At 60.8% G+C, this 68,798-nt stretch overlaps 1 protein-coding gene and 1 long non-coding RNA gene across 2 annotated transcripts; both read left to right on the top strand.

The window, feature by feature from the left end:
• Positions 1 to 17,231: 17,231 nt before the first annotated feature.
• On the top strand, positions 17,232 to 19,384 carry LOC132536605 (uncharacterized). The gene is made up of 3 exons (XR_009548112.1): positions 17,232 to 17,827; positions 17,978 to 18,426; positions 18,696 to 19,384. It is a non-coding gene; the product is annotated as an uncharacterized LOC132536605 (long non-coding RNA).
• A 4,900-nt stretch (positions 19,385 to 24,284) lies between these two features.
• Positions 24,285 to 68,472, top strand: LOC103126749 (leucine-rich repeat flightless-interacting protein 1-like; the record flags this gene model as incomplete). Its single annotated transcript, XM_060184697.1, has 13 exons — positions 24,285 to 24,566; positions 35,274 to 35,360; positions 38,769 to 38,786; positions 44,126 to 44,173; positions 45,060 to 45,104; positions 45,736 to 45,783; positions 47,975 to 48,013; positions 51,144 to 51,206; positions 61,135 to 61,200; positions 63,690 to 63,725; positions 64,779 to 64,904; positions 66,944 to 67,015; positions 68,270 to 68,472. Coding segments are annotated over exons 1-13 (1,070 nt in total), but the record flags the coding sequence as incomplete, so codon positions are not given.
• Between the last annotated feature and the right edge of the window lie 326 nt (positions 68,473 to 68,798).

Here is a 68,798-nt window from a genome sequence, read left to right as displayed (position 1 = left end):
GACGCTAAGGCCAGCCTTTCCTTTTATATGTGCTGGGTAGAGACAGAGAGAAATTGAGAGGGGAGGGGAGACCGAGGGAGACAGACGGAGACACCTGCAGCCCTGCTCCACTGCTTGTCAAACCTCCCCCCTGCAGGTGGGGGCCGGGGGCTCAAACCCAGGTCTTTGTGCATTGTAGTGTGTGCGCTCAACCAGGGGCGTCACTGCCCCGCTGCTGCCTATCTGTTGAGAGAGAGAGAGACTGTCACATGAGCGAGAGAAGCCAGGACACCACTTCAGCAGCTGTAGGCCTGGGACTCGAACCCAGAGCCTCGGGTTCTGCAAGTCCTGTGCCCCCCGTGCTGAGCTCTGTCCCTGCCAGCAGTGTCCCCGGGCACTCAGTCTGTGCGTCTCCTGGCCGCTCAGGCTGCCTGTACCTCCCTCCTCACTGCGTGGCAACGTCCTCAGAAGACCCACCGGTGACAGCCTTTGGCTGGGGCGCCCTGCGGCCCTGTGCCCAGCGGCTATTTATAGCAAGGTCTCTGCAGTGAAATGCAGAACTTGGCCCTGGTGGTGCCGTGCCCGCTAGGGCAACCCGTCACAGCCCACAAGGACCCAGGTTCAAGTCCCTGGTCCCCACCTGCAGGGGGAAGCTTCACAAGTGGTGAAGCTGGGCTGCTTCCGGATGTCTCTCTGTCTCTCTCCCTCTCTCTCCTCCTCCCTCTCCATTCCTCTCTGTCTCTGTCCAGTAAGTAAATCAAATACAGGGCAGTGATTCATGTGAGTAGCGGCTGGGAGGAGCCCGGTAGAGTGCATAGGCTTTCCAGCGAGAGGCCCGCATGTGAGCCTGTCCCCCAGCCGGGGTGTGAGCCGTGCTGTGCTGGCTCTCCTCTGTCTGCCTGGCTTTCTCCCCATCGCTTCCTCTCTCAGTGAAAGAATAAAATCGAGGGCTGGAGAGAGGCCACTCACACGTGAGGCCCTGGACTCACTCTCCACTGTCAAGCTTTTTTAAGAAAATGAACTCGGGGTCGGGCGGTGGCGCAGCGGGTTAAGCTCACATGGCGCAAGGACCGGTGTAAGGATCCCAGTTGTATCGTCCGGCTCCCCACCTGCAGGGGTGTCGCTTCACAGATGGTGTCTTTCCCCTCTCTGTCTCCCCCTGCTCTCTCCATTTCTCTCTGTCCTATCCAATAACAACTACAGCAATAACAACAATAATAATAACAACAACAATAAATTAAAAAACAAGGACAGCAAAAGGGGAAAAAAATAAGCTCCAGGAGCAGTGGATTCGTGGTGCAGACACTGAGCCCAGCAATCACCCTGGAGGCAAAGAAAAAAAAAATGAACCAATGGAATCAGGTCACTGCAACATGGAAATTTCTGACCCTCCTGCCTGAGGCTCTGCGGTCCCAGGTTCCATCCCCACCACCACCAGCAGCCAGAGCTGAGCAGGGCTCTGGGCTCTCTGTCTCTCATTAAATTAAATAAAAATTTTAAAGAAATAAATAGGGTGGGGAGGCAGCATAATGATTCTGCAGACAGACTCTCCTGCCTAAGACTCTGAGGCCCCAGGTTCCATCATCAGCCTGAGCTGAGCAGGGCTCTGGGGAAAATAATGAATACTTATTATTACGTTACTGTTATCATTATTTTAACTAATAAGGGTAGGGAGACAGCACAGTGGTTCTGCAAAAAACTCCTGCCTGAGGCTCTGAAGCCCCAGGTTCCATCCCCACCGCCACCACCAGCCAGAGCTGAGCAGGGCTCTGGGCTCTCGGTTTTGCTGTCTGTATCTCTCTCATTTAAATAAATTAATAAATGTTAGAAGGAAATAAAAGGTGATGATTCGGCCACAGCTGCTTTCTCCCTGGGGTGAGAAGGAGCCGTGGGAGACAGAGGCCGCAGGCCGCCCTCAAGGGTGCTGGGGGTACAGGTAGAGCTGGGGCAGGGCCGGCTGAGCCCTGGGCACTGGGCGTGGAGGCACAGAGAGGCTGGACAGGCAACTTTCTGCGTCTGCGGCAGCTTCACGGGGGCAGGGGGCAGGGGGCTCCACTGTCGGACAAGAGGACCAAAGTGGACCAGGACTGGACGGGGTGGGGGACGGTGCTGGTGGATCCCTGGTTTCTGGATAAACCCTGCATGACAGTAAACCCCACACACCAGGGATTCTGGCTTCTCTATAGCTCTGTCCTCAGCCCCTGGATGTCTGGCTAATATCAGGGCTTGGCTGGGTGCTGGATACTCTGTACTTCCTGTCGAAGTATAAACCATTAGGTTTTCCAGTGAAGGAAAGGCCCCATGTGGATGCTGAGGGGGCCTGCTGGGTTTTCTGTAGTAAAGCAAACCGGTTTTTTTATATAACTTACTGGTGGGAATTGTCTTGGCATTCAAAAAAAGACTTTTTTTTTTTTCTTTTTTTTTCTGTTTTCTTTTTTTTTTATTCATATTTTTTTTATTTTTTTATTTAAGAAAGGATTAATTAACAAAACCATAGGGTAGGAGGGGTACAACTCCACACAATTCCCACCACCTAATCTCCATATCCCACCCCCTCCCCTGATAGCTTTCCCATTCTCTATCCCTCTGGGAGCATGGACCCAGGGTTATTGTGGGTTGCAGAAGGTAGAAGGTCTGGCTTCTGTAATTGCTTCCCCGCTGAACATGGGCGTTGACTGGTCGGTCCATACTCCCAGCCTGCCTCTCTCTTTCCCTAGTAGGGTGGGGCTCTGGGGAAGCAGAGCTGCAAGACTTTTTTTAATTTAAGAAAGGAGACATTAACAAAACCATAGGATAAGAGGGATACAGCTCCACACAATTCCCACAACTTGATCTCCATATCCCACCCCCTCCCCTGATAGCTTTCCTATTCTCTATCCCTCTGGGAGCATGGACCCAGGGTCATTGTGGGTTGCAGAAGGTGGAAGGTCTGGCTTCTGGAATTGCTTCCCCGCTGAACATGGGTGTTGACTGGTCGGTCCATACTCCCAGCCTGCCTCTCTCTTTCCCTAGTGGGGCAGGGCTCTGGGGAAGCTGGGCTCCAGGACACACTGGTGGGATTTTCAGTCCAGGGAAGTCTGAAGCTGAAGGATTGTCATTCCACACCTGAAGTCTCTGGACACAGTCTGAAGTGAAGCATGCTGGGGTGGCACTCATTGCATTGATTAGGTTGCGATCCGCGGATGCAATATTATTTGATATGAACTGAGAGCAGCATGCAGGAAAGTGGGCCCTATCCTAAGGTTCCAGGACTGGGGGAAATATAGGCTCTAGTGGAAATGTGAGGTTCCTGCTGTCTTAGGGTTAAGAAGACAATGGATAGTTATTGTTATCATCACATTATTTGGTAATTGGGTTAACTTTCAAGAGTCCCTTTGTTAGGCTTTGCTGCACAATACCCAACATCTTGTATATAGCTGTGCCACCGGCTGCTTCGGTTCTCCGTCATCTAGGCTTTTGAGAGAGTCAACATATCAAAGACTCAGCCTGTGTATTAAAAAGACTCAGTCTGTATTTTTAAAAGTTCTAGACATATGATCAAATTTTCCCCTCATATTAACTAGTGGTTTTTATGTGATGGCACACCTGGTGGGACGCACATGTTACTGTGGTGCCCAGGCGGTCTCCTCTGGACACGAGTCCGGCCGGGTCTGCCGGCAGCATAGACACTGCTTCCTGCATCCCAGCCTCGGTCGGCTCTGCCTGGGAACCTGGGGTGTCTGTCTCTCTGCCTGGCAATCTGGGTGTCCGTCTCTCTGCCTGGGAACCTGGGGTGTCTTTCTCTCCGCCTGGGAACCTGGGGTGTCCGTCCGTCTCTCCGCCTGGGAACCTGGGGTGTCCATCTCTCCGCCTGGGAACCTGGGGTGTCCGTCTCTCCGCCTGGGAACCTGGGGTGTCCGTCTGTCCGCCTGGGAACCTGGGGTGTCCGTCTGTCTGCCTGGGAACCTGGGGTGTCCGTCTCTCTGCCTGGGAACCTGGGCTGTCCGTCTCTCCGCCTGGGAACCTGGGGCGTCTGTCTCTCCGTCTGGGAACCTGGGGTGTCCGTCTCTCCGCCTGGGAACCTGGGGCGTCCGTCTCTCCGTCTGGGAACCTGGGGTGTCCGTCTCTCCGCCTGGGAACCTGGGCTGTCCGTCTCTCCGCCTGGGAACCTGGGCCGTCCGTCTCTCCGCCTGGGAACCTGGGGCGTCTGTCTCTCCGCCTGGGAACCTGGGGTGTCCGTCTCTCCGCCTGGGAACCTGGGGTGTCCGTCTCTCTGCCAGGGAATCTGAGGTGTCCGTCTCTCTACCAAGGAATCTGGGGTGTCTGTCTCTCTGCCTGGGAATCTGGGGTGTCTGTCTCTCTGCCTGGGAATCTGGGGTGTCTGTCTGCCTGGGAATCTGGGGTGTCTGTCTGCCTGGGAACCTGGGGTGTCCGTCTCTCTGCCTGGGAATCTGGGTGTCTGGCTCTCTGCCTAGCAACCCCACAGCAGTGTGGACTCGCTTGCCCCACTGGCCCTGGACACTAGAGGGCGACGGGGAGAGGAGAGCCAGCGGGAGGCCCTACTCGCCCCCACCCCGCAGGGCACCCCACCCTGGGCGCCGCCCGTCTGCTTCCTGTCTGAGCTCACCGCCCTGCAGCCACCGCCTCTGTCCCTGGCATCCGCACACAGCAGAGATGGAAGGCCCAGAGAGCTCCTTGGCCTGTGGGTGGGGGGTCGGGGAGCCTAGCCCTCGGACCCCACCCCTCCCCACCCCAGCCCACACGCTCCTGACATGCCGAGCTGAGTCCTGAGGCCTGAGAGCTCCTGGTCCCGGCGTCAGTGGCAGCTCCTGAAGCGGGGGGGTCACTCACTTCTCTCTCTCTCTCTCGTATTAACATAGAGAAATTGAGAAGGGAGACGGAGAGGGAGAGACAGAGAGACACCTGAGCTGAGTGATGGATCTGGAGGGTGTCGCAGCTGGCGTCTCCATGAGTGGCAGGAGTGGGGCTCCGGTGGCCCTGCAGCCTGGAGCCTCGCGGGTGGGCTGCCAGAGGCCGAGGGTTCAGGTTCCACCCCAGGCGCTGACCTGCCAGAGTTTGCTCTGCCCCCACCCTTTCTCTCCCCCTTTATCCCTCTCCTTCTCTCTCTCCCTCTCTATGTGCTCTCCTTCTCCTTGTCCCTAACCCTCTACCTCTCGCGTAAAATAAAACAGATTTTGAAAAAAAGCCCCAGTGGATCCTGGGCACAAACATGCAGACCTGTCTCCTCACCCCTGTAGACCCGTCTCCTCACCCCTGTAGACCCGTCTCCTCACCCCTGTAGACCCGTCTCCTCACCCCTGTAGACCCGTCTCCTCACCCCTGTAGACCCGTCCTCACCCCTGGTGACCCGTCTCCTCACCCCTGTAGACCCGTCTCCTCACCCCTGTAGACCCATCTCCTCACCCCTGTAGACCCGTCTCCTCACCCCTGTAGACCCGTCCTCACCCCTGGTGACCCGTCTCCTCACCCCTGGTGACCCGTCTCCTCACCCCTGTAGACCCGTCTCCTCACCCCTGTAGACCCGTCTCCTCACCCCTGTAGACCCGTCTCCTCACCCCTGTAGACCCGTCTCCTCAACACTGTAGACCCATCTCCACACCCCTGTAGACCCGTCTCCTCACCCCTGTAGACCCGTCTCCTCAACACTGTAGACCCATCTCCTCACCCCTGTAGACCCGTCTCCTCACCCCTGTAGACCCATCTCCTCACCCCTGTAGACCCTGTCTCCTCACTCCTGTAGACCCTGTCTCCTCACCCCTGTAGACCCGTCTCCTCACCCCTGTAGACCCGTCTCCTCACCCATGTATACCCGTCTCCTCACCCCTGTAGACCCGTCTCCTCACCCCTGTAGACCCGTCTCCTCACCCCTGTAGACCCGTCTCCTCACCCCTGTAGACCCGTCTCCTCACCCCTGTAGACCCGTCTCCTCACCCCTGTAGACCCGTCCTCACCCCTGGTGACCCGTCTCCTCACCCCTGTAGACCCGTCTCCTCACCCCTGTAGACCCATCTCCTCACCCCTGTAGACCCGTCTCCTCACCCCTGTAGACCCGTCCTCACCCCTGGTGACCCGTCTCCTCACCCCTGGTGACCCGTCTCCTCACCCCTGTAGACCCGTCTCCTCACCCCTGTAGACCCGTCTCCTCACCCCTGTAGACCCGTCTCCTCAACACTGTAGACCCGTCTCCACACCCCTGTAGACCCGTCTCCTCACCCCTGTAGACCCGTCTCCTCAACACTGTAGACCCATCTCCTCACCCCTGTAGACCCGTCTCCTCACCCCTGTAGACCCATCTCCTCACCCCTGTAGACCCTGTCTCCTCACTCCTGTAGACCCTGTCTCCTCACCCCTGTAGACCCGTCTCCTCACCCCTGTAGACCCGTCTCCTCACCCCTGTAGACCCGTCTCCTCACCCCTGTAGACCCGTCTCCTCACCCCTGTAGACCCGTCTCCTCACCCCTGTAGACCCGTCTCCTCAACACTGTAGACCCATCTCCTCACCCCTGTAGACCCGTCTCCTCACCCCTGTAGACCCATCTCCTCACCCCTGTAGACCCTGTCTCCTCACTCCTGTAGACCCTGTCTCCTCACCCCTGTAGACCCGTCTCCTCACCCCTGTAGACCCGTCTCCTCACCCATGTATACCCGTCTCCTCACCCCTGTAGACCCGTCTCCTCACCCCTGTAGACCCGTCTCCTCACCCCTGTAGACCCGTCTCCTCACCCCTGTAGACCCTGTCTCCTCACTCCTGTAGACCCTGTCTCCTCACCCCTGTAGACCCGTCTCCTCACCCCTGTAGACCCGTCTCCTCACCCATGTATACCCGTCTCCTCACCCCTGTAGACCTGTCACCTCATCCATGTAGACCCTGTCTCCTCACCCCTGTAGACCCGTCTCCTCACCCCTGTAGACCCGTCTCCTCACCCATGTAGACACGATCCTCACCCCTGTAGACCCGTCTCCTCACCCCTGTAGACCCGTCTCCTCACCCCTGTAGACCCGTCTCCTCACCCATGTAGACCCGTCTCCTCACCCCTGGTGACCCGTCTCCTCACCCCTGTAGACCCGTCTCCTCACCCCTGTAGACCCGTCTCCTCACCCCTGTAGACCCGTCTCCTCACCCCTGTAGACCCGTCTCCTCACCCCTGTAGACCCGTCTCCTCACCCCTGTAGACCCGTCCTCACCCCTGGTGACCCGTCTCCTCACCCCTGTAGACCCGTCTCCTCACCCCTGTAGACCCATCTCCTCACCCCTGTAGACCCGTCTCCTCACCCCTGTAGACCCGTCCTCACCCCTGGTGACCCGTCTCCTCACCCCTGGTGACCCGTCTCCTCACCCCTGTAGACCCGTCTCCTCACCCCTGTAGACCCGTCTCCTCACCCCTGTAGACCCGTCTCCTCAACACTGTAGACCCATCTCCACACCCCTGTAGACCCGTCTCCTCACCCCTGTAGACCCGTCTCCTCAACACTGTAGACCCATCTCCTCACCCCTGTAGACCCGTCTCCTCACCCCTGTAGACCCATCTCCTCACCCCTGTAGACCCTGTCTCCTCACTCCTGTAGACCCTGTCTCCTCACCCCTGTAGACCCGTCTCCTCACCCCTGTAGACCCGTCTCCTCACCCCTGTAGACCCGTCTCCTCACCCCTGTAGACCCGTCCTCACCCCTGGTGACCCGTCTCCTCACCCCTGTAGACCCGTCTCCTCACCCCTGTAGACCCATCTCCTCACCCCTGTAGACCCGTCTCCTCACCCCTGTAGACCCGTCCTCACCCCTGGTGACCCGTCTCCTCACCCCTGGTGACCCGTCTCCTCACCCCTGTAGACCCGTCTCCTCACCCCTGTAGACCCGTCTCCTCACCCCTGTAGACCCGTCTCCTCACCCCTGTAGACCCGTCTCCTCAACACTGTAGACCCATCTCCACACCCCTGTAGACCCGTCTCCTCACCCCTGTAGACCCGTCTCCTCAACACTGTAGACCCATCTCCTCACCCCTGTAGACCCGTCTCCTCACCCCTGTAGACCCATCTCCTCACCCCTGTAGACCCTGTCTCCTCACCCCTGTAGACCCTGTCTCCTCACCCCTGTAGACCCGTCTCCTCACCCCTGTAGACCCGTCTCCTCACCCATGTATACCCGTCTCCTCACCCCTGTAGACCCGTCTCCTCACCCCTGTAGACCCGTCTCCTCACCCCTGTAGACCCGTCTCCTCACCCCTGTAGACCCGTCTCCTCACCCCTGTAGACCCGTCCTCACCCCTGGTGACCCGTCTCCTCACCCCTGTAGACCCGTCTCCTCACCCCTGTAGACCCATCTCCTCACCCCTGTAGACCCGTCTCCTCACCCCTGTAGACCCGTCCTCACCCCTGGTGACCCGTCTCCTCACCCCTGGTGACCCGTCTCCTCACCCCTGTAGACCCGTCTCCTCACCCCTGTAGACCCGTCTCCTCACCCCTGTAGACCCGTCTCCTCAACACTGTAGACCCGTCTCCACACCCCTGTAGACCCGTCTCCTCACCCCTGTAGACCCGTCTCCTCAACACTGTAGACCCATCTCCTCACCCCTGTAGACCCGTCTCCTCACCCCTGTAGACCCATCTCCTCACCCCTGTAGACCCTGTCTCCTCACTCCTGTAGACCCTGTCTCCTCACCCCTGTAGACCCGTCTCCTCACCCCTGTAGACCCGTCTCCTCACCCCTGTAGACCCGTCTCCTCACCCCTGTAGACCCGTCTCCTCACCCCTGTAGACCCGTCTCCTCACCCCTGTAGACCCGTCTCCTCAACACTGTAGACCCATCTCCTCACCCCTGTAGACCCGTCTCCTCACCCCTGTAGACCCATCTCCTCACCCCTGTAGACCCTGTCTCCTCACTCCTGTAGACCCTGTCTCCTCACCCCTGTAGACCCGTCTCCTCACCCCTGTAGACCCGTCTCCTCACCCATGTATACCCGTCTCCTCACCCCTGTAGACCCGTCTCCTCACCCCTGTAGACCCGTCTCCTCACCCCTGTAGACCCGTCTCCTCACCCCTGTAGACCCTGTCTCCTCACTCCTGTAGACCCTGTCTCCTCACCCCTGTAGACCCGTCTCCTCACCCCTGTAGACCCGTCTCCTCACCCATGTATACCCGTCTCCTCACCCCTGTAGACCTGTCACCTCATCCATGTAGACCCTGTCTCCTCACCCCTGTAGACCCGTCTCCTCACCCCTGTAGACCCGTCTCCTCACCCATGTAGACACGATCCTCACCCCTGTAGACCCGTCTCCTCACCCCTGTAGACCCGTCTCCTCACCCCTGTAGACCCGTCTCCTCACCCATGTAGACCCGTCTCCTCACCCCTGGTGACCCGTCTCCTCACCCCTGTAGACCCGTCTCCTCACCCCTGTAGACCCGTCTCCTCACCCCTGTAGACCCGTCCTCACCCCTGGTGACCCGTCTCCTCACCCCTGGTGACCCGTCTCCTCACCCCTGTAGACCCGTCTCCTCACCCCTGTAGACCCGTCTCCTCACCCCTGTAGACCCGTCTCCTCAACACTGTAGACCCATCTCCACACCCCTGTAGACCCGTCTCCTCACCCCTGTAGACCCGTCTCCTCAACACTGTAGACCCATCTCCTCACCCCTGTAGACCCGTCTCCTCACCCCTGTAGACCCATCTCCTCACCCCTGTAGACCCTGTCTCCTCACTCCTGTAGACCCTGTCTCCTCACCCCTGTAGACCCGTCTCCTCACCCCTGTAGACCCGTCTCCTCACCCCTGTAGACCCGTCTCCTCACCCCTGTAGACCCGTCTCCTCACCCCTGTAGACCCGTCTCCTCACCCCTGTAGACCCGTCTCCTCACCCCTGTAGACCCGTCTCCTCAACACTGTAGACCCATCTCCTCACCCCTGTAGACCCGTCTCCTCACCCCTGTAGACCCATCTCCTCACCCCTGTAGACCCTGTCTCCTCACTCCTGTAGACCCTGTCTCCTCACCCCTGTAGACCCGTCTCCTCACCCCTGTAGACCCGTCTCCTCACCCATGTATACCCGTCTCCTCACCCCTGTAGACCCGTCTCCTCACCCCTGTAGACCCGTCTCCTCACCCCTGTAGACCCGTCTCCTCACCCCTGTAGACCCTGTCTCCTCACTCCTGTAGACCCTGTCTCCTCACCCCTGTAGACCCGTCTCCTCACCCCTGTAGACCCGTCTCCTCACCCATGTATACCCGTCTCCTCACCCCTGTAGACCTGTCACCTCATCCATGTAGACCCTGTCTCCTCACCCCTGTAGACCCGTCTCCTCACCCCTGTAGACCCGTCTCCTCACCCATGTAGACACGATCCTCACCCCTGTAGACCCGTCTCCTCACCCCTGTAGACCCGTCTCCTCACCCCTGTAGACCCGTCTCCTCACCCATGTAGACCCGTCTCCTCACCCCTGGTGACCCGTCTCCTCACCCCTGTAGACCCGTCTCCTCACCCCTGTAGACCCGTCTCCTCACCCCTGTAGACCCGTCTCCTCAACACTGTAGACCCATCTCCACACCCCTGTAGACCCGTCTCCTCACCCCTGTAGACCCGTCTCCTCAACACTGTAGACCCATCTCCTCACCCCTGTAGACCCGTCTCCTCACCCCTGTAGACCCATCTCCTCACCCCTGTAGACCCTGTCTCCTCACTCCTGTAGACCCTGTCTCCTCACCCCTGTAGACCCGTCTCCTAACCCCTGTAGACCCGTCTCCTCACCCATGTATACCCGTCTCCTCACCCCTGTAGACCCGTCTCCTCACCCCTGTAGACCCGTCTCCTCACCCCTGTAGACCCGTCTCCTCACCCCTGTAGACCCTGTCTCCTCACTCCTGTAGACCCTGTCTCCTCACCCCTGTAGACCCGTCTCCTCACCCCTGTAGACCCGTCTCCTCACCCCTGTAGACCCGTCCTCACCCCTGGTGACCCGTCTCCTCACCCCTGGTGACCCGTCTCCTCACCCCTGTAGACCCGTCTCCTCACCCCTGTAGACCCGTCTCCTCACCCCTGTAGACCCGTCTCCTCACCCCTGTAGACCCGTCTCCTCAACACTGTAGACCCATCTCCACACCCCTGTAGACCCGTCTCCTCACCCCTGTAGACCCGTCTCCTCAACACTGTAGACCCATCTCCTCACCCCTGTAGACCCGTCTCCTCACCCCTGTAGACCCATCTCCTCACCCCTGTAGACCCTGTCTCCTCACCCCTGTAGACCCTGTCTCCTCACCCCTGTAGACCCGTCTCCTCACCCCTGTAGACCCGTCTCCTCACCCATGTATACCCGTCTCCTCACCCCTGTAGACCCGTCTCCTCACCCCTGTAGACCCGTCTCCTCACCCCTGTAGACCCGTCTCCTCACCCCTGTAGACCCGTCTCCTCACCCCTGTAGACCCGTCCTCACCCCTGGTGACCCGTCTCCTCACCCCTGTAGACCCGTCTCCTCACCCCTGTAGACCCATCTCCTCACCCCTGTAGACCCGTCTCCTCACCCCTGTAGACCCGTCCTCACCCCTGGTGACCCGTCTCCTCACCCCTGGTGACCCGTCTCCTCACCCCTGTAGACCCGTCTCCTCACCCCTGTAGACCCGTCTCCTCACCCCTGTAGACCCGTCTCCTCAACACTGTAGACCCGTCTCCACACCCCTGTAGACCCGTCTCCTCACCCCTGTAGACCCGTCTCCTCAACACTGTAGACCCATCTCCTCACCCCTGTAGACCCGTCTCCTCACCCCTGTAGACCCATCTCCTCACCCCTGTAGACCCTGTCTCCTCACTCCTGTAGACCCTGTCTCCTCACCCCTGTAGACCCGTCTCCTCACCCCTGTAGACCCGTCTCCTCACCCCTGTAGACCCGTCTCCTCACCCCTGTAGACCCGTCTCCTCACCCCTGTAGACCCGTCTCCTCACCCCTGTAGACCCGTCTCCTCAACACTGTAGACCCATCTCCTCACCCCTGTAGACCCGTCTCCTCACCCCTGTAGACCCATCTCCTCACCCCTGTAGACCCTGTCTCCTCACTCCTGTAGACCCTGTCTCCTCACCCCTGTAGACCCGTCTCCTCACCCCTGTAGACCCGTCTCCTCACCCATGTATACCCGTCTCCTCACCCCTGTAGACCCGTCTCCTCACCCCTGTAGACCCGTCTCCTCACCCCTGTAGACCCGTCTCCTCACCCCTGTAGACCCTGTCTCCTCACTCCTGTAGACCCTGTCTCCTCACCCCTGTAGACCCGTCTCCTCACCCCTGTAGACCCGTCTCCTCACCCATGTATACCCGTCTCCTCACCCCTGTAGACCTGTCACCTCATCCATGTAGACCCTGTCTCCTCACCCCTGTAGACCCGTCTCCTCACCCCTGTAGACCCGTCTCCTCACCCATGTAGACACGATCCTCACCCCTGTAGACCCGTCTCCTCACCCCTGTAGACCCGTCTCCTCACCCCTGTAGACCCGTTCTCTCACCCATGTAGACCCGTCTCCTCACCCCTGGTGACCCGTCTCCTCACCCCTGTAGACCCGTCTCCTCACCCCTGTAGACCCGTCTCCTCACCCCTGTAGACCCGTCTCCTCACCCCTGTAGACCCGTCTCCTCACCCCTGTAGACCCGTCTCCTCACCCCTGTAGACCCGTCCTCACCCCTGGTGACCCGTCTCCTCACCCCTGTAGACCCGTCTCCTCACCCCTGTAGACCCATCTCCTCACCCCTGTAGACCCGTCTCCTCACCCCTGTAGACCCGTCCTCACCCCTGGTGACCCGTCTCCTCACCCCTGGTGACCCGTCTCCTCACCCCTGTAGACCCGTCTCCTCACCCCTGTAGACCCGTCTCCTCACCCCTGTAGACCCGTCTCCTCAACACTGTAGACCCATCTCCACACCCCTGTAGACCCGTCTCCTCACCCCTGTAGACCCGTCTCCTCAACACTGTAGACCCATCTCCTCACCCCTGTAGACCCGTCTCCTCACCCCTGTAGACCCATCTCCTCACCCCTGTAGACCCTGTCTCCTCACTCCTGTAGACCCTGTCTCCTCACCCCTGTAGACCCGTCTCCTCACCCCTGTAGACCCGTCTCCTCACCCCTGTAGACCCGTCTCCTCACCCCTGTAGACCCGTCTCCTCACCCCTGTAGACCCGTCTCCTCACCCCTGTAGACCCGTCTCCTCACCCCTGTAGACCCGTCTCCTCAACACTGTAGACCCATCTCCTCACCCCTGTAGACCCGTCTCCTCACCCCTGTAGACCCATCTCCTCACCCCTGTAGACCCTGTCTCCTCACTCCTGTAGACCCTGTCTCCTCACCCCTGTAGACCCGTCTCCTCACCCCTGTAGACCCGTCTCCTCACCCATGTATACCCGTCTCCTCACCCCTGTAGACCCGTCTCCTCACCCCTGTAGACCCGTCTCCTCACCCCTGTAGACCCGTCTCCTCACCCCTGTAGACCCTGTCTCCTCACTCCTGTAGACCCTGTCTCCTCACCCCTGTAGACCCGTCTCCTCACCCCTGTAGACCCGTCTCCTCACCCATGTATACCCGTCTCCTCACCCCTGTAGACCTGTCACCTCATCCATGTAGACCCTGTCTCCTCACCCCTGTAGACCCGTCTCCTCACCCCTGTAGACCCGTCTCCTCACCCATGTAGACACGATCCTCACCCCTGTAGACCCGTCTCCTCACCCCTGTAGACCCGTCTCCTCACCCCTGTAGACCCGTCTCCTCACCCATGTAGACCCGTCTCCTCACCCCTGGTGACCCGTCTCCTCACCCCTGTAGACCCGTCTCCTCACCCCTGTAGACCCGTCTCCTCACCCCTGTAGACCCGTCTCCTCAACACTGTAGACCCATCTCCACACCCCTGTAGACCCGTCTCCTCACCCCTGTAGACCCGTCTCCTCAACACTGTAGACCCATCTCCTCACCCCTGTAGACCCGTCTCCTCACCCCTGTAGACCCATCTCCTCACCCCTGTAGACCCTGTCTCCTCACTCCTGTAGACCCTGTCTCCTCACCCCTGTAGACCCGTCTCCTAACCCCTGTAGACCCGTCTCCTCACCCATGTATACCCGTCTCCTCACCCCTGTAGACCCGTCTCCTCACCCCTGTAGACCCGTCTCCTCACCCCTGTAGACCCGTCTCCTCACCCCTGTAGACCCTGTCTCCTCACTCCTGTAGACCCTGTCTCCTCACCCCTGTAGACCCGTCTCCTCACCCCTGTAGACCCGTCTCCTCACCCATGTATACCCGTCTCCTCACCCCTGTAGACCCGTCTCCTCACCCCTGTAGACCCGTCTCCTCACCCCTGTAGACCCGTCTCCTCACCCATGTAGACCCGTCTCCTCACCCATGTAGACCTGTCTCCTCACCCATGTAGACCTGTCTCCTCACCCCTGTAGACCTGTCACCTCATCCATGTAGACCCTGTCTCCTCACCCCTGTAGACCCGTCTCCTCACCCCTGTAGACCCGTCTCCTCACCCATGTAGACACGATCCTCACCCCTGTAGACCCGTCTCCTCACCCCTGTAGACCCGTCTCCTCACCCCTGTAGACCCGTCTCCTCACCCATGTAGACCCGTCTCCTCAACCATGTAGACCTGTCTCCTCACCCATGTAGACCCGTCTCCTCATCCACATAGACCCGTCTCCTCACCCATGTAGACCTGTCTCCTCACCCATGTAGACCCGTCTCCTCACCCATGTAGACCCTGTCTCCTCACCCATATAGACCTGTCTCCTCATCCATGTAGACCCTGTCTCCTCACCCACGTAGACCCTGTCTCCTTATCCATGTAGCCCCTGTCTCTTCACCCATGTAGACCTGTCTGGGTCTTGGCCTTTGGGCAGAGCTACCCTGGGACTGCCAGCGAGTGGCCCCTGGCATTTTTGGCGGGTTCCCTCATAGGGACGCCAAATGTTGCAGACAGCTCTAGTTTGCTTCATCAAATGGAGGACAAACAGACATTTGTTAATGTATGTATTTATTTGTTTTCCCCAGAGCCCTGCACAGCCCTGGCTGATAGTGGTGTTGGGGATGGAACCTCAGAGCCTCAGGCAGGAGAGCCTCTTTGCAGAACCCCTGTGCTGTCTCCCAGCCCATTATAATTTTCATTATCCAGACTTTCCCCTGAGGGACCCCAGCTTCCCCAGCTTCCTCTCAGAACCAAGCCCTGGCTGGGTCCCCACTGGTCTTCCTGTCCCCCAGAGCCAAGATGGCAGTGGCTGGGGGCCGCCCTCTGCCTTTTCATCCCCATATTCAGGCTGAGTTGACCAACTGCTGGCACCCAGAGCCAAGTTCACCTGAGGTAGCTGTGCTGACTCAGCACCCTGCCCCCCCAGCAGCGGGGAGAAGAGGAGCACCCAGAGGCTCAGGGCAGAGCCAGGCAAAGGTGCTCGCGGGGACGTGGCTCAGGGCTGCTGCCCAAGGCTCCTGTCCCAGCACCAGCGGCTTCTAGAGTAGTGGCCCCTCTCTCCCTCTGCCTCTGCCTCTGTCTCTGCCTCTCCCTCTGTCTCTGCCTCTGTCTCTGCCTCTGTCTCTCCCTCTGTCTCTGCCTCTGTCTCTGTCTCTGCCTCTCCCTCTCCCTCTGTCTCTCCCTCTGCCTCTGCCTCTGCCTCTGTCTCTGCCTCTGTCTCTCCCTCTGCCTCTCCCTCTGTCTCTCCCTCTGCCTCTGCCTCTGCCTCTGTCTCTCCCTCTCCCTCTGTGTTGTTTTTGACGGGCTATGTTGTTTTCACCGGGCTGGCTTCATGGGCAGGTAACAGACGACCAGGGACTCATGGTTGAGCTGTAGGCAGTATCTCTTTATTCATACAGGACGCAGCACAATCTAAGATGAGCTAAGCTAAACTCAAGGTAAAGTACTGTAAAACTCACAATGCTGTCTTTATATATACTTGCCAAGTAGGGTGGAAACAGGATGTGACATAGAGAGGGTGGAGAGAAAAGTGACTGGTGAAAATCAGAGTGTGACAAAGAGGGGGCAGATTAGGCGAGAATCCTATCACTGAACCACAAATGCCCTGGAGGGAGGGTGGAACTTGTTAACAGCAGTCATGTAAATAGAATGAAGTGGTTATGTAAATAGAATAGTGTTAAGCAGGGGGGATTTAAACCAAATGAAACAGACTGGGTCTCATGCATACCAACACCTCTGCCTCTGCCTCTCCCTCTGTCTCTCCCTCTCCCTCTCCCTCTGCCTCTCCCTCTGTCTCTCCCTCTCCCTCTCCCTCTCCCTCTGCCTCTCCCTCTCCCTCTGTCTCTGCCTCTCCCTCTGCCTCTGCCTCTCCCTCTCCCTCTCCCTCTCCCTCTCCCTCTGTCTCTGCCTCTCCCTCTGCCTCTGCCTCTGTCTCTCCCTCTCCCTCTCCCTCTGCCTCTGTCTCTCCCTCTCCTCTGCCTCTCCCTCTCCCTCTGCCTCTGTCTCTGCCTCTGTCTCTCCCTCTGCCTCTGCCTCTGTCTCTGCCTCTGTCTCTCCCTCTGTCTCTGCCTCTGCCTCTGTCTCTGCCTCTGTCTCTGCCTCTGCCTCTCCCTCTGCCTCTGCCTCTGCCTCTCCCTCTGCCTCTGTCTCTGCCTCTGCCTCTGTCTCTCCCTCTGCCTCTGCCTCTGTCTCTCCCTCTGTCTCTGCCTCTGCCTCTCCCTCTGCCTCTGCCTCTCCCCCTGCCTCTGTCTCTGCCTCTGTCTCTGTCTCTGCCTCTGCCTCTGTCTCTGTCTCTCCCTCTGTCTCTGCCTCTGCCTCTCCCTCTGCCTCTGTCTCTGCCTCTGCCTCTGCCTCTCCCTCTGCCTCTGCCTCTGTCTCTGCCTCTGTCTCTCCCTCTGCCTCTGTCTCTCCCTCTGCCTCTCCCTCTGCCTCTGTCTCTGCCTCTGCCTCTGTCTCTCCCTCTCCCTCTGCCTCTGTCTCTCCCTCTCCCTCTGTCTCTCCCTCTCCCTCTGCCTCTACCTCTGTCTCTGCCTCTGCCTCTGTCTCTCCCTCTCCCTCTGTCTCTCCCTCTGCCTCTGCCTCTGTCTCTCCCTCTCCCTCTGCCTCTGTCTCTCCCTGTCCCTCTGCCTCTGTCTCTGCCTCTGTCTCTGCCTCTGCCTCTGTCTCTGCCTCTGTTTCTGTCTCTGTCTCTGCCTCTGTCTCTGCCTCTGTCTCTGTCTCTGTCTCTGCCTGTCTCTGTCTCTGCCTCTGTCTCTCAATGCTGTCTAGTACATGTAAAACAAATAAGGACCAGGAGATGGCACAGGGGCTGCAAAGCTCTCCTGCCTGGGGCTCTGAGGCTCCAGGTCCTATCCCAGCATCACCATCAGCCAGAGCTGAGCAGGGCTTTGGGTTTAAAAATTATTTTTTAATTAAATTGGAAAAAAAAAAAAAACCTCAACTGGAGGGTAGATAGCATAATGGTTCTGCAAACAAACTCTCAAGCCTGAGGTTCCAGTCCCAGGTTCAATCCCCTGCCCCACCATCAGCCAGAGCTGAGCAGGGCTCTGGTTTAAAAAAAAAAAAAATTCTTTCCTAGGAGAATCTTGTCACCCCAATGTGCTTGTGTCACCTGACCACCTCGCTTCCCATGAAGCCAGTTCCCCACCTGAGGCACAAGGAAGGCGGGGAGGAGGGCTCCCCATGCCTGGCGAGGTCTGGGTGCAGGGGCCCCGCCCGCCGGCGGCAGAGGCAGGGGCTGGCTGGAGGGAGGGCAGCGCCCGGTGACGGCGTCCCAGCCCGGGGATGACGTGGTTGGGAGCCCATTTGATGTCCAGTTTTTCCAGAATCTCCACTCGGTGCCACTTCTCTGCACACCGCGCTCCCGGTGGCCTCCCACCTCCCCTGAGCTGCACCCAGGGCCCCGGGTCCCGTCCCGTCTTGTCCCACAGGTGAGTGTATGGGGTCCCACTGGAAAGACACAGCTTCCCGGGGGACACTGGCATCTATGGTCTGAGGGCTTTTGGGGTCAAGAGGAGGGCAGCCGGCTGAAGGCTTCTCAGTTCCTTGCTGGTACTTCCTTTTTTTTTTTTTTTAACCAGAGCCCTGCCTAGCTCTGACTTATGGAGGCGCTGGGGGGACTGAACCTGGGACTGTGGAGCCTGAGGCCCGAGAGCCTGCTTGCAGAGCCTGTGCTGTCTGCCCCCGCCCCTCACTCCTGGCTGAGGCAGCTGGTGTGACACTCTGGGAGTCCCAGCAGCTCCCACTTGCTGCCCTGGTGTCCTTGCCTGTCCTTGATTCCCGTCACCTCCAAGTTGCTCTGCGTGAGAGGACCCCGGGGTAGAGGCCTTTCCACTGGCCCCCAGAGAGCGCCAGTCTGCGCTGGGCACTGGGTGCTGGGGATGTCACGTGACAGCCCCCTGCATGGGCCCAGCCCCGGTCACCTGCCTCCCCCTCATCTGCTCTGGACCCGCGTTCCTGGACTTTCTGGGAGGGAAGGCACTTCTCCGTGCCCTAGAGGGAAGCTTCCAGAATGCTGAGCCCCAGGCAGGTAAACCAATCCCCAGGGTCACTGTCCACTGCAGGTTGTGGTCCTGCTTCTAAGTGTCAGGGCTAACCCCGGCTCCTAAGGGTGCTGCCTGAGCCCGGCCCCTTCTTCCCAGGGTGCTGTGGCCGGTGGAGCCGGGGGCGGGAATCTGCTTTCATGGTCCCTGCGTCCTGGGGGGACTGCTGCTGACATGGGCTCATGAGGGAGGTTTCAGAGTCTCCTCAGAGTCTGAGGCAGGCGTCCCGGGCTTACAGCCTCCTCTGTGCTTCTAGAAGCTGTTCTCGCTCCCCCAGCGAGCTCTGTGTGGGGCAGCAAATCTGGGTCCCCTGAGACGGGCATCTTGGGCTGGTCCCCTGAGACGGGCATCGTGGGCTGGTCCCTGAGACGGGCATCGTGGGCTGGTCCCCTGAGACGGGCATCGTGGGCTGGCCCCTGAGACGGGCATCGTGGGCTGGTCCCCTGAGACGGGCACCGTGGGCTGGTCCCCTGAGACGGGCACCATGGGCTGGTCCCCTGAGACGGGCATCGTGGGCTGGTCCCCTGAGACGGGCATCGTGGGCTGGTCCCTGAGACGGGCATCGTGGGCTGGTCCCTGAGACGGGCATCGTGGGCTGGTCCCTGAGACGGGCATCGTGGGCTGATCCCTGAGACGGGCACCGTGGGCTGGTCCCTGAGATGGGCATCGTGGGCTGCGTCCTGGCTAGGACACACATTCTGTGACCTACTGGTCAGGCAAAAAAAGACGGCCAACCTGGTGGGTATGAGACACCTCGCCACCATGACTGTCCTCACCTTGCCCAGCTCAAGGCCCTGGGTTCCAGTGCCGCCACCACATGGATTATCATGGGTGGGGGGAGTTGGGGCAGGAACAGCAACAGTGGGCAGGGCAGTGGGGTCTCTCCTCTCTCAGCACCCTGCACAGCACCCAGGGAGCCCATGGAGGGTGGGCAGGGCTGTGGGGTCTCTCCTCTTTCAGCTCCCTGCACAGCACCCAGGGAGCCCATGGAGGGTGGGCACGGCTGTGGGGTCTCTCCTCTCTCTGCACCCTGCACAGCACCCAGGGAGCCCATGGAGGGTGGGCAGGGCTGTGGGGTGTCTCCTCTCTCAGCACCAGGCACAGCACCCAGGGAGCCCATGGAGGGTGGGCAGGGCTGTGGGGTGTCTCCTCTCTCAGCACCAGGCACAGCACCCAGGGAGCCCATGGAGGGTGGGCAGGGCTGTGGGGCGTCTCCTCTCTCAGCACCCTGCACAGCACCCAGGGAGCCCATGGAGGGTGGGCAGGCTGTGGGGTGTCTCCTCTCTCAGCACCCTGCACAGCACCCAGGGAGCCCATGGAGGGTGGGCAGGGCTGTGGGGGTCTCTCCTCTCTCAGCACCCTGCACAGCACCCAGGGAGCCCATGGAGGGTGGGCAGGGCTGTGGGGTCTCTCCTCTCTCAGCACCCAGGGTCCCTTCTCCACAGGCAGCCCAGAGGTGACACCCCATCCCAGGGGCCCCTGGGAGCCACTGCGACTCTCCCGGCTCAGCCTGATCCCCCACCCCGGCCCCTGGAAGGAGACCTGCTGTTCTGATGGCCTGATGGTCACACTCCTGGGAGTGTGGGCCTACTTTTCCTCGAGGCATAGAGGGTCTCTGTGACCCTGACAGCCACTGTGTTTACTCTCTAAAGGTTTGCTGGGGGCCCAGTTTTGGTGCACCTGGTTGAACACACATGTTACAGTGCTGAAGGACCCAGGTTTGAGCCCCCAGTCCCCGCCTGCAGGGGGAAAGCTTTGCGAGTGGTGAAGCAGGGCTGCAGGGGTCTCTCTCCCTCTCTATCTCCTCCTCCCCTCTTGATTTCTGGCTGTCTCTATCCCATAAATAAAGATAATAAAAACATTAAAAAGAAAGAACAGATCTGCTTAGTGAGGGCCGTGTGGTGACGCCCCCATGAGCACACACAACACCGTGCACAAGGACCCAGGTTTGAGCCCCGGCTCCCCACCCGCAGGAGCACTCTGCACAAGTGGTGGAGCCGGGCTGCAGGTGTCTCTCTGTGTCTGTCTCTACCTCTCCTCTCCATTTCTCTCTGTCTTGTCAAGTAAAAGGGAGGTTGGTACAGGAAGGGAAGAAGAAAAGAAGGAGAAAGTACTGTCAGGGCGATGGATTTGTCGTGCAAGTACCAAGTCCCAGCAACAACCCTGGTGCTCACCTGTTTCTATGAGACAGAGACAGAGACAGGCAGGAAGCAGAGCGCCGCCCAACTCTGGCCTTTGCAGCGCCAGGGATCAGGTCTGCATGTCCCCGACTTCCCACCTTCAGAGCAGTGAGCGGCCCTGCACGCCTCCTGGCTCCCATAAGCACACCCGTCTCCGTGAAATGTGAAATGGTTGAATGAATACGAACGGCGGAGGCTGGAGAGATGGCTCCCCAGGGTGTGTGTCTGCACAAGGCGTGGTGACTGTCGTGTCTCTCCCCACTCTTGTCTCTCGGCCTCTGATTGAAAAAGAGCTCTGAGCAGTGAAACCATGCATGTGCAAGGCTCTGGGAATGAAAGATAATAATAATAATAATAATAATAATAATAATAATAATAATAATAAGGCTGGGGAGACAGCACAGTGATTCTGCAGAAGACTCTGCTGCCTGAGGCTCTGAGGTCCCAGGTTCAATCCCCAGCACCACCAGCAGCCTCAGCTGAGGAGGGCTCTGGGCTCTCTGTAAGTTTCCTCCGACTTATGAAAATAAATTTAAAGTAAGAGGGGGCGGCACCCTAGCTCACCTGGGCAGTGAGCTGCTTTGCCATGTGCGTGACCCGGGGTGAGGCCTGGCCCGGCTGCGCTGAAGCAAGCTCTGATGCTGTGGTCTCTTCCCTCTCTCCCTCCCGTCCTCTCCCCCTTCCATCTCTGTCTGTCTCTGTCTCTGTCTCTGAAACCAAACCAGACCCACCGTGGAGTTTCAGATCGCCCCGGGTGCCAGCACCCACACAGACCCCCAGGCCTTTGCCCCAGCCGGGGTGCTCCTGAGTCTGCCCCCACGGGACTGGGCCGCCCTGGACACAGCGCAGTCTCCAGGGGTGTGGGCACAACCGTCCCGGCCTGGAGCTCCATCCTTCATGGCTGTGGGCTGGTCTCCGGACAGTTCAGGCTGCTCCTGGCTTCCTCGAGGTGACCAAGCCCTCCACAGTGACTAAACCGGCCTGGGTTAGTCACACCAACCTCCTGCGGGGGGGGGGGGGCACCTGGCCCTCAGCCCATCCCTCCCAGCCCTGTGCTGCTGCTGATGGGAGCCTGGGCCCTGGGGAGCCAGTGGTGGGCCAGGGGCCAGGGGAGGATGTGAGATGGGGGGGGGGGACACCCAGCAGCTGCACTCACCCCTCCCCGGTGAAGACGGAGACGGGAGGGCCAGGAGCTGCGTTGGGGCCCCCAGGTACCCCCCCAACAGGCTCCAGGGTCACTGCCGGCTGTCCATGACGCACCCTTCCTGTCCCACTCGGCTGTGCACGACACTCTCAGGGCAGTAGCCTCCTCAGGGCGCCGGGCAGTGGCCCACCCGGCTGAGCACGCATTACAGTGCATGAGGACCCGGGTTCAAATCCCCAGTCCCCACCGACGGGGGTGGGGGGGGGTGGGGAAAGCTTCAGGAGTGGTGAAGCGGGGCTGCGGGTGTCTCTCTGTCTCTCTCCATCCCTATCTCCCCCTCTCAAGTTCTCTGTCCTAGCCAATAAAAATAGAATGGATAAACAGATAGATGGAGCTGGGTAGGTGGGGTGGGGCAGATAGCATAATGGTTATGCAAACAGACTCTCATGCCTAAGATTCCCAAGTCCTAGGTTCAGTCCCATACCCCCACCACCATAAGCCAGAGCTGAATAGTGAAAAAAATAAAGACTGAAGACTGAAAAAAATAAAAACAAAAAATAGACAGACAGACAGAAAGGAACAAGCGGCCCCACACCAGGCCCCACTGAGCACCGTGGTCCCCCGTCGTGTCCTGTGATGGAGCCAGGCTGCCGTCCAAGGGTCACTCCCTCTCTCCAGAGCTCTAAGCTGAGGACACATCCAGTGTGCTGGTCAGGGCCCCGGCCTCCCCTGGAAGCTCGGTCCTGCCCTCCTGTGACTTCTGTGGCGGTGGGGAGGGGTGTGGGGTGCTGAGGGCAGGGACAGGCTGTGGTCAGCCGTGGAGGGCCTGGAGGAGGCCTTGGACTGGACCCGCGCAAGATGCCCAACCCCCACCCCAGGGCCGACCCCGCCAGCTGGGTAGTGGGCCCCAGAGGTTGGTTCAGGGCGAGAGTCATGGGTTCAAGTCTGAGCAGCCCAAGCGCACAGCACGTGGAGGGGGCCGGGTGGGGACAGGGGCGGGTTGCGGGGGGGGGGGGCAGGAGTGGGACAGGGACGGGGGAACATGACGTGCTGAGGGGGACAGGGGAGAGACAAGGACAAGGACAGGGTGGGGGGCCAGGGCGGGGAGTGAGAGGATTCCCCCCAGTTCACCCTGCCAGCATTTCTGCCCCACTGACTCCTAGCGCCCCGCCCCCGCCGCCACTCCCCCTGGGCCCCCTCCCCACATTCCCAGTGGGAAGGCATTCCCAGTGGGAAGGCTATGGGGGGAGGGACCCCGGGGAGCGGGGCCTGGGAGGGTCTGAGTCTGGGGAGGGACCCCGGGGAGTGGGCCTGGGGGGGTTAGAGCCCGGGGTGGGACCCCGGGGAGCGGGGCCTGGGGTGGTCAGAGCCTGGGGAGGGACCCCGGGGAGCGGGGCCTGGGGGGGGGGGTCAGAGCCCGGGGAGGGACCCCGGGGAGCGGGGCCTGGGGGGGGTGTCAGAGCCCGGGGAGTGACCCCGGGGAGCAGAGCCTGGGGGGGTCAGAGCCTGGGGAGGGACCCCGGGGAGCGGGGCCTGGGGGGGGGTCAGAGCCCGGGGAGGGACCCCGGGGAGCGGGGCCTGGGGGGGTCTGAGTCTGGAGAGGGATCCCGGGGAGCAGGCCCTGGGTGGGACAGACGTAGGGGCCGGCACCAGGATGGGGCAGGGACTGGAGGGGCCGGGCCTGGGGTCACGGGGAGGGTCTGCTAGGGGCCGGGTCCTGGGCCTGGGGTTGGGGCCTGTGGGCGAGACTCTGCAGGGCAGAGCCCAGGGGAGCTCGGGGTGGGCGGGGCATGTCCTGGGGGCGTGGACTGTCTCCTGGGCGGGGCAAGGCCCGGGGGCGTGGTCCACATCGGGGGCGTGGCCTGTCTCGGGGGCGGAACCAGGAAGCTGGGACGGGGGAGGGGCAGGGAGGCTACCGGAACTGGCGGGGCGGGGAGCTGCGGGGCGGGACCTGCGGGGCGGGGGCGGGGAGGGGCCATGGGCGGGGCGGGAGCACAGGGGTGGCTGGGGGACGCCCTGGGCGGGACACCGGGGAGAACTTGGGGCGGGGACCCTGGGGGGACACGGGGCAGGGACCCTGGGGGACACGGGGCAGGGACCCTGGGGGGACACGGGCGGGGACACGGGGCAGGGACCCGGGGGGACACGGGGCAGGGACCCTGGGGGGACACGGGGCAGGGACCCTGGGGGACACGGGCGGGGACACGGGGCAGGGACACTGGTCAGGGACCCTGGGGGGACACGGGGCAGGGACCCTGGGGGACAAGGGGCAGGGACCCTGGGGGACACGGGGCAGGGACCCTGGGGGACACGGGGCAGGGACCCTGGGGGACACGGGGCAGGGACCCTGGGGGGACACGGGGCAGGGACCCTGGGGGGACATGGGGCAGGGACCATGGGGGGACACGGGGCAGGGACACTGGTCAGGGACACGGGGCAGGGACACTGGTCAGGGACCCTGGGGGACACGGGCGGGGACATGGGGCAGGGACACCGGGCAGGGACCCGGAGACCACGGGGCGGGACACGGGGCGGGGCCCGGGGGCCGACGAGGCGGGGACTCGGGGACTCGGGGCGGCCCGGGATGGTCAGCCCCGCCCGGCCACCTGCGCCCCGCCCCGGCCGCGCCCGAGCCTCCGAGCGGGAAGCGAGCGCCTGGGCACCGCACCCACCCCGCCGCTCCGCGCCCTGCATCCCGCTTCCCGGCCCGGCCCGCGGCGGACGTTTGTCCGGCACGATGACCAACCCCGCGGCCGCGCAGAGCCAGGACATCGACTGCCTGAGCCCCGAGGCGCAGAGGCTGGTAAGGGCCTGTCCCCGCCTAGCGACCGACCCCGCGCCACCCAGGGCCTGGCGGGCTCACCCCGAGGGCCGGTGGGTGGGGACCGTCCAAGGGCCACCCGAGGCCTGGCAGAGCATCCAGTGTCACCGAGGGCCAGTGGGGACCGTCCAAGGGCCACCCGAGGCCTGGCAGGGCACCCAGTGTCACCCCGAGGGCCAGTGGGGACCGTCCAAGGGCCACCCGAGGCCTGGCAGGGCACCCAGTGTCACCCCGAGGGCCAGTGGGGACCGTCCAAGGGCCACCCGAGGCCTGGCAGGGCACCCACAGCGCCGCCGCGGGCCGGGAGAGGCTGCCCTGTGCCCCCGCCTGTGACCCCGCGACCGGAGCCCACCTGTGGCCGGCAGCTGGGGCCTCACCTTCGCCTGAACCCGGAGCCCTGGGTGGCGCTCTGAGCCCCAGTTCTGAGCTGCTGGAGCCCCCGCCTCATGGGCAGTGCCCCCCGCCCGGGCGCTGAGGAGTCTGGCATTACAATGGGGAGGGGGATTGTGGCCTTGTGCGGGGACGTGGAAAGCGACCGTGGCCGAGTTAGTGGGAGAGGGAGAGAAGGAGCCCAGACTTCCCGCGAGTGGCCTTTGTTCCGGGCTGGGGCGCAGGTGGAGGCCGGTCACCCGGGCCGGCCTGGGCGAGAAAGCCCTGTGACTCCCACAGGCCGGTGGCCTCTCCCGCCCGAGCGCTTGTTCTGTGACCTTGCTTAGGGCCGGGGTGGGTCCCTGCCCTCCGCCTGGGCGGTTTCTGGGGACCTGGAGCTCCCAGGGACAGAGCGAGCCAGCAGGGCCCCAGCAAGGCCACAGCAGACACGGGTGGGTGGTGTTCCCGGCACCCAGTACCCAGCACCGGCTCTGGGGCCGTGGGGGCCGTGGGGGGTGAGGACGACAGGAGCCTGGCCTCCAGCCCAGGAACCCTTCTCCGTGCACCCTGGGGTGGGAGCTGGGGGAGATGCTCACTTCCAGGGGGGGGGTCGGGGGTCCGGAAGGTCTGCCTGCTGGGTTTGCCTGGCGGTCTGCTTCTTAAGGGTGCAGGTGGGCACCCGGCCCTCAGTCCTGTGGGTCACGGGGGGGGGGGTGTTCTCTAACTGCTAAAATCCCAGACTGTGGGCCGTGGCCTGGAGGAGCGTGCAGGACGTGTGGGCCCTGGCTGGCCCCTAGGCAGCCTGCACCCAGTCGCTCTCCTCCCCTCTCTGTCTTTCCCTTTTCTTGTGTGGTGCGATCTCACCACTCTGGGCCGCTCTTTCATTCAGGCAGAGAGACTTGGGAGTGTGGAGGAGACACTACAACCCCGGAGCTTCTCCCAGTGCCGTGGCACCTTGCCTGTGGTGCTGGGACCCAGACCTGGGCGGCAGCAGGGCTAGGCACACGCCCTACCTGCTGTCTCTCCAAGCACATACTGCTTTAAAAGCAAACCAGCTGCAGGAAGGTTGCCTCCTGATACCTGAGGCCCCGTGGTAGCTGTTGAGAACGAGACCTTTTTAGTGTACAATAGCAGACATTTTTTCACTTTTTCTTTTCAGAGCAGCTCACGGGGCAGAGGGAAGCCCAGGGATCCATCCCATGAACCCGGCGGGTCTGTAAGGCTAAGGGTAGCGCGGAGGGTGTAGACAGCCCCTGGGGCAGGAGACAGGAAGGAGCCTCCCCGCAGGTCACCTTGGGCCACCCTGTGTCCACCCAGGTCCAGCGCTGGTGAACTCTGCATCAGCATCCCACCAGGCCGGGCACCCCTGTGAGACGAGGGCTCGGCAACGGGAGGGCCTCCCGCTGACATCTGGGCATCTGTCAGGCCGCAGCAGGCCAGGCCCCCACCCCACCCCACCCCACCCCACCCCATCCCATCCCCTCCGGTTGCTGAGGGGAGAGAGGAGACCGCAGGTTCCTCCAGCCACCGGCAAGGCAACTTCCCCCACTGCACTGCCGGGGTTGGGTCACCCCCGTCGTCTCTTGCCACATCCCGGTGCGGCCAACGGCCCCGTTCCCCGTTCCCGCGTCCACCCTCTGTCCCCACAAGGCCAGGGCCCCCAGATGCCTGTGGCTCTGCCGACGAGGGCCGCACGCACCCCCGGGACCCGGGACCCGGGACCCGGGACCCAGAGCCCAGCCGGGGCCGCGTTGTGGGGGCAGCCGCCCCTTGGCTCACTTCCCTTTTTTCCGGGCCACTTTCTGTTGGGCCCACATCCCAGCGGAAGCCCGCAGAGCTCGAGTTAAAGGCGCCTGAGTCTGCATATCTCCACCTGGCTGGGTGGGGTGGGGTGGCCCTGGAGGTGTTCCTGGCCAGGGTTCCAGGCCCCTCCGTTTCCGCACAAGCGGCTTTTGGCTCCTGAAATTCTGGGGAAGTCGGCCCCCGACTCAGCCCGGGGTTACCCACAGGCCAGAGCTCCAGTGGGGTGTTGGAGGCCACAGCAGCCCTGGAGCCCAGCCAGGCGCTCTGGTTCCTGACCCTTATCAGCAGTGCTGGCCGAGGAGGCTCTGCTGACTAACCGCTGTCACTCTGCTGGCTTGGCTGGGCTTATCTTTCTTCTAAATGTTTTATTTATTTATTTTTATTCGTGATTTAATAGTGACTGACACGATTGTAAGATCACAGGGTACCATTCCAAACAGTTCCAGCCACCAGCGTTCCCTTCCGAGCCCCATCCCAAGCTTCCTTGTTGTTTCTCCCTCAGGGAGTCTAGAACAAAGTTCTTTGTGGGGTGCAGAAGGTGGAAGCTTATTTACTTATTTTTAATGAAAGATACACACACAGAGAGAGACCAGAGTTCTGCTGATGGTGGTGCAGGGCATTGAACCCAGGGTCTCAGAGCCTCAGGCAGGAGAGTTTTTTTTAATTTAATTTTTTAAATTTATTTTAATGAAAGATACATGGAGAAACATCCAGAGAGATAAAGAGAATGATACAGAGACCAGAGCCCTGCTCAGCTCTGGCTGATGGTGGTGCTGGGGGCTGAGCCTGGGCCCTCAGAGCCTCAGGCCTGCAAGCCCTTGGCAGAGCCACGATGCTTGAAGAAGCCTCCGTGTTTCTCTTCCTGAGAGAAAGAGGGAGGGAGAGTCCCCTGGCCGGTGGTGCTGGGTGGAGCCTGGGCCTCCAGGTCTCAGGCCCGCTGCTCTGCGGCTCTGGTGGTGTGTTTGTTTGGGATTTTTCATGATTTATTTGTTGCTGGATGGAGACAGAGGGAGACACCTGCAGCCCCGCCACAGTGTTTCAGCAGCTTCCCCCACCTGGGTGGGGAGTGGGGGCTTGAACCAAGGTCCTTGTGCACGGTAGGAGTGTGCTCACCTCCACCTGGACGGGGCACCAGGCCAGGGAGGAGTCGGGGAGTCTGGGTGAAACCAGGCTTTATTTCTTTATTTTCCTTCCCTGGAGCAAAGCCTTCCTCAGCCTGGGCTCATGGGGACGGTGGGGACTGAACCTGGGGCCTTTGGGGCCAGATTGACTCCTTTGAAATCTCCTGAGTCTGCTGGAGGACAGCTTCCGGAATCCCCTCCCCTCTTCAGGTCAAATTCCAAAACAGTCACCCCCCCCCACACACAGACACACACAAGCCAGAAGTTTAGAATTCCTCCTCTCCCTCTCCCCCTCCCCCTCTCCCTCCCTCCCTTCCCCCTTCTCCCTCTCCCCTGCTCCTCCCCTCCCTCTTCCTTCCCCCTCCCTCTCTACCTCTCCCCTCCCCCTCTCCCTTCCTCCTTCTCCCTTCCCCCCTCCCCTCCCCCTCTCCCTTCCTCCCTCTCCCTTCCCCCCTCCCCTCCCCCTCCCTCCCCTTTCATCTTTGCCACCTGAGCTCTGTGAGGCTCAGTGCCTGCAGGACTCACTGCTCCCAATGCATTTTTCCCTTTTTTTTTCTTTTTCTATTTTATTTGAGAGGACAGAGAGAAATTGAGATGGGAGGGAGGGAGGGACACTGCAGCCCTGAGGCAGGGAGCAGGGGCTCAAACCCGGGTCTCTCCCTGCATATGGTGTCCTGTGCACTTGCTTTTAGAACATTAAGTCCAGTGGCGTGTGCAGGGGCGAATCCGAGCAGAGGGCAGACTCTAGGCAGTGCTGGGTCCCAGGCCCTCTGACTTTGCCTCTGCTTCCTCCCAGATTTCCCCCTGGTGCGGCAGGGCGCCCTGCTGGGCGGTGGGGTGCTGCTGGGAGTGGCCTTCACACTTCTAGAGGTGCTGTGAAGGGTGCAGGGTGTGGGGACAGCTGCTGGGGCTTCCTGTCTGGCGGGGACCATGCAGGCCGCTCTTTGCGGAGGAAAGTGAGCCTTACAGAGGCTTCCCCGGACTTTCCCAGAGCCTGGGTGCTGCTGGAGCCAGTCAACCCGCAGGCAGGACTCAGCTCGGGACTGTCACTGTTGTTGCTGCTGTCTGGTTGCCAGGGGCAGCGGGCACAGGAAGCAGCCACTGCCCCAGCCACTGCTGCCAGCCTCTCTGACCCTGCGCCCACTGTCCCCAGCACCCATTGCCCCAGCCACTGCTGCCAGCCTCTCTGACCCTGCGCCCACTGTCCCGGCACCCACTGCCCCAGCCACTGCTGCTAGCCTCTCTGACCCTGCGCCCACTGTCCCGGCACCCACTGCCCCAGCCACTGCTGCCAGCCTCTCTGACCGACCCTGCGCCCACTGTCCCCAGCACCCACTGCCCCAGCCACTGCTACCAGCCTCTCTGACCCTGCGCCCACTGTCCCGGCACCCACTGCCCCAGCCACTGCTGCCAGCCTCTCTGACCCTGCGCCCACTGTCCCGGCACCCACTGCTCCAGCCACTGCTGCCAGCCTCTCTGACCCTGTGCCCACTGTCCTGGCACCCACTGCCCCTGCCACTGCTGCAGCCTCTCTGACCCTGCGCCCACTGTCCCGGCACCCACTGCCCCTGCCACTGCTGCCAGCCTCTCTGACCCTGCGCCCACTGTCCCTGGCACCCACTGCCCCAGCCACTACTGCCAGCCTCTCTGACCCTGGGCCCACTGTCCCCGGCACCCACTGCCCCTGCCACTGCTGCCAGCCTCTCTGACCCTGCGCCCACTGTCCCCAGCACCCACTGATCCAGCCACTGCTGCCAGCCTCTCTGACCCTGGGCCCACTGTCCCCGGCACCCACTGCCCCTGCCACTGCTGCCAGCCTCTCTGACCCTGCGCCCACTGTCCCCAGCACCCACTGCCCCAGCCACTGCTGCCAGCCTCTCTGACCCTGCGCCCACTGCCCGCTGAGAAGCCCCCCTGGGCTGTCAGGGCCCAGGCTGTGAGTGGGCTGAGGCCTTCTGAGTCAGGGGAGGACATTCTAGATCTTTCTTCTGCGCCCAGAGGTGCTGACCAAGGCACAGAGAACCCTCAAAGCCGACAGTCTGTGGGAGCCTGGGCTCAGAGCCCCTCTGCTGCTTCTGGGGGCGCAAGGACACCCTGGGACAGGACCCCACTGTCCCCTGGGGGACACAGGGAGCAGCCAGCCTGGGTCCCCAGGGGCAGGGAGGCGGGAGAGGAACAGATCTGGGCCGGCTGCATGGGCCACCATGGGCTCCCTGTGTCCAGCCCCCCACAACCGCCTGCGGCTCTGGGTACGAGCCCCTCTCAGTGCTCTGCCCTTAGTGAATTCCCCATCACTCCCCACGCCCCATCACTGTCCCTGACCTCAGAGTCCCCCCTCTACCCCCATGTCCCTACGTCCGCCCTGCCCTGCCCCCTCCAGGCTGACCCAGAACCCCTTCCAACACTCCCCAGCCAGCCCGGGTCCCCAAGTCCCTGCTGCCAGGAATGCTGGGCTAGGCTGTCCTCCCTGTGCCTGTGGCCACACTACTTGGCCCTGTGTCTGCCAGGCGTCTGGGGTCTGAGTGTGGCTTTGGGGGCTCCTGCATTTCCTCCCTCATTTCCTGTCCCTTTGTGTGTGTCTCTGTCACCTTGTCTCCTCTGCTTCCTTCCACCCTTGAAAACTGAGGCCTTGGGTTCGAGTCCTAGCTTTACATCAGAGCACCCTGCACAGCACCCAGGGAGCCCATGGAGGGTGGGCAGGGCTGTGGGGTCTCTCCTCTCTCAGCACCCTGCACAGCACCCAGGGAGCCCATGGAGGGTGGGCAGGGCTGTGGGTCTCTCCTCTCTCAGCACCCTGCACAGCACCCAGGGAGCCCATGGAGGGTGGGCAGGGCTGTGGGGTGTCTCCTCTCTTAGCACCCTGCACAGCACCCAGGGAGCCCATGGAGGGTGGGCAGGGCTGTGGGGTCTCTCCTCTCTCAGCACCCTGCACAGCACCCAGGGAGCCCCATGGAGGGTGGGCAGGGCTGTGGGGTGTCTCCTCTCTCAGCACCAGGCACAGCACCCAGGGAGCCCATGGAGGGTGGGCAGGGCTGTGGGGTCTCTCCTCTCTCAGCACCCTGCACAGCACCCAGGGAGCCCATGGAGGGTGGGCAGGGCTGTGAGGTCTCTCCTCTCTCAGCACCCTGCACAGCACCCAGGGAGCCCATGGAGGGTGGGCAGGGCTGTGGGGTGTCTCCTCTCTCAGCACCAGGCACAGCACCCAGGGAGCCCATGGAGGGTGGGCAGGGCTGTGGGGTGTCTCCTCTCTCAGCACCCTGCACAGCACCCAGGGAGCCCATGGAGGGTGGGCAGGGCTGTGGGGTCTCTCCTCTCTCAGCACCCTGCACAGCACCCAGGGAGCCCATGGAGGGTGGGCAGGGCTGTGGGGTCTCTCCTCTCTCTTCCTCACTCTGTCTCTTCTCTTTGTCCCTCTTTGTTTCTAAATGCGAAGTGAAAGTGTTGACCACAGGAGGCTCCTCAGTCCTACCCAGCAGGTGTTGGGAGCAAAGTCTGTTTATTTTTTAGGGCAAACAGACACCCTCAGTGCCACCCCAGCACTCGGGGGCCCGGGGGCGCCCAGCTGACCCCCCAGCTAGGTCCTCTTTAGCAGGTGGGGTGATGCCCAAGAAGTGACGTCACTGACATCTTTGGGGTTGTGATGCCGCTGGTGGGACCCCCCATGCTCATCCCCCAGAGGTCAGCTTCTGGACCCACCCCTCTCCCACCAGGGGACCTCTTGGGGGGCTGTCCCACGGCTGGGTGTTTCCAGAGGTGCTGGGAGGAGACTAAGTTGGGGGTCCTTTGGGGGTGGGGTGAGACAGCACCAGGTCTGCAAAAGACCCTCCCGCCTGAGGCCCTGAGGCCCCAGGTTCAATCCCCAGCACACCATCAGCCAGAGCTCAGCAGGGCTCTGGAAAATAATAATAATAATATAATAATAATAATAATAGTAGTAGTTCTGTAAAAGACCCTCCTGCCTGAGCCTCTGAGGTCCAAGTTCAATTCCCAGCACCACCATCAATCAGAGCTGAGCAGAGCTCAGCATCTCTCTCTGTGTCTCTCTCTCATTAAAGCAAAACAAATAGGGCTGGGGAGACAGCACAGTGGTTCTGCAAACAACTCCAACCTGAAGTCCCAGGTTCAATCCCCAGCACCATCAGCCAGAGCTCAGCAGGGCTCTGGGGAAAACAAAAGTCTGGGGCCTGAGCTCCCCCTTACCCAGAGCTGTTGAGTGGGCTCACTTGGTCACATGTCCCTGAGGTCACATGTCCTTGTAGTCCCCTTCCCTGGCGCTCCTGGGGGGGGAGTAGTGCCAGCATGGGGGCCCATGAGGCCATGCTTGCACCCTGGGGTGGCAGTGACTCTAGCCAGGAGGCTGCCACGCAGAGGGTCCCCTGCAGCCCCCCCCCCCCAGGCCAGGAGCAAGGGCTGTTGCGTGGGAGTTGTGTGAGAGTGGCCGCTGTGTGGGGCTGTGGGGGCTTCTCTTGCTTGGGAGCCTGAGGGCCCCTCTCTCTGCTCCACATCTGGGAAGCCTGGTGCATTCTGCCCCCCACAGCCTGGGGTGCAGGCGGGGGAAGGGGCACCTCTCAGAGCAGCCCTGGCTCCTGGCACCCCTGTCCTGGGCATCCCAGATGCCCCTCCCCTGCGCAGCCTTAGTAGTGCCCTGCCCCCCAGGTGTGTCGGCCCTGCCCCCTACCCTGCTGAGCTGGGTTCTGGGACCCACCAGGCCCGCAGCCTCCCCACCTCCCTCCCTGGACTTCCGCATTCCTCCACGCTGGGGCTCCAGATAAGGAGAGAGCCCTGGGGGAGGGGGTCACCTGCCCACTCACCTGCCCTCCCCTCCTCCTCCTCCTCCCCTGTGCCCTCTCTGCCTGTCCCCTCCTGATCCCCTCGCCCCTCCCCAGCCCCAGTCTTCTCTGGGCTCCTCAGGGTCTACCAGGGTCTACCCAAGGCCCCTGTCCTCCTGGGCAGCCTTCCTGGACTTGCCAGGCCGTGCAGGGGCCAGCATCGCCTGGAGGGTAAGGTAATGGGCAGGGGGTGGGCGGTTTCTGAAGCCTCCAAGTGCCCTGGGACATGGGGGGGTGTCTGTCCACAGACCCACACAGGAGGTGCCCTGCCTGGCTCTGATTGGCCTTTCTCTCATGGGTGAAGTGGAGCGTTTCTTCCTGTCATGGGCCGCGTGTCGCCTCTTTAGAAAACTGTCTGTTTCATTGGCCCATTTTTCTACTGGCTATTTCTGCTTCTTTCTGTAGCTCTGTGCCAATTCTGTGAACATGTCTGATATCCGCCGTTTGTGTTGTCGTGGTGTGCAAATGCCTTCTCAGTCTGTCTGCTGGGCTGCCTGCTTTAGATGTGCAGGAAGTCCCATTTAATCCACGGATTTACTCTTGTTTTCATTTCCTGTTGTAAATTAACTTACAAAGGGGTGTGGGGGTCGGGGCTGCTTGTGGGGCATAGAAGGATTCACAGCGGGGGCTGGGTGACACAGGTAAATGGCAGGTAAACGGCAAAATACGCAGCTAGCATCAAGGGTTAAGCGTACGCTAGGTCTGTAAAGTCTCAGTATGGTTACCAAAGTTTAGTCCCATAAGATAAACAGTCATCAGCTCTGGTAAAGGTTGCTCGTGGCTGTGGAGGGTCTAAAAGTTTACCGGCCAGCAGAGTCACACGTGTTCGGTTCCCAGGAGCCGCAGCCATGGCAGACACCTGACCAGAGAAGCTTCTGACCAGAAGCAGCAGCCAGAGGCCCGCGTGCTCAGAGCCCTGCTGCTATGCCTTCCCTTCTCTGAAGCGCCTCCTCAGGGTGCCGGCGTTTGTGTGCTGATAGCCCAAACTCCTGCTGGCGGCACCACAGTTTCCCAGCAGAAAAGTTGATCTGTGTCCTTTGGGACAGTGGGTGGAACAGGAGGTGAGGATGCTTAGTGAAATAAGTACAGAGATGAGAGACGGCGGCCTGAGGATCTCCCTCAGGTGTGAATCTGGAGAGCTGGCCGCATGAACTTGCACTTACAAACAAAAGTACAGTCCAGTGTGAGCCCGTGAGAGCCCTGGTGATGGCGGTCCTCTGGGAGGTGGGCGGGTGGACACAGCTGAGGTGTGGGTGGGACCACCCCTGTCATCTGCCAGTCTCGTAACCTCACTACTCACCACAAATAAAAGTAATTTTAAGACAGAAAGAAAAGCCTCTGTCCGTCCGTCCCAGACAGCAGGGCTGGTGGGGGTGGCCGAGGGAGGCTGGGGAAGCGGAGGCCGGGCCCTGGGCCCCCTGACTGACCGGCCAGGCGGCCTCTCCAGCCTCCACTTCCTGCTCTGTGAGGCCAGGGTGAGGGCGAGGTCACAGCCCGCCCAGTGTTGTCTTCTGCATGGGTCGGCCAGACTGCAGCCGGGCTGCGGGGGCTGGGTGACCTTGGACAGGCCACTTGCCCTCTCTGTGCCCCAGTTCTCTGGGCTGTCAGCAGGGGGTGGTGACAGTGTGCCCAGGAGGACTCTGGGAGGAGTGTCTGTCCTAACAGGTGAAGCACAGTACGAGACTGTGTGCAGATAAGGGTGACACACGGGGACCCCACCAGGACAGACAGACACAGGCTGGGGGTGTGGATCCACCTGCCAACACCCATGTCCAGCGGAGAAGCAATGACAGAAGCCAGAACTCCCACCTGCTGCTCCCCATAGAGAATTTGGGTCCCTGCTCCCAGAGGGGGAGAAATGTCAGGGAGATGCCCAGAGGGCTCTGAGCCCCGACTCCATCAGGACCCGGAGAGAGAAGAGGGAAAGGAAGGACACTCGGAAGGAGTCGCAGGTGGAGGTGTGACTGAGGAAGGAGAGAAGGCAGGAGCAGAGGAAAAAAAAATACATATATACATATATATATAATAGTCAGGGAGTAGTGCAGCGGGTTAAGCGCACGTGGCGCAAAGCGCAAGGACCGGCAGAAGGATCCCGGTTCGAGCCCCCAGCTCCCCACCTGCAGGGGAGTCGCTTCACAGGCGGTGAAGCAGGTCTGCAGGTGTCTGTCTTTCTCTCCCCCTCTCTGTCTTCCCCTCCTCTCTCCATTTCTCTCTGTCCTACCCAACAACAACATCAGCAATGGCAACAACAATAAAAACAAGGGTAACAAAAGGGGAAGTAAATAAACAAAATTTTTTTTAAAAAGAAATAATAGCCCATATCTGTGAGAGACCCTAGCGGTGAAACCAGCTGTTAGCCGCCAAGCAGGCGGGGAGGCCAGTCAGCCGCGGGCTCTGGGTGGGGCCGGGCCATAAAAGGCATCCCTGGGTGTCCACTGCCTGAGCCCCGCCTGGTGCCCTCCCTGCCCGCTATGCTGCCCCCTGGGCCCTGAGTCTTGGGGCTCCCTGGGGCGTGTCGGGGGTGGCAGGGGTCTCTGCAGCCCAGCTGACGTCTCTGTCCCTTCCAGGCGGAGGCCCGGCTGGCAGCCAAGCGTGCGGCCCGGGCAGAGGCCCGGGAGATCCGGATGAAGGAGCTGGAGCGACAGCAGAAGGAGGTGAGGCGCCGTCCACAGGTCCCCCCCAGCTCGGGGTGCTGGCGAGTGCTCCAGGGGCTGGGCGAGTCCTTCCCGCACAGCCCTGCCCTCTGCTCGGGGCAGGGGCACATAGCAGGGATGCCAGGCCAGCCGGCCATGGCCGGCTCCTCCCTTGGGAGTCTGACGGGGCCCCTGCGTGGGACAGATGGACACCACCCCAGCCCGCCTCTGGCCGAGGGGGTCCGATGCCACTCTGCCCCCCGCCCCGATGTGCCCCCTGGCTCTGTGCCACCAGGCTGTGCCCCCAACTGGGGTGCGACTCCTTGGGTCCGAGGCAGAGGGCAGTTATTTTACGCACTGGCCAGAGCGTGTCGGTTCAGACCTGATCACAGCATGTCCGAGGGCTGCTTCCTGCCACCTGGGCCCGAGGAGGGAGCGGGAGGAGGCGGCAGGAGTGGGGACTGTGGGCGGCCCTGGGGTCCTCTGCTGTGCGCCTATTAATACTCGGGCTGCTGGTTCCGCCTTCCTGACCGCGGGGCCCTGTGGCCAGTGGGGGCCTGCACTCAGACTCAGCTTTGGGGTCACCTGTGGTGACCTTATGGCAGTGGCAGTGCTTCCTGGCCCTCCAGGGCGTGTCCTCAGGGCCCCCTCCCCAGGGTTTGCAGGTGAAGGAGCTGTGGGGGTGTTGTGTCTGGGGCCCCGAGGCCCCCGGGTCCAGCCAGAGTGAACAGTCCAGAGTCTCACAGCCCCGAGGCCGTGGGGACCACCCAGCTCCGCCGTCTCTCGAAGCTCCCACTTCCTGTAGGGGTGCTGTGGGTGGGGGCGAGGCCAGGGCCGAGTGGAGGGAGCAGGCTGGCCCTCCTGGCTGAGGGTCTCTACACAGAGGCCTGGAGTCCCGTGAGGAGTGTGGTCCCTTCACTGTTCCCCCGGCAGGAGGGCAGGGGTCACCCTCACCGGTCCCCACAGGGTTCGGAACAGGCAGGGCCATGCCACCCTGCTGCAGTCGTGGGGGGACCCTGCTCCTGGGCTCCCGTCACCACTCAGCCCTGTGTGTCCTGCTCAGCCCGGCAAGGGGACACCGAGCCAGCAGGGGCCGCGGTGGGGAGAAGCTGCCTGGGAGGGTCCAGCCTGGGAGGGGGCGCGGGGCTCCCCAGCTTCTGGCCGGGGTGGGCCTGACCCCCCGGCTCCCGGGCTCGGTGAAGGGGGCCCTGCTTTTGGTGTTTTGTGTCTGCTCTTTGCAGAAGGAGGTCTGCAGGGTTCTGTGGGCTTACAGTCATTGGTCCAGGGTGTGGCTCAGTGGGCTGCTCTGTCCCTTACGACGTCCGTGACGACCACGCCCAGTCTCCTGGGGGACAGGCCTCACACAGACTCCGAGCTCTCCCCCAAGCACAGAAGGGGGTCCAAGGCCAGGCCTGACAAGGCCACAAGGCCGGGCTTCTCCCGCTGCCCAGATGGCCACAGGAGTGGGTGAGGCCAGAGGGACGAGTGTGGGCAGCAGCCCAGCCCCCAGCCCCCTCCCCCACGAGCCCACTCACTTTGCAGGTGGAGACAGGGAGAAGGTGGGGGTACGCGCGGGGGAAGCCATCATGGAGAATGGCGTGGAGAGTCCTTAGACAAACGCAGAGGGAGATGCCATAGGACCCAGCAATCCCACGGCGGGACACTCACCCAGAAGTAATGACACCGATCAGAGGGACACAGGCACGTGTGTTCATGGCAGCTTATTCCCAATGGCAAAAACCTGGGAACAACCAAACTGCCCTTCAGCCGATGACTGGATAAAAACGTTATGGGACAGACACTCAGTGGAGGATTAGGCAGCAATGAAAAGGGATGGGACTGTGTTCTTTGGGATAAGTGGGTGGAACTGGAGACGGTGATGCTCCGTGAAGCCGGGCAGGAGGTGAAGGGCGCTCCAGGCTGGCGCCACTCGTGTGCAGAAGAGAGAGAATTGAGCATACAAGTGTGAAAACAACAGAGTCAACCTCTGTCTTATACTGCGGGAGAACTAGGGTGGTTGTCTGTGGGCTGGGGGCGGGGTGGGGGGACAGGCCTTTGGTGATGGGAGTGGTGAAATTAAGTCCAGTTGTAGGGACATGTGTCAATGGTTTCTGCAGACATTCCCCGCAGCCCAGGGCCTCCTCCACCACCAGCACCAGGCCCTTGACTTTGGGCAACACACCAGGCCCAGCCCACGTTCTGCTCTGTGTTTCCCCTTCTGTTCTGGTGTCTCCACTTCTGTCCCTGAGTGAGACCATCCCGTCTTCACCCTTCTCTCTCTGGCTGACCTCACTTCCCAGAATTCCTTCAGGCTCCATCCAAGAGGAGGGGATGCAGGTGACTTCATGTTGGGGGGGGGGGAGTGTTAGACAGCATAATGGTTACGCAAAGAGTTTCTCATGCCTGAGGCTCCAAAGTCCCAGGTTCAGTCCCCCATACCACCATACAAGAACAAAACCAAAAAGAATTCTGGTAGTATTCTCGCAGCTGAGTCCATTCCTCCGTGTGTCCAGACCACAGCTGGCTCAGCCCCTCATCTGCTGGGGGACACCTGGGTGGCCTCCAGGTTGTGGCTGTTACACATTGTGCTGCTGTGAACACAGGTGACACAGATCTCTCTGGGTGGGTGTGTTGGGTTCCTTAGGCTCTGTCCCCGGGAGAGGAATGGCAGGGTCACAGGGCAGCTCCACTTCTGGCCTCTGAGAGTCTCCAGACTGCTCTGCACAGGGCTGGACTCACAGACATTCCCGCCGGCAGTGAGGAGGGTCCTTGGTCCCCACAGCTTCAAGGCTCTCTTAGTGCAGCTGTTGGAGCCCCAGGGCCCTGACTTCCTCTGAGAGCCTGCGCTGGGAGCACGGGCTGGACGGTGTGTGGTCAGATCCCAGGGCCTCCCTGCAGGGTGAACCCCTGGAGGCGGCTGTGTTTGTTCTCACGGCAGAGGGGAGGCCAGAGGGGATGGATGGATGGATGGATGAGTGGGTGAAGGTCTGTCCTACCTACAAGGAGCATAAAGCTGGACAGAAGTCTGAGAGCCAGGGCCACTGGGTTAAGCTGTCTGTCTGCCCGTGTGGCTGGGCTTGGCCAGCTCTGTGAGGAGAGAGGGAGATAGAGAGGGAGAGAGGGAGAGGAGGAGGGAGAGGGGGAGGGGCAAGAGGGAGGCTTTGCCATTCTTGGTCAGGCTGGTCTGCTCAGAGCCGGAGAGGGTCCTGGAGAGATTTGCTGGCCTGGCTGGGTCCCCGAGGTGCCTGGAATAGACTGTCGCCAAGCCGCCAGGGAGACATGGCACACTCTCTAGACTCCTTTTCCCAGGCGCCCACGCTTTGCCCCCGTGCGGCTGTGCTTCCTGTTTCTAGAGACTTGCAGGATCTTTCTGTCTGATGTTTCTGCTTCTTTCAGCCGTGTTTTCTGCATTTCTCCCCCTCTCCCTAGATCTATCAGGTTCAAAAGGTAGGCACTGCTGGCTCCCCGGCCCTGCATGCGCCCTGCGAGAGCCCAGGGGCCTGTCAGAAATAGCTGCTTCCGCCCGGGGACGGCTTTGCCTCACCCTGAGGCCGTCCCTCGGACACCTTCTGTGGGCGCTGAGGGCGGCTCGTCTCCATTTCCGTAGGACATTTGGGAGTCATTTCTCTGTGGGAAAGACGTGTCCCGGAGCAAGTGAGAGTGACGTGTCCACCTGGGAAGCCTTTGAAACCACATCTGCAGAGATGACCTTCTCACGTGGTTTAGTCAGCCGCCCGTACAGTCTCACAGCTGGGCCCACACACTTCAAGAAGCTGGGGAGGGTGGTCCGGGAGGTGGCGCAGTGGCTAAGGCACTAGACTCTCAAGCGTGAGGTCCTGAGTTCAGTCCCCGGCAGCACATGGACCAGAGTGATGTCTGGTTCTTTCTCTCTCTCCTCCTGTCTTTCTCATGAATAAATAAATACAACATTTAAAAAAAAAAAGAAGCCAGGAGAGGTGAGGCTGTGACAAGAACTGGGGCCTTTGAAATGCTCTGCCCTCCGTGTCTGGAGTCAGGTAGAGCAGCTCTGCTTCCTGGTCTTTGACAGAAAGAAGCAGCTGAGGCTTAAAAATCATTTGAGAGACAGAGAGAGGAAAAAAAAAGGAGAGGAGAAGAGAGGGAGAGGGAGAGGAAAGAGGAGAGGAGGGGAGAGGAAAGAAGAGAGGAAAGAGAGAAGAGAGAGGAGAGGAGAGGAGAGAGCAGAGGAAGTGGGCGTCCACCTGGGAGCCGGATGATGAGAGTGGCCTGGACGTGGTCCTGGTGGCCCCGGGGATCAGGACGGGACTGGGCCCGGCCCCACACCATCTGTGAGACTTTCTCTTTAGACGTTTATGGTCTCCAAATAAAGAGCAGCAGGACCTTTCTTCTGGCGCAGACGAGAAGCGCAGAGAAGGCGCCTGTCTCAGCAGTTAGTTTTATTTCATTTATTTTTTTAAACTTTTGTCACTGGCATCTTTTTTTAAATTTTATTTTATTTATTTATTTTCCCTTTAGTTGCCCTTTTTTTATTGTTGTAGTTATTGTTGTTGTTATTGATGTCGTCGTTCTTGGATAGGCCGGAGAGAAATGGAGAGAGGAGGGGAAGACAGAGAGGAGGAGAGAAAGACAGACACCTGCAGACCTGCTTCACCGCCTGTGAAGCGACTCCCCTGCAGATGGGGAGCCGGGGGCTCGAACCGGGATCCTTCCGCCGGTCCTTGTGCTTTGCGCCATGTGCGTAACCCACTGCGCCACTGCCTGACCCCCAGCGGTTAGTTTTAGATTCGGCCTGTCAATCTAAAATTCTGTGTCTGAGCTCCTGGCTGCCCGTGCAGGTGGCGGCCTTTCTCCGGCCGGGGCCTCGCAGACCGGCTCGAGCAGACAGCCGCGCACTGGGGCTCGGTGCAGCACTACGAAGCCACTGTTCCTGGGAGCCATTTCTTCCTTTTTTTTTTCCTTTTATATTTTATTTTTACTTGACAGGATAGAGAGACATTGAGAGGGGAGGACAGACAGAAAGAGACACACAGACACACCTGCAGCCCTGCTCCACCACTTGTGAAGTCTCCCCCTGCAGGTGGGGAGTCAGGGGCTCGGACCTGAATCCTTGTGCGGGTGCTTGTGCTTAGTACTTCGTGCGCTTACCCAGGTGCGCCCCAGCCCGGCTCCCAGACCCCACTTGGAGAGTCTGGCGAAGAAGCTGTCCGCTTCGAGGCAGGGAAACGGCACACTCACAGGCTCAGTCCCCAGCACCATCATCAGTCAGGACTGAGCAGAGGTCCTGGTAGAAATAAACACATCAAGGGGCCGGGCGGTGGTGCACCAGGTTGAGCGCACACATTACAGTGCACAAGGACCTGGGTTCAAGCCCTCGGTCCCCGCCTGTGGGGGGGGGGGAAGCTTCCTAAATGGTGAAGCAGGGCTGCAAATATCTGTCTCTCTCCCTCCCTGTCTCCCCTTCCCTCTCAATTTCTGTCTCTATCCAATAGTCAGTAAATAAATAAATAAATTTAACAAATAAATCAGTGCATATAAATAAATTCTCACAAAACCCGATAGTTTAAAAAAAAAAAAAGAGTTTCTCAGGTCAGAGGTGAGGCTGGGTCCCACTCTCCTCGGCCCAGAGCAGGGTCAGTGTCCCCACACCTCTGGGGCCCAGGGCCTCTAGGCCTCTCCACGGCCCTTCAACCAGCAGTTCTGGATCCCTGTGGTTTGGTCTGTTCTCTCTCACCTGGGACATGGTTCTAGAACTTTCCAGAGGCTTATTTGTATGCCACGTAGAAGTGGAGGCGCCTCTGGGCCCCTTATCTACCACTGGAGGTCAGAGAAGGAGGAGCTGTGGGGGCTTCCAGGACCCTCCCCCTGCCCTCTGCCACTTACCCGTGGCCTCCCCCTGAGGAAGCAGAGCTGTTTCTGGACCAGGCACCCCCGCCTCCCCTGCCCTGCTCACCCCTAATCACAACAGCTATGGCTTCCTGATGTGCCGTGTGCCCAGCTCACCCCCACCCCCTGCCGGCTAACTGCACCCCCTGCCCGGACGCCAAGGAACATCCCCGGCACGACACACAGCAGCTGTGGACTCTTGCTTTGGTCACAGAGTCAGTCCCGGGTGGGTGGTGTGCAGTGGGCACAGGGAGCCTGTAGAAGGCAAACCCGGCCAGATGGCATTTGGCGTGTGGAGAGTTTGCTGCCTGCCCGGGCCCCCAGCCCTGGAGACAGCTTCTCGTCTGGCCCGAGTCCCCAACAAGCCGGGGGCTCACGGGGTATCCTGCTGGACATGGGGAAAGTCAGGAGGCTGAGAGTCAGTGTGAGAGTAGCCTGACTTAAAGGCGAGTCCTTCCTTCCTTCCTTCCTTCCTTCCTTCCTTCCTTCCTTCCTTCCTTCCTTCCTTCCTTCCTTCCATCTGCCACCAGGGCTCGGTGGCAGCACTGTGAATCCACCGCTCCCAACAGCCATTTCTTCCTTTTTTCCTCTCTCTCTCTTCCTACTTTTTTCTTTGACAGTACAGAGAGAAACTGAGGGGGGGGAGAGAGAGAGAGAGAGAGAGAGAGAGAGAGAGAGAGAGAGACCTGCAGCCCTGCTTCACCACTTGTGAAGCTTTCCCCCTGCAGGTGGGGAGTGGGGACTTGAACCCAGGTCCTGGCACATGGTGGTGTCTGAGCTTAACTGGGTGTACCACTGCCCTGCCCTCTTTGTGTTTTGTTTTTTAATCAAACTCAGTGAAAATCCAAGAGAAACAGCAAAAGCCAAGTTTTTGAGATTGTGCCAACTTTGGAGCGGCCAGGCTGAGTAGCAGGGCAAGTCGTCTGTTACTCTGATTCTTTCTTCAGTGCATCTTGTTACTGTCTCACACGATTTGGTTTCACACGAGAGAGAAAGAGACCAGAGTACTCCAGCCAGCACACATAGCACCAAGGCTCGAACCCGGGTCCTCAGGATGGCAAATCCTGTGCTCTGTCAGCTGGGTATCTCCCAGCTTCTGATCCTGGTTCCAGTTGAATTTTCACAGCTGAATCCTGGACCCTTGTGCTTTAGACGGACGAGGGGACAAGCACGGTGTTGGCATAGTACTCCACACGGGCTTGTGCCCTGACCCTCACTCAGCCCCCCAGTCTTTGCGCCATCCCCTCCCTCTCCGTCTCTCTCTCTGTCTCTCTCTATCTCTCTCTTTCTCTCTCTCCGTCTCTCTCTCTGTCTCTCTCTATCTCTCTCTCCGTCTCTCTCTCCCTCTCTGTCTCTCTCTCTCCGTCTCTCTCTATCTCTTTCTCTCTCCGTCTCTCTCTCCCTCTCTGTCTCTCTCTCTCTGTCTCTATCTCTCTCTCCGTCTCTCTCTCCCTCTCCGTCTCTCTCTCTGTCTCTCTCTCTCTGTCTCTATCTCTCTCTCCGTCTCTCTCTCCCTCTCTGTCTCTCTCTCTCTCCGTCTCTCTCTATCTCTTTCTCTCTCTCTCCGTCTCTCTCTCCCTCTCTGTCTCTCTCCTCCTCCGTCTCTCCATCTCTCCCTCTACGTCTCTTTCTCTGTCTCTCTCTCCATCTCTCTCTTTCTCTCTCTCTTTGTCTCTCTCTCCCTCTCTGTCTCTCTCCTCCTCCGTCTCTCCATCTCTCCCTCTACGTCTCTTTCTCTGTCTCTCTCTCCATCTCTCTCTTTCTCTCTCTCTTTGTCTCTCTCTCCCTCTCTGTCTCTCTCTCCATCTCTCTCTCTCCCTCTCCATCTCTCTCTCCCTCTCTGTCTCCCTCTCTCTGTGTCTCTTTTTTCTCTTTCTTTCTCTCTCTTTTTCTCTCTCTTTCTCTCTCTCCATCTCTCTCCCTCTCCGTCTCTCTCCCTCTCTCTCTCCCTCTCTCTCTCCGTCTCTCTCTTTTTCTCTCTTTCTCCATCTCTCACTCCATCTCTCTCTCCCCCTCCGTCTCTTTCTCTCTTTCTCTTTCTCCATCTCTTTCTCCGTCTCTCTCTCCATCTCTCTCTCTCCCTCTCCATCTCTCTCCATCTCTCTCCCTCTCTCTCCATCTCTCTCTTTTTTTCCTCTCTCTCTTTCTCTCCATCTCTCTCTCCATCTCTCTCTTTTTTCCTCTCTCTCTTTCTCTCCATCTCTCTCTCCATCTCTCTTTCTCCATCTCTCTCTCCCTCTCTGTCTCTCTCTCCATCTCTCTTTCCCTCTCCATCTCTCTCTCTCTTTCTCTCTCTCTCCATCTCTCCGTCTCTCCCTCTCCGTCTCTCTCCATCTCCATCTCTCTCTCTCCGTCTCTCTCCCCCTCTGTTTCTCTCTCCCTCTCCATCTCTCTCTCCATCTCTCTCCCTCTCTCTCTCCCCATCTCTCCATCTCTCTCTCTTTTTCTCTCTCTCTCTCCCTCTCTGTCTCTTTCTCCATCTCTCTCCCTCTCTCTCTCCCCGTCTCTCTCTCCATCTCTCTCTCTCTCTACGTCTCTCTCCCCCTCTCTGTCTCCCTCTCTCGCTCTCTCCCTCCCTCCCTCCCTCTCCATCTCTCTCTGTCCCCAAGTCACTGCAGGGCTCAGCTAGCTGGACTGGGCACAGCTGGAATCCGGGGACATGGCCCCTCGTGCCGGCCCTGTGTGTCCTGCTTGGCCCCATTCCCTCCTCTCTGGGGAGCCCCCCACCCGTCCCGTCTGGCCTGGGGATGCCCCGTCCTGATCCTTGCCGGCTAGCAGGGGCGGGGACAGCCCAGGAGAGGCGTCTCCTCCCAGGCTGTGGGTGGGCGGCCCCCTCCTCGCATGCCCCACGTGTGACCTACTGGCATCGGGACAGGCATGTGATGGGGCTCCCCTCTGCCTAACGTCTCCCCTTCTGTCTGTAGAAATACTATGGGCTGGAGTCCAAGTGGGGACACATCGAGCAGTGGATGGTAGGCCTCGAACCCCTCCTTCCATCCGAGTCACAGGGGGCTCTGGGGTCTTGTGTCCAGCCTGTGGGGAGCCTGCACTGGGGGCCTGTGGTCTGAACCCCTGAGGCCTCCGAGTTGCAGCTCCCGGGGCTCCCGGGAGAATACACCCTCAGTCGCTCCATCACACCCAGCAGCTGAACCAGAGGTGGCCTGGGTCCCCCTCCTTGCCCACAGTCACAGCTGCCCCCTCCCCTGTGCCCCCTTCAGGCCCCGTCCTCCTGTCCGTCTGGGGAGGGGCTCCCGGCCCGCAGTTCCAGAAGGCCAGCTGTCCCTTCCTTCCCCGTGCTCCACTGCCCTCAGCAGGCCACCCTGGGAGCCGTCCTGGCCTCCTGTCCTGTCACCGTATCATTGACCTGGATGCCCTCAGGTCCTGTGGGGAGCTTGGCCTGGAAGGGAGTGTCTGAGCGGAGCCTGGGGCCACTAGTCCTGTGTGTCTGTGACTCTGGCGACCTTAAGAGCAGAGCAGGGTCCCCCTGAGGGAGGCGGCTGGCTCAGACCGGCCTTGGGTCGGGTGCTGCCCACGGAGCCCCCAGGCGGTGGTGGTGGGGGTTGGAGCCTCTGGGCTCTGCGAGTCTGCGAGTCTGCCAGTCTGCCGGCAGGGCTGTCACAGCCCAGAGGACAAAAGCCATCGGAGCCAGGCCACCCTGGTCTGTCTGTCAGAATCACGTTGATATCCGCCAGGGAGTTTCATGCCCCCCATGTCCCCCTCAGACCTCTGCCTCAGGGCTCTAACTGTCACCTATGAGGGAAACAGGTGTCTGTCTGTCTGTTTGTCTGTCTGACTTGGGCACCTGGATGCTGTGCCCAGCTGCCCGCTGACCGGCCCCCTCATCTGCCTCCCCCCCAGGAAGACAGCGAGCGCTACTCTCACCGGCCGAGGACAACCCCCTTGGTCAGTGCCCACCCCCGCTGGGACGTGGGGTGAACGGGAGCTCTGGGGGAGTCCCCCTTAATGGCCCCTGGGTGGGGGAGGACGCAGGCTCTCCAGGGCTGGGCCCAGCTGCCGGCCGTGCTGTGGAGCAGGTGTGAGCACCCCAGTTCCCTGAAGGGGCTGGGGCTCCGGGCTGGGGGTCCCAGTGCCCCTCGCTGCCTGGCTCCCAGAGGCCCACACCCGCGGCTCTGGGGAACCTGGGCTGTGTGAGTGAGCTGTGCCCCGGGAGAGCGTCTGGCCACGGGTCCCCGTTGGGACTCAGTTTCCCCATCTGTCCTTGGCCCTGCCCTACAGAGTGGGGCTCCCACTGCCCCCTGCCACCCCAAAAAGCCCCCACCACCTCCCGGCGTGGGCTCCTTCCTCCTGGAGCGGGTGGGGAGCCCAGTGGGGGGGGCATCCCCGCCTGGCACCCTGGGGTGCCACTTGTCCCCGTTTTTGTTTAGCAAAGGGAGAAGCACAGTGCCGGGTGGGTGTGAGCACCCCGGACCCCCGGGTGCTGTGGTGTCTGCTGCCCCCACCCGGGGAGCCCAGGCTGGCATCCGGGGTGCTGGCCGCATGTCCCGCCCCTCACGCTGCTCTGTTCTCTCGCCAGGCATCTGAGGAAGACGAGCTCCTGTCAGTGGGCAGCCGTGGGAGCCGGGTCAGTACCCAGGGTACCCGGGGATCTTTTGCAGCCTCTGCCCCCTTGTCCCTGTCGTGTGATCACTGTGTGTCCGGTGGACATGAGGCTCCTTGAAGTCAAGGGACTGCAGAGATACTCAGTGGGGAGGGCTCCGGCCAGGCTCAAACCCCAACGCCCGCCCAGAGGGACATGCTGGGACACCAGAGGCCCGGTGCCATGCTCCCTCCCTCTCTGTCTCTGGCTGAACGCAAAGGCGGAGAGTGGCAGTGCTGGGACCATGCTTGCCCCAGGCACTGGCCGTTCCAAAATAAAACCAAGTGGGTGTGGGGGGCGTGGATGCAGAGACGCTGGGGAGCACAGGCTGTGGCTCTGCCCTGCCCCTCCAGTCCCCCGGGGCCCGGTGCGGGCCCCTGTTAGCCGTCCCAGCTGGGCCGCATGGCACCTGCCCTCCACGCCCAGCCCTGAGGCTCAGCTCACTGGGAGCCAAAGCCACGAGGACACTGGGTGCTTTGCACAGTCCACATGGAGCTGAGGGTGCTGGCGGGGGTGGCCTAGAGGCTGTCTGTGAGCCTTAGCAGCCTGTCCCGTTCTGTCCTGTCAGGGCAGCTCACTGGGTGACGGCAGACAGGCCGTTCCATAGCCGTCCCGAGTGCCGCTGACAAGCCCAGGAAGGTGCTTTTCTGGGTGCTTGAGCAGGTGACCGGCAGTGACAGGTGCTTCCCGAGGCCACCGTGTCACAGGCTGAGTGGGTGTCACTGTGACCCTGGGTCCACAAGGCCACCCTGAGTGACGTGGCCTCTCCCACCGTGGTAGTACCCCCACCCCGGGCCCACACACCGCGCCATTCCCCTCAGCACCCAGGGCAGCCCCGTGGGGAGATTAAAGTGAGTTCTTGCTCTAGACATGTCCTGGGTGGCAGGTGGGAGTGTCCTTGATGCCCCTTAGCAAAGCCTCCCCCACCCCAAGTCTGGTTTCTCAAATCCTGGGCAGGAGGCCGGTGGCCATTGGGGGTTAGTGACAGGGCCAACTCCAGGGAGCAGGGCTGGGCGCTGAGGGCGGGCCGTGCAGTGCAGAGGTGGGTGACCTTGAGGCTCTGGGCCCCAGCCCAGCTGGCAGTGGCTCTGGAGATGCCCCAAGAGGGGCTGTGGCCTAGCCCGTGCGACAGTACTAGCTGCAGACCCCGGGCCCTTCCCCAAATTGTGGGGTCTGTAAGATTTTGCACGTTCTGCAAATATCTCTTTATTTTTTAATCTTTTTATTTATGATTGGATAGACAGAGAGAAATTGGGAGGAGAGAGAGCGAGACCCCTGGATAGACAGAGAGAAATTAGGAGGAGAGACAGAGAGACTCCTGCAGCCCTGCTTCACCACTCAGGAAGCTTCCCCCTGTAAGTGGGGCCCGGGGGCTCGAATCAGGGACCTTGTGCACTGTGATGTGTGCCCTTAACTGGTGCACCCCCACCTGGCCCCTGTGATGCTGAAATTATTTTTTTTTAAATTCTTTTGGGGGTAGGGGTAGCTACTGTCTATGAGAATTGTTTCCTGGGGGGCAGGCAGTAGCACACCGGGTTAAGCACACACAGTACTAAGCTCAAGGATTCATACACAAGGATCTGGGTCTGAGCCCCTGGTCCCCACCTGCAGGGGGGGAGCTTCACAAGCGGTGAAGCAGGGCTGCAGGTCTCTCTCTCTCCCTCTCTCTCTCTCTCTCTTTTTCTTCCTCTCTATCAATTCCTCTCTGTCCTGTCCAATAAAATGGGAAAAGTGGCCTCCAGGAGCGGTGGGTGCTAGTGCTGGCACCGAGGCCCAGCGACAGCCCTGGAGGGGACAAAACGCCCAGATGTGGGGGCCTAGTTGGTCTCTATTTCCTCATCTGAAAAGCCGGCAGTGCTGCCTTGGTCATTCCACCCCGGGGAATTGGGTCTGCCTGGGGGCTGCGGGTCTCCCGGTGAAGGCCTCGCCGGCCCTGTGCATGTGTCTTCTGTCACCGGCCACGTGGCGGCCCCCACGCCAGAGGCGCTGTCCACTGTGGGCACGGACACCCTAGACGTCCCGGGAGACAGCACAAGCCGGGCTCGCTGGGACTTTCTGAACACCCCCCCCCCCGTGGGCCTGGGCCAATGTCCTGGTTCCTTCTCCGGTTCACTTACCCCTCTCCACCCTCCCGCCCACTCTCCCTTCCTGCCCGCCAACCCCCTTCCTCCCACAGCTGCAGCCGGACCTGGAGTTCAGGGGTCCTTACAGCTGGGTGAGACGGTCCCCTGCACTCTGCCGTGTGACCTAACAGTGTGCTGTGCTGTGAGCGCGGCGTGTCACTAACCCCGGGGTGGGGAGTGGAGGGCCTCACGCATGTCTGTTCCTGGAGACGCAGCTCTGGGCGCCACTGTCCTCGCCTGGCCCCTAACCCTCAGCGCCCTGTCCCCGGGCTGCCAGCCGTGTGTCACATGGCCGGGCCGCCAGGAGGCCAGAGGTGACTGCTTGCTTTCAAGGAACTCACTCTAGAGCCTGATGGCCCACGTTGCCCGTTTCTTTTGTTATTTTTAAAGATTATTGGGGTGGGGGCATCTCTCTGGCACCTGTGATGCTGGAGATCAGACTTGGGGCCTCGTGCTTGAGAGCGCTGCTTCCTCAGAGCCTCCCCGGCTGGAAGCCTTGGTGTTGCATTTATTTTCAGTCTAGACTTCATCTTCAAAGGTTTAGTCTTAAAATAAACAGAGTGAGGGGGAGATAGTAGCACACACATTACACCTGGTTCAGCACACACTACAGTGCACAAGGACCCGGGTTCAAGCCCCTGGCCCCCACCTACAGGGGAAAGCTTCACGAGTGGTGAAGCAGGGCTGCAGGTGTCTCTCTGTCTCTCTCCCTCTCTATCTCCCCTCACCTCTCAGTCTGTCTCTGCCCAATAATAAGTAAGCCAGACATTTCAGAGAGAGACCCCAGAATACTTCTCAGCTCTAGCACGTGGCCAGGCCAGGGCTTGAACCTGGACCCCCGGACCCCGTGCTGTCCTGCTGAGCTGGCCCTGGGCCTGAGCCTGGTGTCTTTTCAAAGATGCACTTGCTATGAGAGAGAGAGAGAAGGAGAGGGGCTGGTGGGGGCGCACCTGCTTGAGTGCACGTGTTGCAGCGTGCAAGGACCCGGGTTCAAGCCCCCGGTCCCCTCCTGTAAGGGGAAAGCTTCATGAGCCGTGAAGCAGTGCTGCAGGTGTCTCTCTATCTCCCCTTCCTTTTAATCTCTGGTTCTCTATCCAATAAATAAATGAAGATGAAAAATCTTTTTAAAGAGGAGAAAGATGGCCAGGCTGAAGGGGACAGTGGAGGCATGCAGGCACCAGGCCCCGGCGATGGCCCTGGTGGGGAAGAAAATATATATATTTACCCGGAGAACTTACTAGAATGTCACTTGGTTGTCTCCCAGGGGCCTGTGCGGGTGCGGGTGGCCGTCTGTCCCCGGGAGCTCTGGTTCTCTGCCTCAGGGAGCCGAGCAGAGCCAGGGAGGTGCTGTGAGTGAACGCCTCGTTCAAAACTCAGCTGGGGCTGGGGAGACAGCACAGCGTTCTGCAGAGACTTTCAGGCCAGGGGCACCAGAGTTCCCCGGTTCAGTCCCCAGCTCCTCCAGCCAAAGCTGAGCAGGGCTCAGGGGGAGGAAAAATAAAGACTTGCCCCACTAAGCTAATGGCATGTGACTACCCGTGGGGTAAGGAGACCAAGGAGGTCTGAAGCAGGCCAAGGAGACCCTTCTGCCTGCGGCTCTGAGGCCCCAGGTTCAGTCCCCAGCACCACCAGCAGCCAGAGCTGAGCAGGGCTCTGGGCCAAAGAACAAGAAGTAAAAGGTAGAAGCAGGTCTCACAGGCCCTGGGAGGCAGTTCAGCAGGCAGAGTGCACACTCTTCCTGTGGGAGGCCCTGGGTTCAAGCTCCAGCCTCACGGGGGGCACATGGGCAGCTTCGTGGGTGGTGCTGTGAGGCCTCTACCTCTCCTTCCCTCTCCCCCACCTTCCCCTCTCTCTCTCTCTCTCTCTCTCTGTCTCTGTCTCTCTCTGTCTCCCCACCTTCCTTCCCCTCTCCCTCTCTCTCTCTCTCTCTCTGTGTGTCTCCCCACCTTCCTTCCCCTCTCCCTCTCTCTCTCTCTCTCTCTCTGTCTCCCCCACCTTCCTTCCCCTCTCTCTCTCTCTCTCTCTCTCTCTCTGTCTCCCCACCTTCCTTCCCCTCTCTCTCTCTCTCTGTCTCCCCACCTTCCTTCCCCTCTCTCTCTCTCTCTCTCTCTCTCTCTCTCTGTCTCCCCACCTTCCTTCCCCTCTCTCTCTCTCTCTCTGTCTCCCCACCTTCCTTCCCCTCTCTCTCTCTCTCTCTCTCTGTCTCTCTCTGTCTCCCCACCTTCCTTCCCCTCTCTCTCTCTCTGTCTCCCCACCTTCCTTCCCCTCTCTCTCTCTGTCTCCCCACCTTCCTTCCCCTCTCTCTCTCTCTCTGTCTCTCTCTGTCTCCCCACCTTCCTTCCCCTCTCTCTCTCTGTCTCTCTCTGTCTCCCCACCTTCCTTCCCCTCTCCCTCTCTCTCTCTCTCTCTCTGTGTCTCCCCACCTTCCTTCCCCTCTCCCTCTCTCTCTCTCTCTCTCTCTCTCTGTCTCCCACCTTCCTTCCCCTCTCTCTCTCTCTCTCTCTCTCTGTGTCTCCCCACCTTCCTTCCCCTCTCCCTCTCTCTCTCTCTCTGTCTCCCACCTTCCTTCCCCTCTCTCTCTCTCTCTCTCTGTCTCCCCACCTTCCTTCCCCTCCCTCTCTCTCTCTCTCTGTCTCCCCCACCTTCCTTCCCCTCTCTCTCTCTCTCTCTCTCTCTGTCTCCCCACCTTCCTTCCCCTCTCTCTCTCTCTCTGTCTCCCCACCTTCCTTCCCCTCTCTCTCTCTCTCTCTCTCTCTCTCTCTGTCTCCCCACCTTCCTTCCCCTCTCTCTCTCTCTCTCTGTCTCCCCACCTTCCTTCCCCTCTCTCTCTCTCTCTCTCTCTGTCTCTCTCTGTCTCCCCACCTTCCTTCCCCCCTCTCTCTCTCTGTCTCCCCACCTTCCTTCCCCTCTCTCTCTCTGTCTCCCCACCTTCCTTCCCCTCTCTCTCTCTCTCTCTCTCTGTCTCTCTCTGTCTCCCCCACCTTCCTTCCCCCTCTCTCTCTCTCTCTCTCTGTCTCTCCCACCTTCCTTCCCCTCTCTCTCTCTCTCTCTCTCTCTCTCTCTCTGTCTCCTGGCAACAAGAAAGACCACAGCAGGCACTGCTGGGGATTGAGCCGGGGCCTGTGGCGTGCCCGTCTGGCTGTCTGTGCTTGATGAAGGCCCCTTGCCGGTTGGCTTGTCCTCTGACCTGACCACGTTTCTGTCTCTTCTTCGTGGGAACAGACCAACGGTCACGACGCAGAATCATACGCAGCACAGGCCCTGCCGAGCAGAAGACCCGTGAGGGTTAGTGACACCTCACATCTGCATGGTACCAGGCTCAGACGGGCCCTGCAGAGCCGACAACACCACTAGCTGGGGCGGGCTGAGCGCACATGTTACAATGTGCAAGGACCTGGGTTCAAGGCCCCGGTCCCCACCTGCAGGGGAGGAACTACACAGGTGATGGAGCAGGGCTGTAGGTGTCTCTCTGGCCTGTTCAATGAAGATAGGAGAGAAGAGAGAGAGAGAGAGAGAGATCGCTGAATCAACGTCTTGGCTTCTCCCTGCTATCAGGTCTCCCTCGTTTCTCTGGCACGGCCTAGACTGACAGTTGAAGTGCAGCAGTAGATGGCGTCCCCAGGCTCCAGGCCGTGTCAGAGATGGTCCCTGGCCTAGTCGGCGTCCCCAGGCTCCAGGCCGTGTCAGAGATGGTCCCTGGCCTAGTCGGCGTCCCCAGGCTCCAGGCCGTGTCAGAGATGGTCCCTGGCCTAGTCGGTGTCCCCAGGCTCCAGGCCGTGTCAGAGATGGTCCCTGGACTAGTCGGTGTCCCCAGGCTCCAGGTCTTGTCAGAGATGGTCCCTGGACTAGTGGGTGGTGTCCCCAGGCCTAGGTCCCTGGCCTAGTCGGCGTCCCCAGGCTCCAGGCCGTGTCAGACATGGTCCCTGGACTAGTCGGCGTCCCCAGGCTCCAGGCCGTGTCAGACATGGTCCCTGGCCTAGTCGGTGTCCCCAGGCTCCAGGCCGTGTCAGAGATGGTCCCTGGCCTAGTCGGCGTCCCCAGGCTCCAGGCCGTGTCAGAGATGGTCCCTGGCCTAGTCAGCGTCCCCAGGCTCCAGGCCGTGTCAGAGATGGTCCCTGGACTAGTCGGTGTCCCCAGGCTCCAGGTCATGTCAGAGATGGTCCCTGGACTAGTCGGTGTCCCCAGGCTCCAGGTCTTGTCAGAGATGGTCCCTGGACTAGTCGGTGGTGTCCCCAGGCTCCAGGCCGTGTCAGAGATGGTCCCTGGACTAGTCGGCGTCCCCAGGCTCCAGGTCTTGTCAGAGATAGTCCCTGGACTAGTCGGTGGTGTCCCCAGGCTCCAGGCCGTGTCAGAGATGGTCCCTGGACTAGTCGGCGTCCCCAGGCTCCAGGCTGTGTCAGAGATGGTCCCTGGACTAGTCGGCGTCCCCAGGCTCCAGGCCGTGTCAGAGATGGTCCCTGGACTAGTCGGTGGTGTCCCCAGGCTCCAGGCCGTGTCAGAGATGATCCCTGGATCTAGAACTGGGTCTCATTATAAAGCTTTTCTGGAGAGAGAAGGAAAGAGAAGAGGAAGAGAAAGAAGTGTATGTTTAGCAGGGCAGCGGGAGGCTGTTTGCAGAGAGGTGACTTCCGGGCAGAGACAGGCGAGGGGTGTGGCCTCTGCATCGTTCATGGGGAGCTCACTGGAGGTGCCAGGGCCAGGTCGTGGCGTACACAGTACTAAGCACAGGCCCCAGGTTCAAGCCCCCATGCCCCACCTTCACGGGGGAGGTTTCACAGCAGTGAAGCAGGGCTGCAGGCGTCTCTCTGTCTCTCTCCCTCTATCTCCCCTCCTCTCTCAATTTCTCTCTGTCCTGTCCAGTAAAGTGGAAGAAATGGCCGCCAGGAGCAGTGGATTCATAGTGCCGGCACCGAGCCCCAGAGACAACCTTGTAGGCCAAAAATAAATAAATAAATAAATAAAAAGGGAGAGAGAAATTCCAGAAGCTGGAACACAAGTTTGCACAATCGCTCAGAGGGCTGAGGAGGGAGAAACCTGACCAGCCGGTTTGAGAAAGCAGGGGGTGGGGAGGGGCTGGGCTCCCCTCTGACACAGAGCCTGGGGCCTGGGCGCACCTGGTGTGGTTCCTCACCTGGTAAAATCAGGAGCCATCTCAGCAGTAAACTGGCCTACTATTCATTTATTACTGGAAATGGTCAGAGAGAATTTGAGAAGGGAGGGAAGACAGACCAAGAGACACCTGCAGCCCTGCTCGGGAAGCTTTCCCCCTGCAGGTGGGGAGCGGGGACTTGAACCCAGGTCCTCGAGCACTGGACTGTGAGTGCTCAACCAGGCCCGTCACCTCCAGGGCCGCAGTAAGGTGGTCCCCATGAGCAACCAGCCGCGTTTGGGAAGATGCCCCGGAAGGGCTGTGAGAACAGAAGAGGGAAAGGGAAGACGCTGCCAGGCGCCTTAGGAGGCAGGGCGGCCCATCACACAGTCCTCACCCTCCATCCCCCACTCCCCCCCGGGGCATCCCCAGCCTGAGGGTAGGGGGACGTGCTGTGACATCAGCCCAGTGCTGCCCACACCCCCGGGCGTCTTCCTTCTGGGTTTCCAGCCTGCAGACAGGATGACGGGGCAGGGGTGCACCAGGCTGAGCAAACGTAGTACAGGGCACCAGGAACCGTGCGTGCCCTCCCCGCCTGCCTGTGTCGCTTGAGGGGTTGACAAGATGCACCTGGCACGTCGACCTCCTCTGGGAGCACAAGGGGGACCGAGGTTCAGGGTGGGGGCGAGTGAACTTCCCTCAGCACCGGGGTCAGGGAGCCAGCTCGCTGGGTAGGGGACCCGCCTCGCATGCTCGGGGCCCAGGCTTGAGCCCCAGCACCACATGGGAATGCTGCGCAACGTCAGGGGACGCTCCAGACCTTTGAGTCCCTGGTCCGCACCTGCAGGGGGGATGTTTCAGGAGCGGTGAAGCTGTGCTGCTCTGCCTTGTCTCTGCCTCTCTCCCTCTCTGTCTCCCCTTCCTCTCAGTCTCTCTCTCCCTCTCTGTCTCCCCTTCCTCTCAGTCTCTCTCTGTCTCTATTCAATAACATGGAAAACAATGGCCGCCAAGAGCAGTGGATTCATGGTGCCGGCACCGAGCCCCAGAGAACCCTGGAGGCAAGAAAGGCAAAGAGAGAAAACGGGCTGCTTGAGGGCGCAGGGCCACCTGCAGGGGCAGCACCCAGACGGCCCGGAGCAGGGGCTCCAGAGACAGGACTATCTGGGGAGGAGCCTGACGGTGCCAGGCAGACCCAGGGCAGGAGGACCCTCGCGATCCTCATGCCCGTCCTTGTGCTTTGCGCCACGTGCGCTTAACCCGCTGCGCTACCGCCCGACCCCCCCCCATGTTTCCTAGACCTCGGGCGAGGGTCACTCCAGAAACTGCCAACACCCGGATGCGGATGCGGGACCAGGCCCCCAGGCCCTTGAGCCCCACCCCCGCTGGTCCCCAGCCGGCCTGTGCCACCTCCCCGTCCGGTCCGGTCCGGTCACCGCCCCTGGCAGCCTGCCCTCCCGCCCCTCCTGCCCTGGACTTGTGAGGCTGTGACTGGCGGGGGTTCTGCCGTGGGGGTGCCGTGGCACTGAGCCCCCCTCTCTCTGACACAGGGCTCTGCCTGCGCTGACCTCGGCCTTCCTGGTGCTGGCTTGGCCTCCAGAGTCCTGTCTGTCCAGAGTGGATGCCGGGTCTGTCCCCCCACACCGTGCGTGCCCTCCCCGCCTGCCTGTGTCGCTTGAGGGGTTGACAAGATGCACCTGGCACGTCGACCTCCTCTGGGAGCACAAGGGGGACCGAGGTTCAGGGTGGGGGCGAGTGAACTTCCCTCAGCACCGGGGTCAGGGAGCCAGCTCGCTGGGTAGGGGACCCGCCTCGCATGCTCGGGGCCCAGGCTTGAGCCCCAGCACCACATGGGAATGCTGCGCAACGTCAGGGGACGCTCCAGACCTTTGAAATTCAAAATGATGGATTGAAGTCAGGCATTCATCCGGCCCAGCAACACACACACACAGAGAAACAGAAAAACAAAACCCAGACACTGTTTCGGCCCTTATATAGAAAAAAAAGAAAGGATCTTGGAGAAGGAGACTCTCGTTTCCATAAATTCAGGCCCCAAGTTACTGGTCTCCTGGGTCCCCTGCCCATTTCCAGTGATTGTTCCCTGTTGGGTTTCTTGTGTGTGTGTGTGTGTGTGTGTGTGTGTGTGTGTGTGTGTGTGTGTGTGTGTGTGTGTGTTTTCATGGTTGTCTCTTCCGGGAGCCCAAGTGGGGCAGGAAGGAGGGCTGCCCTCCACACCGGGAGGGCAGGGAGGGCGGACAGCCTCCCTTCTACAGCCTCCTCGGCCCTTGCTTCCTGTTTTCAGGAGTCCGAGGCCGGAGCCCTGTGGGGACAGGTGTCCTGTCCTTCTGCACTGGCCCGCTCTGCCCCTCCCCTGCACGCTGCCTCTTAGCTCACACCCATCTCCTGCCCTCACTGACTCCAGGGACCCTCCAAGCCGGGTGTCTGTCCCCTCACATTCCTGAGTGCTGTGGCCTCACCGGGCCGAGTGTTCCTGCCTGGCCCTGGCCCCCTGGCACTTTGTCACCCTTTCTGTGTCCCTGGCCGGGTCCCCATGGGGTCCTGCAGGTGGCTTCTACCAGCTCCTCCCCCCAGAAATCGGGGTGCTGTGGGCCAGCCTTGACCTTCTCTGACGCTCCTGCCTGCCCCCCGTCCCCCCACCTGAACCTTCAATCCTTGAAAAAGAGCCACACTCCTGCACCCAGGATGCTGGGAGTAGGCCCGGCCCAGCCCCCCCTCGCCCCTTCAGAGTGGCCCGTGCCCTGGGGACGCAGCCTTGGTGCCCCAGCCATCATGTTTCTCCCCGCACCCGCCTGTGTGCTCAGAGCTGCCCGGCTGGCCTGGTGTCACCCGGTGTCTGTCCCTGCCGTCCCCGCCCCTCTTTCCCTGGCTGTGTCTGGGGTCTCAGAACCCACCCCCCCAGCAGCCTCCGAGGGGCTCAGTCCCTCTGGCCACCTCCAGCGGTCACTCACTCCCACGGCAACTGGCAGGTCCTGTGCCCTCAGAGAACGTGGGCACAGGTGGCACTGAGCTGGCCTTTCCTGCAGGGCATCCTCAGCAGGTCGCAGGCCCCTGGGCGATGCCTTTGGAGGCTCAGGCACAAATTCTAGGCCAGGCGCCCCGCAGAGACCCTGCATGTTCCCAGCGTGGTGCCGCCGGCATCTTCTGAGCCCCGAGACCCCCTCAGCCTTGCCTGAGAGGGGACAGGCGCCCCTGCCGTGGGCTGCAGTCTTTCTACCCCCCACGCCAGGGTGTCACGGAGGCTTCTGGGAGCAGATTCGCTCTGCACTCCCGCCGAGGAGAGGTCTGGGCACTCGGGTCAGCTGCCTGTCTTTATTTTTTTGATGTATTTTTATTTGTTACTGATAGTTTGTAACAGGATTGTAAGATGACAGGGTCTAGCCCATACCACACCCACCCCCCAGAGTTCTCGCAAGTCTCACAAATGGTCTGCTTGCTTCTGTTTGGTATTTATTTATTTATTTATTTTGCCTCCGGGGTTCTTGCTGGGGCTCAGTGCCTGCACGGCAGTCCACTGCTCCTGGAGGCCATTTTCCCATTTTTGTTATCCTTGTTGTCATTCGTATCCTTGTGGTGATTGCCATTGTTGCTGTTGGATAGGCCAGAGAGAAATGGAGAGAGGAGGGGAAGACAGAGAGGAGGAGAGAAAGACAGACACCTGCAGACCTGCTTCACCATCTGTGAAGCGACTCCCCTGCAGGTGGGGAGCCGGGGGCTCGAACCAGGATCCTGACGCCGGTCCTTGCGCTTCGCGCCATGTGCGCTTAACCCGCTGCATTACCGCCTGACCACCCCCACCCCCCCCCAGAGTGCTTTTCTAAAATGAGAGAGTAAAACCAGAGCACCATTCTGGCACATGTGGTGCATGGGGTGAAACTTTGGATATCATGCTTTATATATTTATTTATTTCCCTTTTGTTGGCCTTGTTTGTTGTTGTTATTGATGTCGTCGTTGTTGGATAGGCCGGAGAGAAATGGAGAGAGGAGGGGAAGACAGAGAAGGGGAGAGAAAGACAGACACCTGCAGACCTGCTTCACCGCCTGGGAAGCGACTCCCCTGCAGGTGGGGAGCCGGGGGCTCGAACTGGGATCCTTATGCCGGTCCTTGTGCTTTGCGCCACGTGCACTTAACCCGCTGCGCTACAGCCCAGCCCCTGGATTTTTTTTTTTTTGGCAAGTTCATGTATATCAGTTTTCTAGATTCCACATATGAGTGAAACCATCTGGTAGTTATCTTTTTTTATTTTTATTAGTGATTTAATATTGATTTACAAAGTTATGACAACACACAGGGGTCCAGCTCCCCCGTCCCCACCCCCAGACTCTGCGTCCCGTCCCCTCCACTGGAAACGGCCGTGCTTCTCCCAGCTCACAGACACGGGCTGGCTAGTATTCCTAGAGCTGTCTAGATTTATAGGCATCTCCCGTTCTCCTCTGCTCCTGCCTTCTCTCCTTCCTCAGTCACACCTCCACCTGCGACTCCGTCCGAGTGTCCTTCCTTTTCCTCTTCTCTCTCCGGGTCCTGATGGAGTCGGGGCTCAGAGCCCTCTGGGCATCTCCCTGACATTTCTCCCCTCTGGGAGCAGGGACCCAAATTCTCTATGGGGAGCAGCAGGTGGGAGTTCTGGCTTCTGTCATTGCTTCTCGCTGGACATGGGTGTTGGCAGGTGGACCCACACCCCCAGCCTGTGTCTGTCTGTCCCTCCTGGGGCAGTCGTCTTTTATCTCTACTAATTTCACTAAGCATCCTCACCTCCAGTTCCATCCATTGTGTCCCAAAGGGCATGCTGTCACCTGTAGCAGATCTCCCCTTTGGTTACTCACCTGTCACTTTTTTTAAATATTTATTTATTTATTCATTTCCTTTTGTTGCCCTTATTGTAGTTATTGTTGTTACTGATGTCGTTGCTGTTGGACAGGACAGAGAGAAATGGAGAGAGGAGGGGAAGGCAGAGAGGGGGAGAGAAAGACAGACACCTGCAGACCTGCTTCACCGCCTGTGAAGTGACTCCTCTGCAGGTGGGGAGCCGGGGCTTGAACCGGGATCTTTACACAGGTTCCTGCGCTTTGTGCCACGTGCGCTTAACCCGCTGCACCACCACCCGACCCCCTCCCCTGTCCCTTTAAACCCTCGGCAGGGGCGGGTGCAAGGACACAGGTGGCTGGCCACAGCTGAGCCTCTCCCTGGAGTCCAGGCTTATTTCTGACCAGAGCTGTGCCGGGGGGGGGGGGGGGGGGGGTTTCGAACCTGGGACCTCGGGCCTGCAGGTCTGGGGCACCACCGCTGTGCTATCTCCCTCTGAGATTTGGCAAGTGATGAAAGTGGCCCCCAGCCTTCCAGGCGCCCCCCTCTTGCCCGGCTGTCTCAGGACTGGCCGTGGCTCCCGCTCCCGATGGTGGCGGTGCTGGAGGGAGGCGGCCTGCCTGGGGCTCACGCACCAGCTTCTGTGGGTCCTGCCATGCCAGGCCCATCTCCGTGTTTCCAGAACGCTCCCTCTGTCCCTCTGTCTATGCTGCCCGGCACCCCCGGGCTGCCAGCCTGAGGGGTCCCCGCCCACGAGGGCACCCTCTGACCTCCGCGCCCCACCCCTGGCCCTGGGTCACCAGGTGGGGGGTAACCCTCACCGAGCCTCGACTCCCCCCCACAGCAGCCGGGCAGAGTCTAGGTCCTCACAGTAATGGAGCAGGGGGCACAGCCAGCCCCCCCACGCCAGCCCTCCCCTCCCTTCCCCTCTTCCTCTCCCCTTCTTCCTCCTCTTCTCCCCTCCCCTCCCCATGCCCCTCCTCTCCTCCCCTTCCTTTCCCCTTACTCCTTCCTCCTTTCCCTACCTCTCCCCTTCTCCCCCCCACCTTCTCTCCTCCCTGCCCTGCCCTCTCCCCTTCCTTCCCCTCCCCTCCTCCTCGCAGAGCGTCTCCACCTGTCCCGGGGAAGGCAGAGAGGTCTGTGCACCCAGGATCCCGTGGGTGGCGGCCAGTGGGAGAAGAGTGGACAGAAGTGTCTCCCCGGGCGTGGGGACGTGGAACCCGGGGCCACGCCTGCCCCCCCCCCCCCAGACACTCTGTGCTGTTGGGAGACATCGTGACCTCACTTTGTGTGAGCGTGTTTCCTCGGTGACATTACAGGTCAGTCAGGTTCCTCAACCAAACTGCTCCGTAGGGCATGTGGCCGCGAGGTGACCTTGCAGGAGTGTCTGTCCCCACCCTGAGAACCAGCCAGGCCGCCCCTCCCAGCAGGAAGCAAAAGCCACGGGGCTCAGCACGTGTCCCAGGCCACCATGTGTCCCAGGCCACCGGCTGGTCACGTCCCAGATGGAGTCTTTTCTGGGTGCGGGCGGAGGGTGCTGGGGTGGCATCCTGGGCCCAGACCGTGGCAGCACAAGCCGTCCGCACCTCGGGGCTCCTGTGGCCGGGGCTGGACTCAGTGTCTCCTGCCGGTGCCTGGGGACAGCCCTGGCCAGGCGGGGTGCCGTATCCTGGTGGCCACCAGCTCAGTTGGCGATTCTGTCCCCTCTCGAGTGGGAGACGGGGCAGGAGGGCAGAGGGCAGCTGCGGGAGAACCCGTAGGCAGGAGTTTCCATTCTGGGGGTTCTGTGCCTTGAGGGACTGCTCTTGTGACCAGGTCAGGGGACTCAGCAGGGTGCCGAGCACTCCAATGACGCCTGTCCTGGGTGGGGGGCCGGGCGAGCCCAGAGGCGGAGCTGAAGGCGAGGGTCCTGCGTGCCCCCCTAGTCTGGCTCCGGGCTCACGGGAAGCAGGTCGGGTGACTGGGGTCTGGGGGGGGTTGCTGGGAGGGGCAGGGAGAGCGCAGGCCTGGCACCCACTGTGGGGTGGGCCGCCGTGTGCCCGGCACCCACCCTGCCCCCTGCCCCTGCCCCCCGCCCCTGCCCTGCCAAGGGGAATGTTTTCCTGTGTTGTTTTGAGAGTGGAAGTGCTTCTGGGCTCCAGATCGCAGACAGCGCGAGGAAGCTCCTAGGTTGTGCAAGACGGTGCAAGTGGGGTACTTTGCAAGACTCGGAGGCCCCAAGTTCAGTTCCCAGCACCACCGTCAGCCGGAGCTGAGCAGGGCTCTGGGGTCTCATTCTGTCTTTTCTCTCATCAAAATGAATAAAATAGTTTTTAAAAGAAGAGATTCTACACAGTACACGTACAGCCTCAGGCAGAGCAAGATTCTAGACAGCACAGGCAAAGGCAGAGGCCCTGCAGCGCCCATGGCGTTTGTAGGTGGTGGGGGCCGCGTCTGCACCACAGCCACAGTTCACCCGGAGGGTGTTTGCCTGGCCGTGCACACGGCCCGGGTTCGAGCCCTGACACACCACATGGAGCACTGGTGAAGCTCCAGTGCCGTGCTTTCTCTCCCTCTCTCTTTATCTCTGTCTCTCTGTCTGAAAAAGTGGGCCTATGACTGTGAAGTCTCCAGTGTGTGTGTAAGAAAGAGAGAACAGGGGCTGGTCCCTTCCTTGACTGCAAGAGGATGCTTAGATCAAGCAGGTCAGCAGGAGGGAACCAGCCGGCCCCTCTAAGAGCAAGTTGCAGGGGCCGGGCTCAGCCCGTAAAGCGCACGTCACCAGGCACAGGGACCTGGGTTCGAGCTCCAAGTCCCCACCTCCCGAGGGCAAGCTTCAGGAGCGATGGAGCAGACTGTAGGTCTCTCTCCCTTTCTCCCTGTCTCTTCCTCTGTCTCCCCTTCTCTCTCTTCCACCCTGCTTCTCTGTCTCTATCATAATAATAAAATTAAATGGAAAAAAAATGGCCGCGGGGAGCGGTGGGCTCATGGTGCAGACACCAGGCCCCGGCAACAACCCAAAGCCTCAGACTGAAAGCCGCAGACGAGCCTGATCCAGTGCCATCCCTGGGGCGTCTCTGCTGGGCCTCCCACCCTGTGTGCAGGGCTGCGTTGGGGACGCCCTTTCTCCTGCCACTCGGGGCCCGTGGCCATCTGAGCTGAGCAGACCCCTCCGGGCTGTGCCCCCCCGGAAGCTGCTGGTGTCCTGTCACCGTCCCGTCTGCTCTGTGTGCGGGGGTGCGGAGGGGGGGCAGGCTACCCACCTGCTGCCTCTCCGCTGACCCCTGCCTGTCTCTGTCTGTCCCTGTGGCCGGCTGTGTGGACAGCCCTCGGAGCACGGTGGCCACCTCAACTCCTGCTCCCGGGCCAGCTCTGCACGTGCCAGCCCCCTGGTAAGTGTGCCTGTCCTGCTGCTCTGTCCCTGCTGCTGGCCTCTGTCCTCTCCTCTGACCCTCCCTGCTGACCTCTGGTCTCTGTCCCCTCCTCTGTCCTCTCCTCTGACCCTCCCTGCTGGCCTCTGTCCTCTCCTCTGACCCTCCCTGCTGACCTCTGGTCTCTGTCCCCTCCTCTGTTCTCTCCTCTGACCCTCCCTGCTGGTCTCTGTCCCCTCCTCTGACCCTCCCTGCTGGCCTCTGGTCTCTGTCCCCTCCTCTGACCCTCCCTGCTGGCCTCTGGTCTCTGTCCCCTCCTCTGACCCTCCCTGCTGGCCTCTGGTCTCTGTCCCCTCCTCTGACCCTCCCTGCTGACCTCTGGTCTCTGTCCCCTCCTCTGTCCTCTCCTCTGACCCTCCCTGCTGGCCTCTGTCCCCTGCTCTGTCCCTGCTCTGTCCCCTGCAGGTGTCCTGAGCTAATCCAGTCGTGAGGCGGAAAAGCGGGAGGGGACTCTGGGTGTGGGCTGTGACGGCTGGGGACAGCTCGGGGACCCTGGGCTGGACTGCAGCAGAGGGGACCCCTGAGAGGAGGGAGGCGGGGCTGGGGCAGGGACTGCAGGCTGGGAGCAGCTGTCACGTTGCCTCCCTGGTCCCGGCTCTTTCTGGCCCAGACGGTGTGTCCTGCGTGGCACTCAGAGATTCTCAGGTGTCTGCAGCCCCGGGGACCGAACTCAGGGCCTCCCGCGTGCAAGGCCGCGGTGTTCCACTGCTGGCCCACCTCCCCGCTGCTCACAGACCAGCTTTAATTTCTCCCTCTTCCTTCCTCCCTCCCTCCCTCCCTTCTTTCCTTCCTTTCTCTCCTTTTTATTTATTGGATAGAGACAGCTAGATATCCAGAGGGGAGGGGGAGATGGGGAGAGAGACAGACAGACGCCTACAGACCTGCTTCACCACTTATGAAGCATTCCCCTTGTAGGTGGGGACTGGGGACTCGAACCCGGGTCCTGTGCATTCAACCACTCGGCCCCAAAATTTTGTGAACTATTTCTTGGGGTTTTCTTGTCTGTTTGTTTTCAAATATTTTTATTTCTTTTATTATCGGATATAGACAGAGAGAAATCGAGAGAGACAGAGACCCCTGCAGCCCTGCTTCACCATTTGTGAAGCTCCCCCTGCAGGTGGGGACCAGGGGCTGGAACCCCGGGCCTTGCACACTGTAGTGTGCGCCACCGCCCACCCCCTCACCTCTTTGTTTCATTGTGTTTCAATGAGGGAGCAGAGGGAGAGAGACGGACGGAGCACCGGCCCGGGACACACGGCGCTGGGACTGAACTCAGGTCCACGTCTTCTGCCCACCACTCAGCCAGCCATGAGTGACTTCAACTTCGTTTTTATACGTCACTGTTTGTTAATGAGAGAGGGCGAGGGGGAGAGAGAGAGGAGAGAGAGAGGTGGGGGGAGCCAGAGCTTCACTCTGGTGCATGATGTCACACATGCTGAGTGGTGCCCTAGTCTCCCCTTCTCTCTCGTAACAAATGCATCTCTAAAAATACTTCTTATAAATTAAATTTTTAAATAAAAATAATACAAAAAGGAAAAGAAAAAAATACTTACATCACAGGGCCGAGTGGTGGCGCACCTGGTTGAGCACACGTGTCACAGTGCTCAAGGACTCGGGTTCGAGCCCCCGCTCCCCACCTGCAGGGGGAAGCTTCACAAGTGGTGAAGCAGGGCTGCAGGGGTCTCTCTGTCTCTCTCCCTCTCTCCCCCTCCCTCTCAGTTTCTCTCTGTCTTTGTCCAGTAAATAAATAATATTTAAGAAATGTAAAAAAAAAAAACAACTTTTTTTTGGTGTTCAGGCAGTGGTGCACCTGTTTAGTGCACGTGTCACCATGCTCAAGGACCTGGGTTCGAGCCCCCGGTCCCCACCTGCGGGGGAGGGGGGGAGCTTCATGACTGATGGAGCAGGGCTGCAGGGGTCTCTGTCTGTCTCTCTCTCATCCTCTCAGTCTGTCTTCATCTGACCTTTACTCACAGGTGGGTGGGTATATGCCAGTCACGATACTTTCATGACGGTGCGGGGGTGGGGGGTGTCTGCTCAGGGCTGGCAGGAGTCACAGCCCGTGTGGCTGGAGGCTGGTCCCCACGGCTGGCTGAGGGGGGAGGGGAAGAGGAGGGAGCCCCCCTGCCATGGGCACAGCCCGGCCACCCCCCCGTCCTGCTCCCCCTGGTGAGCTGCATCCAGAGAGGGCAGTGGGGGACACTAGGAGGCCGCAGTCTGCTCACTGTGCCACCATCTAGTGACGCCGAGTGGTACCGACCGGGCCGCCTGGTGCCTGGGCCGGTCTAAGCTGCAGGCCCGGCCCCCTGTCCGTGCCCCTGTCCGTGCAGCTGTCTGGGGATGGAAGGCCGCCCGGGGTGGGGAGGACGCTGAGCCGGCCTGGCTGCCCGGCAGGAGCTGACCCCCGGTGCTCGACCCCACTCACCTCTGTCCCCCCCACCCCCCTGCAGGTGGAGGAGAGACCTGACAAAGACTTCGCCGAGAAGGTAAGGCCGGGCCCCGCAGACAGCGTGTGGACTCTGCGGGGACAGCTGTGTCCTTCAGGCGGACCCGGAAGGTTCCCCAGCGGCCACCAGCCCCACGGAGGGACCCTCCTGTCCACAGCCTGCTCTGCCCCCGGCTCCCTCCCCTGCTCTGCACATGCCGGCGGAGGGCACCCAGTCCAGTGCACCTGTGACCAAGCACGAGGACCCGGGTTCAAGCCCCTGCTCCCCACCTGCCAGGGGGAAGCTTCACGAGTGGTGGAGCAGAGGTCTCTCTGTCTCTCTCCCTCTCTATCTCCCCTTCCCTCTCAATTTCTCTCTGTCCTGTCCGATACAAAAGGGGAAATAGCCGCCAGGAGCAGTGGACTCTTAGTGCCGGCACCGAGACCCCAGAGACAACCCTGGAGGCAGTAAAACAGACAGACAACCATAGCAGACAGACAGACTTAAAAGATTTATTCTAGGACCCAGAGATGTCTCTTCCATTGAACATGTCCTCTGCCATGCACCAGGCCCTGGGTTCAAGCCCCGGCACCAGCAGAAGCCCCTGGATGTGGGAGGGCTGTGGGGTTCTTCTTTCTCTGTGTGAATAAAAAGAAGGAAGGAAATTGGGCCAGCCCCCAGTTCACTCCCCACCATCAGCCAGAGCTGAGAAGGACTCTGGTGTCTCTCTCTCCATGTATCTATCATTAAATGAATAAACTAATTAATTAAATGAGAGACCCTCCTGCCTGAGGCTCTGAGGCCCCAGGTTCAGTCCCTGCACCACCATCAGCCAGAACTGACCAGGGCCCTGGGGAAAATAATTATTATTATTAATATTAATAATAATGGCTCTGCAAATGGACCCTCCTGCCTGAGGCTCTGAGGCCCCAGGTTCAGTCCCAGCCGGGGCTCAGCAGACTCTGTGGAAAGACTCCTCTGAGGCGGCACAGTCTGCAGGGTGGCAGTGCGGGCACCCCGTCTGAAGAGGGCAAGGCCATCCCACCGGGCTGCTGGGCCTGAGGCGGCGTGGGGCCCGGCTGCGCTGACCTGCTGTTTGTCCTTCCCTTCCAGGGGGCCCGCAACCTGCCCGGCCTGTCGGCGGCCACGCTGGCCTCTCTGGGGGGGACGTCCTCCCGGAGGGGCAGTGGGGACACGTCCGTCTCCTTGGACACCGAGGCGTCCATCCGCGAGATGAAGGTGAGGCCCTCCACAGGGCGCTGAGATGGCAGCTGCGGGGCCCTGCTCACCCATTAATAGACACGCACCGACAAGAGCAGGTCACCAGGCACAAGGACCTGGGTTCGAGCCCCCGCTTCATGAGAGGTGAAGCAGGTCTGCAAGTGTCTCCCTCTGTATCTGCCCATCGCCTCTCCGTTTCTCTCTGTCCTGTCCGTAAAAGATAGAAATAGAGAGGGGGCTGGCCACCAGGAGCAGTGGATTTGTAGTGCCAGCCCCGAGCCCCAGCGATAACCCAGGAGGCACGAGAAAATACTTAAGTCTTACTTTTGCTATAACTTGGGGCACCCATTATCATGCTGAAGGGCCCGGGTTCAATCCCCGGCTCCCGACCTGCAGCGGGGAAGTCTCACAAGCGGTGAAGCAGGTCCGCAGGTGTCTGTCTTTCTGTCTTCCCCTCCCTCTCAATTTCTCTCTGTCCTGTCCATAAAAAGGCAGAAAGTAGGGGAAGAAGATAAGCGGCCACCAGGCCACCAGGAGCAGTGGATTTGTAGTGGTAAGCTACCAAGTGATAAGCTTGGCAGCAATAAAAATAATAATAGTAAAATAAACAATAACTTGCATCCAGCAGAAACAGCACTCAGTGATGGGAGTGCTTCACCGTGCCCTGGACCCGGGTCCAGGTGAGCCCAGGGTCATGGAAGAGCACCCTGCACAGCACCAGGGAGCCATGCAGGGTGGGCAGGGCTGTGGGGTGTCTCCTCTCTCAGCACCCTGCACAGCACCCAGGGAGCCCATGGAGGGTGGGCAGGGCTGTGGGGTGTCTCCTCTCTCAGCACCAGGCACAGCACCCAGGGAGCCCATGGAGGGTGGGCAGGGCTGTGGGGTCTCTCCTCTCTCAGCACCCTGCACAGCACCCAGGGAGCCCATGGAGGGTGGGCAGGGCTGTGGGGTGTCTCCTCTCTCAGCACCCTGCACAGCACCCAGGGAGCCCATGGAGGGTGGGCAGGGCTGTGGGGTGTCTCCTCTCTCAGCACCCTGCACAGCACCCAGGGAGCCCATGGAGGGTGGGCAGGGCTGTGGGGTGTCTCCTCTCTCAGCACCCTGCACAGCACCCAGGGAGCCCATGGAGGTGGGCAGGGCTGTGGGGTCTCTCCTCTCTCAGCACCAGGCACAGCACCCAGGGAGCCCATGGAGGGTGGGCAGGGCTGTGGGGTGTCTCCTCTCTCAGCACCCTGCACAGCACCCAGGGAGCCCATGGAGGGTGAGCAGGGCTGTGGGGTCTCTCCTCTCTCAGCACCCTGCACAGCTCCCAGGGAGCCCATGGAGGGTGGCAGGGCTGTGGGGTGTCTCCTCTCTCAGCACCAGGCACAGCACCCAGGGAGCCCATGGAGGGTGGGCAGGGCTGTGGGGTGTCTCCTCTCTCAGCACCAGGCACAGCACCCAGGGAGCCCATGGAGGGTGGCAGGGCTGTGGGGTGTCTCCTCTCTCAGCACCAGGCACAGCACCCAGGGAGCCCCATGGAGGGTGGGCAGGGCTGTGGGGTGTCTCCTCTCTCAGCACCAGGCACAGCACCCAGGGAGCCCATGGAGGGTGGGCAGGCTGTGGGGTCTCTCCTCTCTCAGCACCCTGCACAGCACCCAGGGAGCCCATGGAGGGTGGGCAGGGCTGTGGGGTGTCTCCTCTCTCAGCACCCTGCACAGCACCCAGGGAGCCCATGGAGGGTGGCAGGGCTGTGGGGTGTCTCCTCTCTCAGCACCCTGCACAGCACCCAGGGAGCCATGGAGGGTGGCAGGGCTGTGGGGTCTCCCACATCTGGCTTTCTCTTTGTCTCTTTCCCTCTAAACAAAAAAGTGGTCACAGCGGCTCAGAAGGTCACTTGGTGGTGTGGGCCCGGGTCTGTTCCGGGTCTGCAGTTTGTGTGAGGGATGGAGCCTGTAGACTGTGCAGCTCCGACGCCCCCTCAGAGCAGCTCCCAGGCGGACGGTGAGCTCTCTGGGCCTCCGTGTCCCTCCCGCTTCCCCCTGACCCTCCTGCCTTTCTCCCGAACCCCGGCCCAGGACCTCAGTGATCTCAGGGACCAGGTTCAGGACGTGGAAGGCAGATGCATGCAGGGCCTGCGGGAGATGAAGGTACCGCATGGCTCGTGCCCATGACCCAGCCAGATGCCCAGCCGGGAGGGCGCGGCCTGCAGAGCCCCTGCTCCCTCCCGGCCTCACCCACTGGGGGAGACACACTAACCCTGCCTGACGCACGTCTGGAACTCACCCCTCAGACGCGGGCACCTTCCGCCTGCAGGTGGCCCGGGGGGCTGGCTTCTCAGACCAGTGCTCCCCCCAGCTGCCCTGGCCGCTTCAGATGCATGTCCGTGCCCTCACGTCTACTTACGTGTGAACAGAGCACTTGTACAAAACCGTGTGGCAAAGTGGCCGTCTGCGTTGGTGTGTGCTTGGAGTGTGTGCGACGGCAGCACGGACCAAACTAGTGCAGACAACTGACGTTGTGACCCTGAGAACAGCCGCAGGCCGCGACTCGAGTCTGTGAATAAAAACCCAGCGGCCGGGCCAGGCGGTGGTGCACCTGGTTAAGCGCTCACATCACAGTGCACAAGGACCGGGGTTCAAGCCCCCGGTCCCCACCTGCAGGGGGGAAGCTTCACCAGGGCTGCAGGAGTCTCTGTCTCTATCTCCCTCACCTCTCTTAATTTCTCTCTGTCTCTATCCAGTAATAAATAAATAAAAGATTTTTAAAAAGAGCTAGGCGTGGCGCACCTGGTTAAGTGCTCACGTTACAGTGCTCACGGACCCGGGTTCAAGCCCCCAGTCCCCACCTGCAGAAGGAAAGCTTTGCAGGTGGTGAAGCAGGGCTGCAGGTGTCTCTCTGTCTCTCTCCCCTCCCCTCTCAATTTCTTTCTGTCTCTACCCAATAGTAAGTACATAAAAATAAATAAAATAAAAGCCCAGCGGCTCACACCTTTCTGCTGCCCACTCAGAGAGCAGGGTCCCAGGACGGTGACAAGCGGCTGTTGGGTGTCCGCGTGGCTCACAGGGTCCGAGTGGGCCGCCAGCAGGGGCCCGTCCAGGGGCAGGTGTCTCCCCAGGACCTGTCCCGTGACCCCGGGGCTTCCTTTAGTGCCCCAGGGCGGGGGTCTGGAGCCCACTCTCCCCTCTCCTGCAGCCACTCAGACGGGGTCCCCACCCCAGCTCTGCTTCCGGGGGGCCCATCCGGTGGGTCCTGACCCAGCAGCTCTGTGCCGGGCCCCGCTCACCTCCGCCATCCCCCACGCATGCCCGCTGCCCTGATGTTGCTTCCGTCCGCCTCACCGTCTGCCTGGGCCAGGGCGTCCTCCCGTGACCCCCGGTCAGTCACACTGCTCTGTCCCCCAGGACTCGCTGGTGGAGGCGGAAGACAAGTACAGGAAGGCCATGGTGTCCAACGCGCAGCTGGACAACGAGAAGACCAACTTCATGTACCAGGTGGACGCGCTCAAGGACCTACTGCTCGAGCTGGAGGAACAGCTGGCCGAGGCCCAGAGGCAGCACGAGGACAAGAGCAGGGTGAGGGCGCCACGGGCTCACAGACGAGCAGGGTGAGGGCACTCACGGGCTCACAGACGAGCAGGGTGAGGGCACTCACGGGCTCACAGACGAGCAGGGTGAGGGCACTCACGGGCTCACAGACGAGCAGGGTGAGGGCACTCACGGGCTCACAGGTTCATGGGCACATGCTCTTGGGCCCACCCATGTGAACATACTGTGCATACGTGCTCACATGTGGGCACTCGCGTGGACCAAGCGCTCTCCGGGCCCCTCTGTTTGGTGCGGCACCATGGGTGAGCCTGGGGCCCGCACATGCAGTGCGTGGATGTCTCCAGCCCAGCTTTTTAGTCCATGTGGCGGGAGAGGCAGAGAGTCC

Source organism: Erinaceus europaeus, unplaced genomic scaffold, assembly GCF_950295315.1.
Source record: "Erinaceus europaeus unplaced genomic scaffold, mEriEur2.1 scaffold_359, whole genome shotgun sequence".
Lineage (NCBI taxonomy): Eukaryota > Metazoa > Chordata > Mammalia > Eulipotyphla > Erinaceidae > Erinaceus > Erinaceus europaeus.
This window is presented reverse-complemented; position numbering and strand designations above follow the sequence as displayed.